Raw genomic sequence first — 61,252 nt, 5'->3', positions numbered from 1 at the left:
AAGAAAAAAATGGTTGAACTATAATAAAGAGTAGTGTGCATGACTTAATACTTTGAGGTAGAGCTATCAAGATGGGTCACAACCTATAAGTTAATTTGGCCCACCATGGGTTCCGGCAGGATTGAGTTTGAAAAAATTGTATTTTTTCTTATGCAGATCAGATTTCAACCCGACTCATGTGGATTGAACCTGTGGCAGGTCGGATTGGCTCATCAATCCACCTACCTAATTTTATTTTAATTTAATTTTAATTTTATAAAAAATATTTATTATTTTTTTTGCTTGAAAAGATTATTTAAGTTTTCTATTTTCAAAATTAATTAAACACTTGAGAGTGAAATTTTGGAATGAAAATTGTTTATATTTGAATTATAGAAAGTTTGTAATTTTTTTTATTTAAAAAAATAATAAATAAGTGAGTGTCAACTCGTTTATCCACCAATCTATGGTGAATCGGACCGAGTTCAAATTTTTCTAATTCGCTAATAAAGAAACCGAATTGAGTTAGCTCACTAAGTGACCGACCTGTACTAGATGGGACCAAATCGGACACCCATTTTGACAACTCTACTTTGAGGAGGGATTTTGAGTTACTGCAAGTGAAGGATGGTGTGGTGAATCAATTACCAGGTTTCTCGGTAGGATTATGGATATGCTAACAAAATACGATGTCATGGAGAATTTAACTATTATTTGCATTATTGAAGAGTTAAAGGATAAAATATGAACAGACAGTAACAAAAGAGAAAAATTACATGCACATGTTTTGAAATATTCCAAAGTCGAAGATCAATGAATGAAAATACTTATAAAATTTCACCTTCCCAAAATTTGAGCAAGTCGAATTTGCATTTAAAAGAAGAAAATGTATCTAATAAATTAAATTCACTATATTACTCAGTTTAAGGAAAAAAACACTACTTTCTTTTTTAGTGAAAAATGCACTAGAAATAAATATTCACTGAGGTATTATTAACATAAGCTTCAATCCAAAATCTTAGTACAGAGAGTTTATAGATATTCTTTTTCCGTGTTATTTAATTCTTAATAATATATTTAGGTTCTTAATAATAGACCACTTACTTTAGATTTAATTAAATTTATTTATATGAAGAAATTTAATTGTTCTGTGAAAAATTCACTTAGTACTTATTCGTACACTAGACATGCAGTTTTTATTTTATTTTGACATGACTTTGTTAAAATGTGACCAAAAACAGTATTTGGAATTTTGTTGTCTCAGATGGTGCATATCACCATGCATTTTTTTTATCAGGTGGACAATTTTTTTCCTTGAGTATAAGTATATCTTAGTATTAAAATGTTTTAAAAAACATATTTTTCATGCATGTTGATTTGATTTTTTTTTTAGGTAAGTTTCTTTATGCAAGATATTGGCTAAATAGATACTAACCAAATCTGTTAATTCTACTCTTCTAACAGCTAAGCACGAAAATTTATTTAATATGCAATTACTTGAATATTTATTTGTGATACCTGCTGTGTCGAAAAGGACTAGATGAACTGGTTGTAGAATTAAATCATGACCACCAAGTCTTAAATTATAATATCAGTTTACATTAAAAAAAAAAAATAGCTCAATAATAAGAATAAAAAAATGCGATTATCGTCGGTTACATACATTTTGCTATCATATAGCTTTTGTTATAATAATACCAATGAAAGGAACAGCTTCGAGAATCAAATGTTGATGCAGAAGTGCTGAATATCATGCAGACATTACAAGATGACAGCAACTGCTTACCCTTTAAACGTTAATGATAATGACATTACCATTTTGTATAACAAATAAAATTCACACTATATTGCAGTAACAACTATAATGAAATTGTAACACTTTAATTAGTGTTATTACTGCAATTTGGGAGATTTTTTGTGCAATTCTTTTATATATTTTATAAGCATTTCTATAAATTTTCTGCACATTTTGGAAGAATTTTTTATGAGAAACAACCTATTTGAATTTAGTAGAATTGCGATGAATGATAACTGTATGTATACTGATCATTGCGAAATTTGACTATTTTTCTAAAACTATATTTCACCTATTTAATCCCACCTGAAATAATTTTTTAGATTGGATGTTGGAAATCTCACATTGACTAAAGATAAAGCCAATTTAATAGTCGGTTTTGTAGGGTTGAGTTAGACTTAAAGTCCACTTCTAATATGATATCAGAGTCATGATTAGAGTTTATCCTAACGATATTTATTGTTGTTAGGCATGTTGTTCTATCTGTTATCGGACTATTATCGGCATGAACGAGTGTGTTCAATCTCACAAAACCGGTTTATAAAGTAAGATTTGCACCACTTATATACACTGAATTGATTTTATTTCTAGTCGATATAGGACTTCGAACATTCGAGGCGAAGTGAGATTAAAATGATGATAAAAATTGTATTTTAAAAGGTAGGTATATAAATGGAATTGAATTGTTAGTTTGTATCCGTAAACAGTAGATGGAATTAAGAAAGGTATGAGCAATGGAGGTTTGCATAATGTTGGCTAGAGTCAAAGATTTTGATATTTGAAGGGACAGGAAAAAGCAAGAGGCCGATGGAATGTGTAAATAGAAGCGTGTGGGCAAGGCCAATTTTTGCACTAATATTGTGGTTCACATATTTTTAGTGTAAGAAAGCTGAATGATTAAAGGGTTAAACTGATGATCAAGGAACCTAAAACAAAGCCATTTTGTCTGGTGAGAAAGAAGCGTGATAGTAATTAATAGGATTATGGATGGTGGTGGCCCCGACAACACTTGGTGGCGACAATGTTGGCTTCTAATTAAGTTTGTTTGACATGCAAATGCAAATTCTATTCTCACCTAACGCTACCTTTGACGGTGTCCCCACCCACATACATGCCCAAGATTCACAAATATCCCACCCTACAAACATTTTCATTTTTTTTTTCTCAGACCATTGCACTTGGCCGTCGGTGACTGTACGAGGAAATCGTTAAGAAAGTAAACGATTTTTATTTTATCTGTGGACCCATTCGGAGAGTAATTAATTAAAAAGCAAGGCAACGTCGTAAAAATATACTTGTTATCATCTTTTTGACCCGCCATCTAAGGAACGAGGAAAAGCGAAACATTTCACTCTCCACTAGTTTCATGTTTCTCTTTTAGGTTTTTAGTGAGATTTTGCTGTCACATTGGAGAAGGACCCATTCACCAGTGAGTTAGTGAGTTAGATCAATCACTCCCGAAATCCTTCTTAATTCCGGCAGTAATTGTGTGACGACGTCATGAAAACGATGGATTCTGAAATGTGATTCAACTTAATTTCTGATCATAATCATTAACATCGGTTAGGGGAATGGATCCATGTTTGACCTCAACCAAAGAACTGGGCTCCAACTACACCATATTCACCCATTTTTTATTATTAGATCGTTCCATTTTAAACCTCAGGATAATGTACTCAGCTAATTTCTTGGATTAACTCCAAAACCTTATTCATATATCGGTTATGACTTTTTGCTATGCCATATCATGAGTCAACTCTTACTTTTTGCTCTTCACATTAAAAAGTCAACCATAAAAATATATTTTTTGTGTTTAGTTATATATTGAATAAGTAAACAAATTGTACCATATAACAGTTCGGCCTATAGTTATCATTTGTTCAACATTTTGAAGAACATTGAAAAGTCACTTTTAATTTCAAGTTTATGTAAATTGGATGTAAATTGAGAGAATAAGATATTAATGGTGAAAATGAAGGGAGAGACCCACCCTATTTATACGAAAATGATATTTTGACACCATTTTGATACTGCATACATGTCAAAATATGGTTGGACGATTTCAAATTAAAAAAAAAAACTTTGATTTTTTTCTTCCATATCGTCCAACCACATTTTGACACATGTGCAGTGTCAAAATGGTGTCAAAAAATGGTGTCAAATTATCATTTTCCCTATTTATATCCTATACTCCATACACAAACTACTTATTGGAATAACAAATCGAACAGTTCCTCACAGCGCAAAAGGAAAGAAAGAAGTAATAAAAGGAAGTATAGTAAGTAAGTAGTTTAGGGTTAATATTAAAAATGAAGAAATATGAAGTGAAGTATAGTGTTTCCTGTAAGATTGAAATAATTTGAAGAAATATAGTAGATATAGTGGGAATACGTAGTTAATGCAGGAATTGATCATGTGCCGCCGACAGAGTGAAAACAGTTAACCTTTCATTCCTTGGTAATTTATGAGCATACAGCTCTCAAATTGTGACCTTCGTCCTTCGATTGACCCCATTTGTAAGTATTTGACTACTTGTCATTCTCCCCAACAAGTACACATATCTATATATAATTTCATTACGCTGACAATAGAAAAGATAAACACGAAAAAAAAAAAAAAAGAGAGTCAAGATTGATGGATAAACTTCATAGAAGTACATTTTTTTTTCTATTATTTAATATTAAATCAAACATATTTAGTACCTATTTTTACTTATTTGATTTGAATGGGAAACATTTTTTTTCCCTTTCTGTTGTGTTTTGATTTGTTTATTGTTTATTGAATGAAACAAAATTGTAGCAGCAAGTTGAGATGATGATGTATGTGATTTTTATAGGTTGAGTGTGATGAGCACAGCTAAGCAGTAGCAGTTGGTACACTGGTACGCGTTGATGGACTTATGTGGTACGGTTTGAGAGTGAGTGGTAGTGTGACTGAAACTGTATTTTAGAGAGAGGGGGCCAGGGTCAACCATTAATACTAAAAACAGATAGATGGTTTCATAAATATATATGAACACAAATTTCGATACATCTGTGAAATGGAGGGTTAGATACGTAGGTATGGCTTAATCTGTGTTACGGTAAACCTGGCATTTTGTTTGTTTTCTTGTTTTAGCCTTGTCCTTAAAAGGAGAAGATGAAAAATTAGAGAGATAGAAGAGAAGAGAAGAGAAGATAGAAGAAACGATTGATTGTCGGTACGAGCGTAGAATGCATGGAAGAAGAGAAAGAGAAAAAGGTAAGATCTGTGAGTGAGACCACATCTTTGTGAGTGGCCCTACTCAGATTTTCCCTCTGACCCTTACACTACCCACCAATGCTCTTCACCAGCGACGTAACACTCCCTCCCTGATACCGAATCTCATCCCCAACATTACTGTCCAAAATATCAACCTGCTTTTTTTCACGTAACACATTCTTACATTATTTCTATCACCCACAACATCCTTAACAAATCTTGGAAGCCAAGTCTCACTTTAGATATAAATAAAAGAGTAAAAATCACCGTATAAAAACTGAAAGATTCATTATTAATCTATTATTTTTAACTTGGTTCAAAACCATTTAGGCGTCCCTATTTTCGTAAGGTATTTCTAATTTGGTCTCCTTTTTTTAAACATTTCCAATTGAGTCCTTATAAGTGTTAGCTTGAAACAAATTAGCCTTTGCCGTTAAAAATTGTTAAAGTTAAAATTGTGCAGAGGTGAGTAGTTGATGTGGTTAAAATTCTCCTTTTGAAGTATTAAAATTGTGCAGAGGTGTTAAAATTGTGCAGGGAATGGGAAAAATTTGAACACCTCTGCACAATTTTAACACCTCTGCACAATTTTAACACCTCAAAAGGAAAATTTTAACCACGTCATCTACCCACTCTGCACAATTTTAACACCGTTAACGATTTTTAACGGCAGAAGTTAATTTGTTTGAAATTAACAGTTATATGGACTCAATTGGGAAGGTTTAAAAAAAAGGGACTAAATTTGGAATACCTTACAAAAATAGTAACGCGTAAATGGTTTTAACCTTTAAAGTTTTGACTCATTATTTCATTAGTTTATTTATATGAATTCTTGTTTCTATCCAACGTCCTTCTTCCTTCAAGTAATTATAAGGAGTGACCTCTTGATTCAAGTAACTATCAATGTAAGGGGTGGCTTTCAAAATAAACGTTGTTGATAGAATTTTTCTCTTTTAATCTTTAATAATTTTAATAGTAAGTTTATCTCGACATTAAATTTCATTTATAGAATTTAGAAAAATCTAATCACTTAATTGTTGTGACATTAATTACAATGGTTGTTCGGACGAAACGATAACGAGTTTACAAGAATCTAATATTATTGCACTACCCATCAGAGCATCTGTGTGTAGCCTATATGTTCTGTATTCACGTTGCAAATTCAAAGTACAATTCTTGAAAAGAGATTTTAATGTTAGGAGATTTAATCCATGAATTTATTTGTAGTACTAATTCCTATGGCAACTTGTAAACGCACGTTCTCTCATTAATGCTTGTCTTCTACTTTTCTCTCTCTCTTTTATATGCGCCACAGTTTATTTTATCCAAATTTGGGAGAGAAAGGGTTTTGCATGATTCCACATTTACATATATGGTTTTATTTCTATGTATTCCGTAAAAGTTGCTATATTATTAATTCATTTATTACTGAATAAAGTTTTAGACATTTTACATTAAATGTACTATTGATTTATATTAGATATGTAAAAGCCATTTTCAATGAATATATCAAAACAATAATACAACGTAGGAATGTAATGTTGCATGAAAAAATCAGTTAATTTAAAATTTATTTTTTAACAAAAATAAAAATTAGATTTGCAATTACAAACCAAAGAAGAAATCGTATGTGAGTATCTTTGGCACTGCTCTCATTATTTTCCATAACCAACAATTGATTTTTTGCACACGTGGGACGTCCCTGTTTGGTTGCTAATGGCCTAATGCATTTAAATCTCGACATCAAAAGCATTCTTCATAAATTTTTGGGCCAATCTTTCTCTTTATATAATGGCGACGAAATTCCAATTTAATGAAATTTCATGTTCAAATCTTATTTTAACCATTTCTATAGTAATATCTTTTCATATTTTATATATTTTTTTAATGATCTTATTTAACCATCTTAATAACAAATACTTTTTTATTTTATTTCACTGTTTGATTCAGAAATTATAAATTTAACATTTTTTTATTCTATTTTTTGTTCTCACGGAATCTAAACATACTTTTTTTAAGACTTTAAAACAAGTTTTTTCTAATGCTCTTTAACATTCAATCTAAGATATTATTTACTTCATTTTCATGTAGTTCAGAATATATTTAAAAATCAATATAAACAAAAAATGAAAGATGTGTCTATAAAAATGAAAGTTGTTTAAAGTTTCATTAATCATCTTATATCTTAATTTTTTTATCAATTAACCTTTATTAACTAATGAAAATGTTCTCTCCAACATAATGTAATGTGTGATATGTTATCAGTCTCGTATAATACATTTTTAAATAGATTTTCTAACAATAATAGGGGACAAGCTTTACACAAAAATATTTTCATATAATAAATAATTTTCAGGATAATGATATTTAGACAACATTTTTTTGACAATATTTAAACATCAGTCATTTTGTTATTGATTCAAAAGTTACTTCACAATCAATAATAATAATCATAAATACCACCATGAACCAATCACACAATGACACATAAATAATATTCAAATATTATAAAAAAAAAATGTTGTCTGAATATCATTGTGATCGTTTTTAACAAATCATTGAATGTGACAAAAGAAATAAAAAATATATATTATGTTTTTCTTTTTTAGAATGAAAGACAAAATAACCGACCTTCCCTTTGGTGAGAAGAGGAAGAGACTTGAAAGAGTCCAAAAAAGGAAAACCATGAGCTATGAGGCTATGGAAAAGTGACAGTACAAGATTGGAGGCTAGGCTAGACTGTCTAAAGTATGTCTTCGTACACACGTGGTAGCACTAGCTTCTCATATATCACACTTTATGTTTTTTCATTTTTTCTTCACTCAACTCTATTAATGGATTTTCACTTAACTTTCCTATATCTTCTAAAGCTGCCTTTAGGTTCAAGGATACAAAATATTAAAAAGTAAGCTTCTTTAAATTATTAATAGAAAAATATAAAAAATTAAAATTCAGTAATTTAATTGGTATAGTAAATTTTAAAAAATATATAAAATATATATTCACAAAATAACTAAATTATGTTTATTATTATAAAATGTTAAATTATAATTTTATTATTATTATAATTAATATTATTTAACAATGTTCATATTAATTTGATGATATTATTATTTTATAATTAATAATATTATTATTTTATAATTTTAACACTAATTATTTCATAACTATTATGAATTATATTTTATATTACTATTGTACTATATTAAATTATATTATATTATATAATTGATTGTGTCACAGTAAAACTTGTTAAGTATAATTAATTATGTTGTATTTTAATTCAACTCAAAACCATCACAAAATTAGTAAAATATGAAGTAAAATGATAATTATCCATGTCATCCTACTTTTCTTCTTTTTCTTTCTCCTTTTCTCCTTGAGGAAGCTTGAAAAAAAAAAAATACTCATCTTGACGTTTTATCATGAAGCGTATGTTTTTTTTCCTATCTTTCCTCTCATAAAATAATTTATGGAATTAAAATTCAACATAAGAAATTCATAATCTTATAATAAAATTAAAAATGAATTTATTTTTTCGTCTTATATCATATTCTATTTTGCTTTCAAATTTTGATGCACGAAGGGGCTATCTTCAATATCTTACATCATTTAAAAATTTTGGTAGAACTATTAACACAGGTCATAACCTATGAGTCAATGTGACTCACCATGGGTTCGAACTGATTTAGATTTGAAAAAATTGTATCTTTTTTATACGGGTCAGATTTAAATCCGACTCATTTAAACTCAGCGGCTCATTCGGATTGAACCCGTGATGGACTGGGTTGAGCCACCAATCCACCTACCTAATTTTATTTTATTAAAATCTAATTTTAATTTTATAAAAAAAATATTTATTATTTTTTCTTGAAAAGATTATTTAAGTTTCCTATTTTCAAAATTAATTAAATACCTGAGAGTGAAATTTGTTTAGATTTGAATTATAGAAAGTTTGTAATTTTTTTATTTAAAAAAAATTGTAATTAAGTGAGTTAGTGAATCAACCCGTTTACCTAACAACCAGTGGTGGGTCGAACCAGGTTCAAATTTTTCTGACTCACTAATAAATGAGTTGGGTTGGATTGACTCACTAAGTGATCAACCTGTGGTAGGCCAAGCCGGGTCGGGTCAGGTGACCCGTTTTGACAACTCTAAATTTTGGTAAGAAAGTGTTAGATGCTATTGGTAAGAGATTATACATAATACAATATTGAACATTTAATAATTTGTATACAATGTTTAAAAAAATTGATAAATAAATAATAAGGGAAAAACTTATTTTTATACTGGGTCACTTTAACTAGGGTATGTTCAATTTTCTTTTACGAACTCTTTATGTCCTGTAATTTCCTAAGTTAAACAAACAAGCATTTTAAATTACTTCTAATTATACAAAATCAACAAAGTATTTTTATGAAAACAAGTGTAAATAAAAACTCTCTTAGAAAGAATATTTTAGTAATACAAAATTTATTTGAATAAACTTATTACAAAGATTTTATTTTTTTCAAAGTGCTTAGACAATGCAGGTGAAAGAGAGTTATGACAGAATAAGAATATATGCAATAAAGTTATTTTTTTCTTCTCTTCATGTGATATTCTTTATATAGGTAGCTACAAAAAAGATCCATTACTTTACGACATGGACTTTGACGAAGGTGAATAGCCTTTTGTGTGAAGTCATATACTATATTGCTTTTGTAAAGGCAATTGTGTTGCTTGTACGGATTGAGCAAGCAAAAAGGCATTAAGGAAACATTCCCAAAATGTCTTTTTATTTTTTAACTTTTTTTAAAACCAATACAGAAATTTTGAATAAAACATTGTCCTTTACGATGTTCACAAAATAAAGATAAACAACATAACAGACAAAGAAGTATCATTCATACGCTGCATTTAAAACTTTAGGCGTTCATTAACATTTAGCATGGTATGTGTACTAACATTTAAGCGAAGTCCGTTTAGAGTAACTTATATCATTTAAGATTTGTTAACACATATATTGCGTTTAGTGGTTATCTTAGACGGTTTTTTTTCATGGACGTTATTTCGTTAGACACTTTTGTTAGACTTCAAAATAAGGGTTCCTAGACGATTTTGTCCTAACATCTGGTAGGTGATACCTAGCTCTGATAGGCGATTCATAATAGGTGGCACCTAGTTTTGGTAGGCCACACCTAGCTCTAGTAGGTGGTCGCTGGTAGGTGATACCTATACGCAACACCTAGCTCTAGTAAGTAGCATTTAGTTTTGGTAGGAGGCACTTGGCTTTGGTAATCGACACTTGGTAGGTAGCACCTATGGTGTGTTATGCCTAATTTGTCATAGAACGAGATCAATGTTGATAAGGTCGAAAGTTAATAAATTAGGTACAATACATTTTCAATGTTACTCAAAAAGTCCAATCTACTTATTGTGGATTCATTTACAATGGGTTATACCAATTATATTGTGTGTTAATTTTCGATTTAGGACTGATTTATATATTTTGTTATACCAGATGCATTATGTTTCGGGTGTAAGGTTGTGCCGAAGACCGGACGACGTATGAAGACTCCGAACTGATGGAGATGGCGCGACTTGTGAAGACTTGACTGGTAGAAACCAGACGAGCTAGTGAGGAATGGGCGTTGAAGCCGAATGGTTACCTGCCTCTTCCTCGTACTCCAAGTTGTTCTTTCTCCCTCCTCGTTCTTCAAGTCGGGCGGGTACCTGTTAAAGGCACTCCGACGTTCAAGTCAGTAAGACTGACCGAACGGTCGTCATTATAAGGGATGCATGTGGTGTGCATAATCTAGAACGTGGTCTGAAGTCATACCTGAGACCTTTATTTATACTAGTTTTAATGGGCTTTTACCTTTCGTGGGCCTGATGACGAATCAATCATACCTTAATCTCCATTAGGGTTTTAATGAGCTATTATCATTAATAACCAAACCATGTGCTCGACCAAGCTGGTTGGCCTGATGGTTGGTTGGTTTGGTTGGTCGGTCAGGGTACCCTAGGTACTGTACGACTGATGGTTGGTTGGCTGAAATGGCCTGATGTTCTAGCTCTGCGTAGGAGACCGTACGATACCTAGGATACCGTACGATACACATTACATCTTATAAAACCCATAAAGTTTTTCTTTTCTTTATTTCAGTCTTTCTTTACTGTCTTTTGCAATATATGAGGGATGGTTGAATATAAAAACGATTTATATTGCAAAATCAATTGGCACCAACTTTCAACGTAAAAGCATCTATCAAATTTGTTAGACTTTGTTTTAACATAATAACCTCTTTGTGAACGTTGGAAGGTTACCAACACGTTTCTCAATTTTTCGTTTCCTTCTCCTCAAACTAAGAAGGGTTCGTATATTCATACACTACAAGAAAATCGTGTGTTACATATGGAATTACATACGGATCTTAATCTATATGTAATAGGCACGTTACATACGGATATTATATACGAATCCATTACATACAAATTTTTCCATACGTAATGAAAAAAAATTACATACGGATTATCCGCATGTAACTTGGTTCGTTTGGGTGAGAACATTTCTAAAGATATATTCGTATGTAAATGAAAAAATAATTACGTACGAATTTTTAATTAACTAATAATTAAAAAAATAAATTATTTACATAGAATTTGGAAAAACCCTCGAGCTTCTTATAACTTTGAAAAAGAAGAAACCTAACTACAACTCTCCCAAATCAATCTCGTAGTCACTTACCCTTCCTTCTTCCTTCGTTTCAGATAAAAGAAACCCCCCACAAACCTTTTCTTCTTCATTCATCTCGAATAGAAGAAACCCTCACATGGTTCTGTCCCCCATCTCACACCCTTCCTTTTTTTCTTCTTCCTTCCTTGCAGCAAAGAAACCATCGTTGAATTGTTTGAAATCCTCACCAAACTCCAGATGAGGTGAAAACCCTAATCGAGACCTCTGGACGTTAGAGAAGGTGACATAGACGAAGGCACAAACACGGTCTGCCACGAAAGGGTTGGCGTTGGGGAAAGGTACAGAGTCGCCATGAACCGAAAAAAAGTTGCATGGAAGAGATGAACAAGGCGAGCATATGACGAGACTCGAACTTGTCATGGGATAAATCATGGGACTCAATTGGTTCGATTATTCTCGTTTTTTTAAAGTTTTGATTATTATCCTTTGTTTGTTTTATTTTTTAGCTTAGTTGCTTGATATCAAAGCTCCAGTGGAGATTAGACGATCCCTAGATGTTGGGGGTCTGAAGAAGAAGGCAGCGTCAATTGCTTATAATGGTGATGATAAGCTAAGGTTCCTTAAGAAGCTTGCATTGAAGTTTAAGGAACCAGAGAATACCACATTGTTTATTCTGGACAAGTAAGAGTAACACAGAACAATTTCATCTCCACTTTTTTTGTATTTGTTTTTATGGTCAATGTTCATTATATTCCCTGTTAATTGATGAGAAAAACCCAAGTCTCACTTTGACTATAGATGATAAGAACCTATAATATAGAGCTTATAAGTCACCAATTATTTTACATACGATTTTTTCCGTATGTAATTATATATGAATTTTACATAAGGATTTTTTTTTTATGTATTACATACGAAAAAATCTATATATAAATTATATATGGATATATTCGTATATAATTTATCTACGACAGTTTTATATACAGATTTTTGTCTATATGTAAATTGAACGTAACCAAGTATTATATACAGATTTTGGACTTTATATGCTGATTTTGGCTGAATGTAATTTAATTTTTTCTTGTAGTGACAAGCTATACCGTTTGCTCTTTCAAAACAAGTAACTCTCTTATTTTCTTATTCTCTTTGCTTTCTTCTTGCTCTCTTTTATTCCTTATAACAACCTGAGTTTATTCTTTTATTTTTTTTTTAAATTTTTTTACTAGTATTAACATAGTTAGATATTTCAGAAAGTTACTATTATATTACATATAAATCTTTAAAAACAATGAATCTTCACACTTTCAAAAAACTTAGTTCATGATTTTATCATACTTTCTACCACATAAATTATATGTTTATTACGAGGAACAAAATGAGATTTAACTAATAATAAACACTTAAGGAATAACAATATTTTAACATGATATTCTATCAGCACTTCCAAGACAAATTGAAAAAAAAAAGAAGAGTTAGTGTACCGAAAGACTCTTAATTAAAGAATGGTAAACTGGATTGGATATTATAGTTGTGAAAGACTAAAATAAGAAGAGAGTTCCGTTTCCGTAAAAGGAGCATGACATTCCCACCACTAAGTTTTAAAATTTACAATCTGAATTGAAAGGAACCGAGAAAAAGCAACAGCACGGAAGAAAAGAAGAAAGAAGAGTAACCAAACAATGTACCCACCAACAACATTTTAAATTCTCACCATAAAGTCCTTCAATTGTAACTTTGTTTCTGGTCTCCTCATTTTACTTTCCTTTCAACGCATCACTTTTGTCTTCATTTTTCTAAGTGCCATCAGTTTCACCCATCTCAAACACAATTCCCTCCAACATTAAATTACAATTCCGTTACATTTCAATATTTTCTTAAACTTTACTAAACATAGACTATAGTTGTTTTCTTTTTAATATTTTCAGACAAAAGTACCATTCCTCGCTCACTCTGCCCAATCCCTTAACACGCAATATTAAATTCAGGAAAAGAAGAGAGAAAAACAAAAACACAAATCGCGTGCCGATTAATCGCCCACCACGGGGATGTGGAATGTTCTTCGATCGTCACATTCACTCACTCTCATTCATCACTATATAAACCCATCTTCCACTCCTTTCTTCGTCATCACAATTCTTCAACAACACCAACACAAAACACAAACTCTCTTCAAAACCTCTTTCTCTCTCTACAACTTCTCTCTCTACGACAGACTTCGCTCCGATTGCAGAAATGGCGGCAATGTCCACATCTCCAATGAACCTCAACATGATTGACTCTAACTTCCAAGTTGACAAGCTCACAAACGAAATCTTTTCCATTCTCGAGAACAATTTCCTCTTCGGCTACGGCGACGCCGAGAACCGCACCAATTCTGTTCAAAACGCCAGAGACGCGAAACCGGCTAAACATTCCGCCGGCAAAGTCAGGATCCTCTGCATTGACGGCGCCGGCGCCACTGACGGCATCCTCGCCGCAAAGTCCCTCGCACACCTGGAGGCATGCCTTCGCCGCAAGTCTGGCGACGCAAACTCGCGCGTCGCCGACTTCTTCGATGCTGCCGCCGGCTCCGGCGTCGGTGGTGTCCTTGCTGCTCTGCTCTTCACTCGCGGGAAGGATGGCCAGCCGCTGTTCACCGCCGAGGAGGCGCTGAGGTTTCTCTCTGACAACCGCCGCAGGATCTCCCGCCGGCCGGGGATCCTCCGTCGAGTTCTTCGGCCCGAGTCCAAGGCGGAGAAGCTCTTCCGAAAGACGTTCGGCGAGTGCACGCTCAGGGACACCGTGAAGCCGGTGCTGATCCCGTGCTACGACCTCGTCACGCGCGCGCCGTTTGTTTTCTCGCGCGCCGATGCGCTGGAAATGGACGGCTATGATTTCAAGATGAGCGACGTGTGTGCTGCTACCTCAGCCGACCCTTCTTTCGCGGGCCCCACTGAGATGCGGTCCGTCGACGGCAGGACGAGGATAGTGGCCGTCGATGGAGGCGTTGCCATGAACAATCCAACAGCTGCCGCCATCACGCACGTGCTCAATAACAAACACGAGTTTCCTTTCTGTAACGGCGTCGCCGACCTTCTCGTACTCTCCCTCGGCAACGGAGAGTCAGACTTTAACGCCGTTAAATCACCGTCTGGTTTCGTAAAAATCGCTGGCGAAGGAGCTTCCGATATGGTAAGAATTACCAAATTTAATAATCTTCCTCTTTTATGTGCATTCTTATCTTTTAAAATAAAACGCATAATTTGACGTTTCAATTTATTTTTTCCTAAACGTTTTATTTATATTATAAGTTGCAGTTCATAATTTAGTTAATGACATTCTAGTCTTATCCTTTAAATTAAAACATATTAGATTAAAGAAATCATTATGATACCAATAATTACATGATTTGTAACCCAGTTACTTTTTATCCCTATAATAATAAAAAATAACAACACATCATATGCTAAAGTATGCTTTGTTAATATATAGTTTTAATTAATTTGGTAGTTAGGGAGAGGACAATAAATGTGTTAACTACCTTACAAACACATCCGACATATTTGATTATATAATTACATGTAACTATAATAGGAATGAATCGGTTTACTTAATTATTGGTTTAGATATGTATTCTGATGGGAATGAAAAAAAAAAATAATGCAGGTTGATCAAGCCGTATCGATGGCATTTGGTGATTGTCGGATGAGCAATTATGTGCGGATTCAGTCAAGCGGTGTTATGTCGAAGGCGAACAAGGGTGCGCAGGTGAAGTCCTGCAAATCAGAGACGGATTTGGTGGCTGTTTCGGAGGAGATGTTGAGCCAGAAGAACGTTGAATCCGTTTTGTTCAAGGGGAAGAAAGTGGCTAATAACTCCAACTTGGAGAAGTTAGAGTTGTTTGGGGGAGAGATAATTAAGGAAGGAGAGAGAAGAAAAACCTGCATTTTACCAACTGTGGTATTGAAGAACAACAACGCATCACCCTCTCCCAGCAGAACCTCCTCTGCCACAACCTTGTCCACTTTGTCTTCCAATTGTTGAGGGAAGAACATCCAATGTTAGATTCGATTGTTGGGTTGGATTTTTATGCGAGTTTTTAAGTTTGTGGTGTTGGGTTAGCTGCCGCTTGGGACCAATTAAGGCAAATCGAGACCGAGCTGTGCAGAACCGAATCCTTACTACTACTTCCACTGCCTACCTACATTATATTATTTTTTTTTTCTTTACTTTTTCGTATATATTACATGTATTTAGTGATAGTGATTTGTGTAAATGGTTATTGTCGCGGATGAATTTTGGTTAAGGTTGGAGCTGTGCTTGATTTGTAAGAGAGAAATGGTGAGAACATCTCATAGTAGTAGTATTGTGACTGAATGAATGCAATGGAAAACACTAATTCTGGAAATTTGGATCATTAGAAACTATGGTAGTTTTAAGAATAGGATATTTGGTGGCGATTGAATTTAAGGCTATACTTTTTTGTCTTTCTCAGATTCGCTTTTCAAATTGAGTAAAATTGAAATCGAAATTGGAAATGCCATTTTTGTTGGCATTCCAGAAGCTATTACAGTTCACACTTAATAATCATTACCAATTCAATCACATAAACTGTTAAGTGATTCCAGTATTGATTTAGAATTAATAGCTTAGCAGGATTAATACGTACGCATGACACAGTGTTGACGTTTTTGTGTAGGACTCTCAGTATTTTGAAAATAAGTGGTCACCATGTAGCACGTTGAAATTGAGTATGCTGTTATACCAAGACAATACTAATAATAATAATAATAATAGTAATAATAAATGCTTGAAATTTACGAAAAGATTTTTCATGCAGGACCACTACTCGGCACGGAAAAACCAGTACAAAAAATAACAATATTTGAAGTTGAAATTTATTCAAGTTATTTTGGTGTTAAAAAAACAATTTTCATATTTTTAGTAAAAAGTACAAGTTGTAATGTTTATCACTGAATTTAATTTGAAACATACGTGTGATTAAATTCTATAATTGAAAATGTATTGTAGTAAAATTATTTCCATTTAGCTTAAAGAAATAAAGGCTTTTTGGCAGGGTTTGAATGGTGAGGCGAAAAATGAGAGTGGAAGTGGCAAAGGAGTTTTTGTGGTGGGTGGTAGAGTCTATTAATGTTGAAAGGGACTTTATAGGTGTATTTGTAGAAACATATCTAACAATTTAGCCATTAAAATATTTATATTAGAATAAATAGGTGACATTTTTAGTAGTTCATCATCTTCCACCCTCTTCTTATTTAGTTCAACTATTAACCTCTAATTATGTTATCATTTTTATAGATAATATATAAATGCTGGTGTATTTTGCCATAAAAAAACACAAATAAAGAAGTTTGTGTTAATTTAATTCATATGAAAATGAAAGAAAGCATGTAAAAGAAAGAAGAAAAATACCCAAATACTTATTCACAACAAAACCGAACGACTCCAAAAACATAATATTCTTTATATAGTTAATTATATTGCAAAAAAGTTGTAAAACAATTCACTTGAAAATGAGTACCATAATATATTATAGCATTACCACAATCGATTTCAGTTATTATTTTAATAATAGTAATAAAAACTATTATTTTTATATATTTATTTAAGTATGAAAATTTTCCATTTTCTTCGATATTTATTTCTTTCGATCAAATTACTTTTATCTTTACTCATATTTAGCTCTTTTTCTGTCTGTTTTCTTCCATTACTAGGATTAGTCCATTCGTATTATTCTTTTTCTCCTATGTATCAAGAATTGATATTTTATAATGTATTTTCATAATGGGCTTTTTCGTAAGGTGGCCCAACTTGAAGGATAAGACAGACATTAAGTTACATTGAATAAATAATCTAATTGAATAGATTTTGTTATACAGCAAACTATCAATTACTTTTGGTTAAATGTGGGAAGCTTGAGTATCTATCATTTCTATATATAATTAAGATAATTTCATCAATTTAACTCGTTTCAAATCCATAACAAGTATTTCATTAGAAAAAAAAAACTGCAACTCCGTATTTTATACTATGGATGTTACAATAATTGATAAATTGATTTATTCTTCTCTTCCTGATATTGATTTTTTTTTTCGATTCCCATAGCCCACGTGGGTTCATATTGAACTTTCTATCCTAATTTCTCTAAAAGATCGCGATATTCTAACAACGTGAATTTGACACAAATTTGACAACGTTATGTGTGAGTTTTTAATTGGTCTAATTTAATTTTTTTTTTTATTTTAAAATCTGATTTGGATAAGGTTGAGGATTAGATTTCGAAAGTGTCCTTTCTTCTATTTCACATTCTATTACTCTCTTCTCTCCATTTTAGGCATTTCATTTTCATCTCAACTCTCTCCACAACACTCTCTTCTCCCTTCTCCATTTTTAGGTTTTCATTTTGATTTCAATCTCTCTCTTCCATTTTAGTTTTGTGCATTGTCTGCCCCGTTAGAAGTGTGTGTTTCTCTGTAGAGTTCATGCTCTGCGTTCATCGAAGGTTTGTTTAAAGTTTCTCCTTCTCTCTTCGTTTTTGTGTGAAATGGATTCGACCCATGACATTGGCTCTTCGAACAAGGTATGTACTTCCTTTATTTGACGTATTTGTATTTTGAGGTTGGGTTGTTCGTTGTGTCTTTTATTGGTTATTTTGTTGGTTTGTCGTTATGGGTGGGTTTTTTCGGTACTTGATACAATAAATGTAATTTTATTTTCTTCTGCAATTGTTTGTTCGTCATTCATTGAAAACCAAGTTTGTTGTTGGTTTGAATGATATTTTGACTCAGGAGTAAAAAACTATTATTTCCAAGACTCTATTTCAATGGTTTTTAGAACTAAATGATAACCTTAAGATTGGTAGGAATATTAATAGCAATTTATTGATTAGATGGGTTGATGAGAGGGGTGGTTTTTCATTTGGAGAAAGATTCGTGGAATTGAAGGAAGTAGATGTTACGTTAAGTTTAGGCTTGAGTTTAGTTAGTTATAACATAATATTAAATGAAAAGAAACTTAGAAAGAGTGAATGTAGAAAGTACTTTGGTGATGGAAAACATGAATTGCAGTTGATCTACGATCTTATTTTGAAAAAACAGAAAAAATTGTCTTCCTTACATATTTGTAGCTTTTACATTTTGGTGGGCATTAGTGAGGTGTTGTTACCTAATCATAGCACAACAATCTTCCCAATTTTGTTTGAAATTGTTGATAGAATAAGTGATTTGGGTAATTTTTGTTTGGGTCATATAGTGTATCATTATCTAGTTAGTAGTTTATGCAAAGCTTTTATAGCTTGGAAGAAAGGAAAAGGTGCAACAAATGTGTATGTGGATGGTTGTGTGTATGTGTTGCAGGTAAAATTTTCTACTTTCATTGTTTGTTGGAACTGAGGCTACTAATTATGATTTATATGTTGCATTATAGGTTTGGTTTTGTGATCGTTTCATTCCTTCGAGTGCTTGTGTAGAGAAACACCCAAGAATTTTGCATTGGATGAATATAAATGTTGGTGACAAGTTCATCAAACGTGAAATAGAGACAGGTGTGGTGTGTAGTACATTTTTTTATTAAATTTGTTAGAATGAATGGTTTTATACAATGACAATTGTGATTAATTTGCAGATGGTTGATGATTATGGTGCATCAAGGAACAAAATGAGTGAGCCATTTTTGAACTTAATCCAACTATAAAGGATTTAAAGAAGCAAATAAAGACAACAAGCAATAGGAAAAAGAAAAAACAAATTGATGTTGCTTTAGATGAACAAGAGACTCTAATTGAAGAACTTCAAGAAGAGATATCTGCATTGCGGGCTGAGCTGCTTGAAGAGAAGAATAAAGATGAAGGTGGTTACACTACGCCTTATGAAAAAGATGACTTTGAATGTGAAGGAGGAATTGACAGCCACGACATTGTTAAGAAGGAAGCAGTACGTTGAAAGCATTACAAAAGTCAAGCTTGTAGAACTCCCTACACTGGATATAGTCCAAAACTTGAGTCATTTATGTAATTTGTTTTTCAATAGTGCAATATTGGTAGATGGTCAAATATGGATTGCTTTATATGTATTGAAAAGTTATTTTGATTGTTAATTAAGAAAGTGGTTATTGGAATTGTGATGTGTTATATTCATTCCATTTGTTGTTTGACATTATTATTTAAAATTCATCCTTTGTGATTGTTGTAACAAATGTCCAGTTCTGTCACCCTTATGTTGATGGAAGACCGAGTTAAGGTGTTTTTAGTTTGAGAGGTCATGTCCTGCAGCCTTGACATAGGTCTGATGTTGTTGTAATCGATTACAGGGGCCTGGTAATCGCTTACCAGTGGAAAAATCCCCTTTTGTACCAAAAGGTCAATAGTTATCCTCAGGCCTGGCTGAAGCGCTCCCCATGGGTCCTGACTAATGTGTTTGTAATGTTTTGTGTATTGGTTAACCCTGTTGGCCATGGTTGAAGGTGTCCACAACAACAAATTTCAAGTTAGGTCAGTCCTATGTGGATGGAAGACTAAGTTAAGGTGTTTCTAGGTTGACAACAACAAATCAAGCTGCATAGGAAGTTAACAGCGCACCCAAACGGCGACAGGCAAAAAACGTCTCCTTTTGAGAAAAGATGAAAACGCTGGTCCTTATCGAGTCACTACTACAAAATTCATATTTTATGACGTACAAAAACAAACTATGACGTACATAGTTTTGTACGTTATAATAGGTCTACATATTTTATGACCTAGCAAAAATTTACGTTATCTGAACATATTATGATACACGGAAAGATTTCTGCCGGCTCTTCACCCCGCTCTTCTGCACCGAATTCTTTAGTCGCAAAGATTTCTGCCGATTCTTCGCCAAAAATCTTGGATGAGGAAAGTGTTGCAATGGACGAAGTAAGTTCTTTTCTAAAAGACAACTTAGATGCTGAGTACACTAGTGCTAAACAGGAAATGTACGATTATGAATTGGATACTCAATTGGACATCATGCTTGAAGAAATGCAGAAAGACTTCGAAAACGAACTGTTAAATGGACTTGTCGAAGAGGAAGAGATCACTGAAACAGAGCATGTTGCAATGGACGAAGTAAGTTCTTTTCTAAAAGACAACTTAAATGCTGAGTACACTAGTGATAAACAGGAAATGTACGATTATGAATTGGATACTCAATTGGACATGATGCTTGAAGAAATGCAGAAAGACTTCGAAAACGAACTGTTAAATGGACTTGTCGANGAAATGTACGATTATGAATTGGATACTCAATTGGACATGATGCTTGAAGAAATGCAGAAAGACTTCGAAAACGAACTGTTAAATGGACTTGTCGAAGAGGAAGAGATCACTGAAACAGAGCGTGTTGCAATGGACGAAGAGTAAGAGATCACTGACGACGGAAAGGATCTTCTTTCTAGAGACGAAGACGATGCTTGTAAATAATTGTGTAAGAAATAAAGATTCGTGCATTTTTCAGATTCGTGATTTGACAATGATTAATAGTTCAAGTCTCATTAGTTAAACAGTAAAACTATTATGATGAAGTATATTTTTGCATTACAGTAATGATTGTCTAGATTCTCATGTATGCATTATTTTCAATTTGTTTTGCATATCATTAGAAACTTAAAATCCTGAAATTGATTGGTTTCTAACTTCCATACCACACTAGTACAAGAATCATATTTTATGATGTACAAAAACGAACTATGACGTACATAGTTTTGTACGTTATAATAGGTCTACATATTTTATGTACGTCATAAAATATGCAGACCTATTATAACGTACAAAACTATGTACGTCATAGTTCGTTTTTGTACATCATAAAATATGATTTTTGTAGTAGTGAGTCTTCCTTCGAACACTTCAATGACGGACAGATACAAAAGACTTCCTCCAGAGAATAGTTGGTTCCAAGCACCAACGAACACTGGCGAAGAAAGGGGACTTCGGTGGCGCGAGAGTTTCAAATGGAAAACTTTGAGAGAGAGAGTTTCGTAAGAGATTGAGAGAGAGGTTTGACAGAGATGAAGGCCAGAGTTTCGTAAGAGATTGAGAGAGAGAGAGTTTCGTAAGAGATGAAGGCGTGAACAGATTTCACCAATTTCCTTCTTCCAAAAACGCCCTTAAAAACAAATTTCAACTCTTAAAAAATTCATTCCAAACAATAAATGACAGAACGACAAGTGTCGTTGCCAAATTGTTATCAAAATAGTGTTGTTGAAGAAACATTTTCCTTCTTTAAATATTGATTATTGTTGTGTAAAAGATTACATATATTAGATTAGACTATATTTAGATCGAATTTTATTATGAATAAGTGCTTTTTTTTAAACAATATAAATACGTGTTCAAATAATTGTCGATGTGTATTTTTAGTAGCAAAACAAAAATTCAACATAGTTTTTTATTAAATTAAAAACTACTCTATATATAAATTAACATGTGACAAAGCTATTTACTTTGGACTTTCTCTAAATTAAATTTTGTAATTTATGCAGAAATTAAATTATTTAATTTTAATCCAGATATGAATGGCAGTTTAGGGTTTAGGTCGAGTGAGTGTGTGTGAAATGTTGGTTACTGGTATTTAGACAAAGAGTTATTTTACAGAAAAGTTTTTTTGAATTAAATTTAAATAAGAAGGTCAGTGTAACAATGAAAAGAGCAAGTGTATTTAGAAACTGTTCTATCAAATTTTTGTTAAAGTTAGCCCGACTCAGGAATCACTCTTGGGCTGGCAAATAGAAAATATCATGTGATTTTCTTATGTAAGGCGTTTTGTTTTCTGCACTCCATAATTATTAGGGCGTTTCATCCGCATTTTCAACTTTTTCAAAATTTTCTTTTTTAACCTTAATAGTTTTTTTTTTTAATTTTTAATTATGCTGTGTTTTAATGACGATTTTCGAATTCTTTATTATGGAAATATTCTAAATGAAGGTTTGTGCATTATTATCTTCATAACAAGATTTTTAAACAAACATTCTAAATAAAGAATTTTAGAATAAACTTTTGAAAACAAAATAATTTAGCAGTGATGACATTATCAATGTTATAGTGTCAAGGTAAATAAAACAAATTAATAGGCAAATAAAAAAGTAACGATAAAACACAATCTGTATTATTAGGATTTAAAAATGTTTAGTTACTCAATTTTATCAATAAACCCTTACGCAAAATAGTTTGAAATATAAGACTTGTTTCTTTTGTTAAATAGAATAATATTAAAAAAAATTGCACTTTTTTGTCCCTAGGTTCAAAAGTTATTATTATTATTATTATTATTATCATTATTTATCTAAACATCTCAAGGAATTGATAAAGTGATTACTGAAGTAAACGTGTCAACGTTTAAGTTAACATGAAGTTTCTTAAAATAAGTTCTTCCGATGAATTAGTTCGTAAAATCTGTAAAATGATTTAAATTAAATAAAAGAGATCTGATATAAGTTGAATTTTGGTTCTGTGACCTAAATAGAGCTTAGGCCAAGATCTTGTAATTAATTTTACAATATATATATATATATATATATATATATATATATATATATATATATAAAAGGTGTTNTGGCAGAAGAAATGACGTATTTATGCTTACAAAATAAAAAATAAATTACGATAAATCAAATATATAATTTTGAAATATTAACTGATGAACTAGTATAATTAATTTCAATATATATATATATATATATATATATATATATATATATATATATATATAAAAGGTGTTGGATATTTTTCCAACATTTACACATATAAAAGTATTAATGGTATGTTTTTATTTGAAAAATACGATTTTTAAAAGCATAAAGAGTAAAACCAGATTCCATGTAAAGTAGCAAAGTTGTCGCTAGAAGAAGCGGAAGAAGCAAAAGTAGGAATTGATCAGAGCATAACAGAGCAGAGAAGAACAGAGGAAGAGTACGAAGAGAAGGATAATCATCGTGAATGGCAGAGGGGAGTGGTGACAGAACTCTGCCGAGAATCGCAGAGGCATTCAAGGACCTCGCAAGCGTCGTCACCGATTCGCAGAACGCGGAGGTGAAGGTTGCTCCCTTCTCCCATGCCTGCTCTCTCGTTTCCCCTCTCTTTGGTTGCTTGGGTGTTGCCTTCAAGTTCGCCGAGATGGATTACGTTGCCAAGGTATTCGATTCCCTCACTCGGGATCCTTCAATTAAACCATTTTATTTTTAATTTTTTACTTGATGCTGTTTGTTCTGGCAGTTTCTGGTATGGATTGTGATTGATTGTTTGATGTGGTGATGGTAGGTTCATGATCTGGTAGAGGCGTCGAAGTCTATTCAGAGCTTACAGTCTCTGATTGATCTGGATGTCCGAGGTGGCACTGTCAGGAAGGGAGGTAGCCACACGCGGAATCTGCTGAGAGTGAAGCGCGGACTTGACATGGTTAGAGTACTCTTTGAGCAGATTCTAGTTACCGAGTATGTGCATCACCTACTTGTTTACTATTTGCTTAATTTCTTCTATTTGAACTGTGCGACATTGTGTTTTGAACAACTTTATTGAGACACCAAACAGCATGGTTTGAAATTGTCACTGTTGATGTTATCGAAAATTTTGGCTGCAATTTTAGTTGCGACTTGGTAGCTGAGACCTCCGAAACCTTGATGTTACCATAACAATTTCTGCTGTGATGTGGTGCCAAGACCTCCAAAACCTTGATGTTACCATAACAATTGCTGCTGTGGACTGTTTTTATAACCTTGCCAGAAAGTGGAAATGGAGTGCAGTGAAAATGAAGGGATGGATTCTGCTTTTTATCCATGGGAAATAGGAGAGTGGCGATAGAGATCTTCCACCTTTGCTTTGTATGGATGAAGCTGTGAGGAATAAGAATTCTTATTTTAAGACTCTAAGGAGTGAGGTTTTGAATTGTGGTTGTGGTGTAGTCGCGATGCTTGATATTTGGAAAATTTTTCTGATAAATAGACTATAACTGCTGTTGCAATATGGTCAAAGAGACCTCAAAAACCTTCTTGTTGCAACTGTGGTTGTGGTTGCGGGCTGCTATCTCAAACCTAGCCAAAGGAGTGGAAATATAGTGCAATGAAAATAAAGGAATAACTTCTATTACTCATCCCCGAGATTTGGAAAAGTGATGATTGATGTCTTTGTATGACTGAAACAATAGGAATGAATAATTCCAAGCTTGCTATGTTGCTATCCGTTGAATAATTTTAAGACATTGAAGAGCTAGGTTTCAGCTGTGGTCGTAGCTTGGTCACATCCCAGTTTTTGCCGAAACGGGATTGCAGTTGTAATATGGTCAAGGAGACACAAAAACCTTGATTCTTGACCGTTTCTAGAACCTTGCCAAAGAGTAGAAATAGAGTGCAATGGAGCTGAAAGTTAAGCTACTTTCATCCATTAGAAAAAAGGAGACCAATGATTGAGGTTTTTCCCTTTTACTTTCTAGACTTAAGGCATGAGGAATAAAAATTCCATATTTACCACTTATTTTCAATTGTCTATTTAGTTTGTGCTTTTGAACAGTTTAATGAAGGAGAAAGGTAGGTGGCCTGCCTTGCTGTGTGTCCAATCTTCAACTTTGTCACACCTGATCTTATTGGCTTGGTTGGTGGTGCCGAGTATATGTGCTTTTCCTTTAAAAGAATACTAGTTAAGTGTTGAACTATATGTTCATTTGTGGCTCTTCTTCATACCTTCGTCATTTCCAACGTTCATTCCATAGAAAATACGAGAAATCAGTTAAGGCTGGTAACTGATTTTATTCACTTACCTGCTGTGTTTCCTTTGTAACTAACCACTAGTGACCAGTAAGCGCACTCTAGTACTTCCATCAGCAACCAATTGGTTCAGGTTCAGTCTTCCAATCAGTTTCATGAAACAGAAAAATAATAATTGATTAATTTAAGAATATTTTCCATACTTTTTGTTTATCTCCACATGCTTATAGTGCGGAGGTGGGTTGCATTATTGATAAATATTAGCAAAATTTGTTTCTTATGCTAAGTCAGCAAATACATCCGTGTAAGAAAATCTGATAGTAAATGAACTGAGTTAATGCATGTCTTTTTGGCAGGGGTAATTCCCTCAAGGATCCAGCTTCCAAAGCTTATGATCAGGTGTTTGCACCCCACCATGGTTGGGCAATCAGGAAGGCTGTTGCTGCTGGAATGTATGTCCTTCCTACAAAAGAACAGCTTTTGAAGAAGCTCAATGAAGATGGTAAGTAGAGGATTTGGCTTGTCGGCACTTTTATTGTAATTTAAACCCTGATTTTTTTTTTTTTGAAGTGTAGTTGTTTTTAGAGCTCTAGCAGGGGAGGCAGGTAGTATGAGATATCATTTTTGTGAAATCTATGCATGACAAAACAGGAATGATTAATCATTTTACCCTGCCTATCCTAAGTTAACGGTTTCATCTCATGTTTAACCTTGAAGTTTCTGGTTACCACCTACATTTAATGATGTAGATTTTCCTCTTTAAGATCCAATGTTGTTTTGTAGCCACACGTCTATGAATGAATTTAGATTTCATTTCTGGAGCATTCAAACCAACTTTCAGTTTTTATTGAATACTGTGCCAACATGTTTGGTATTTTTCAGATTTAGTTAGAGGAAAAGTTTCATCACAACCTCATGTTGATATAAAAACTGCAATGAATTGTTTTTTTTAAACTCAAATGGATTTTCTAACTGAAATCCAAACATATACTATGTCCTTAACCGTTTGTAGAAGCATAAAAGATTAAAAAGTACATGATTTGTTCCATCATATCGTTTCTTGTGGTTATTCTTTTTACCGTTGTTTCTCAAAGGTAAATCAAGCCATTGTAGTAATTTGAAGTTGACTTGATTATGATGTTCACTTTTCTTTTGTATTTGTTGTTGGAATCTTTGCTTCAGAGGCGTCAGCAAAAGTTCACATGCAAAGTTATGTCACTGCATCAGCACCTCTAGTCCAATACATAGACAAACTCTTTGTTTCCAGAGACTTGGGAATAGATTGGTGAATCTTGGCATAATTCTTGTATTTGAGATTGTACAATATGATTAACTGTTAATTATATGGCATAATTCTTGTATTTATGATTGCTAAGTATTCATTTGTTATAGAATTTGTTTATATTGCAATAGATATTAAAGGCTATTGAGATGGTACCTGATATTGTCACTGAAAGGTAACTTTGGCTTAAGAGTAAGCTCTTCCTTCAGCTTTGGAGGATTACTTTGTGAATTTTATCTTTCCACTTAATTTTTTTTGGCGCAGTCTTTGAATCTCTTAATGTTTTTAATTTACTTCAGTTTATTCAGTATATTGTAGTATCAGATTTAAATACCAAGTGTTTATATTGTGTGCTCAATCCTACATAGTTCCTGAAACATCATACATATAAGACAATTTCGGGCTGTAACAATTTGGTGCATTCTATGTGGGAAGCTTTGATGGGTTCAATTGATAATGTCATTTTCCTTAATTATGTTAAAATAGAAATGCTAATGTTTTTCTGTCAAAAAAATGGAGTATGTAGACTATGTTTTTGTTTTTCGTTTGAGGAGTTCAAATTTAGTTTAGAGAATAAATTCAAATTGGATTGTCTTTAAAATATGTCAGTCTATTAAAGTTGTATAGAAACTCTGTTTTATAGAGACAAAACTTGATTTGTTTTTGTAAGCAGATTTTTTTTTTTTTTTTTATCTTAAATTTTAACCAAGCTTTACTTTGCTAATCTGAATACCACGCCTGAAGATACTAATTCTCAGTTTATCATTTCTTAAGTTTAACATCTTATAATTTTATAATTTATACTTTTACAATTTTGAGATTATCATTTGATTATTATTTCGGTTAATTTTAATACACCTAATATAGTATTTAATTTATAACTAAGAATTAATAAAACTTAATAATTAGCCCCGGAAAAACAAGTTAGAATAATTGATATGTAATTATGTTAGATTACACTCATTTGAGTGTGTTCTTTATTATCTGCAGAAATTCTACTATGTACTTTTTTTAATATTTTTACAAATAATTAAAATTAAGTTTAAATAGAATTTTGGTTCATCTAATTTTTTTATTCTGAAATTTCGATTATTTATTTTAAGATAAAGATATTAAATATCATTATTTTAGAAAATATGCAATTTTGATAAAAACATTTAATTGCAAATATGTTCATTTATTCTTGACTATCTAACATATTTATGTTTTATTTATTTTATTTTCTTGAATTGAATCTAGATCAAACATATTTATTAAATTATAAAATATATTTAATTAATTATAAAGGTAGGAAATAACAAATTAAAAATTAAATAAGATTTTTTGAAATTAAGTTATCAAAATGTTTTTATCTTAAAACGAGTGATAAAATAAAGTATCGAAGAATATAATTTATAAACTATATTTAAGAAGTTGAATTTTTTCTACTGTTTTAAAAGGAGTTGGTTGAATAAACTAAAATAATAAATTTAGTAATTAAACATAAAACGAAATAAAAAAGATGGTACCTAAGAAAAACCTAAAAGAAAAGAAACAAAAAACAGAATTGCGCCTTGGAAAACCAAGAACAAGAAAGCTGAGTATTTTTTGTTTCAGCCTCTCCTGTGTCTTCCAACACAGTGACCTACTCTTCCTTCGTCTCCGAATGCATCATATTCCCACGCCCCTTTCAAATCCCTAATCCACTTCAAATCCACTCTTCAATACCAATGGAGGATTCCGAGGGAGTCCTCAGCTTCGATTTCGAGGGCGGCCTCGACACCGTTCCTTCCGCCGCCGCCGCCCCTTCCGGTCCGCTCGTCCAACACGACTCTTCCGCTGCCGCTTCCGCTGTGTCCAACGGAGGCCCTCCCGCCCCGGTCCCCTCCACAGCCGACCCCGCAGCCGTCAACGTTCCCGGCCGACGGAGCTTTCGGCAGACGGTATGCCGGCACTGGCTGCGTAGCCTGTGCATGAAGGGCGACGCGTGTGGGTTTCTGCACCAGTACGACAAGGCGCGAATGCCTGTTTGCCGATTCTTCAGGCTCTATGGAGAGTGTCGGGAACAGGATTGCGTGTATAAACACACGAACGAAGACATCAAGGAGTGTAACATGTAAGTGTTTGACTATATGTATGTATTGTTCGATCTTAATTAGGTTGTGATGACTGTTATTCAAATTTTCCGTTTTTTGTTTTTTTGAGTTTTGGTTGTGTTAATATTGTCATATTATGTGTTTGAGTTGTTTCTGGTTGGGTTGTGAGTTATGGTGTAAAGGATCTGTGCTCCCAAGTGGTTTGGTTTAAGAAAATCTTATGTACGCACTACCAAGTTGCTTGATATATAACCGGGGACGTTTCGTTCGTGTTACTTACCCCACTTTCATTTTTTGTCCAAGAAAATGTTTTTCATTTTATGTTTGTTGAGTTCAATTGTTTATTACTTTAATTTATTTGCGTAAGATAAGATTGTTTATGCTTTTAATTTTAAAACTTTGCATCTGTAGGTACAAGTTGGGATTTTGTCCTAATGGGCCTGATTGCCGATATAGGCATGCAAAATCTCCTGGACCTCCACCTCCTGTTGAAGAGGTCCTTCAGAAGATCCAACATTTATATTCCTACAATTATAATTCATCTAACAAATTTTTCCAGCAAAGGGGTTCTAGCTATGCCCAACAAGCTGAAAAATCCCAACTTCCTCAAGGAACAAACTCTACAAATCAAGTTGTGACTGGAAAACCATTGCCAGCAGAGTCAGGAAATGCCCAGCCACAGCAACAAGTTCAACAGTCTCAGCAGCAGGTCAGCCAGAGTCAAATGCAAAATGTTGCTAATGGCCAGCCTAATCAAGCCAGTAGATCTGCTACCCCTTTACCTCAAGGAATATCTAGGTGTGTTCAGGGTCTTGTAGTTTTCAGTCAACCTATGTAAAATATTTTGAGTATGCTTACTGTTACATAAATACTATAAGCAAGGTACATTTTTAAGTTGTTCTTTTTTCGTTTGGGGGATTATGCCATTATTTGCCTTCTGTAGCTAGTTTTTCTTAAATTTACTGCCATTTACTTGGCTGTCAACGCATACATTTCACGCTGTACAATATTGACTGGTTACACTTAATGCATATACGTTTTAGTGTATTTCTTTTGCCACTTGTTGATTTTAAAGTGGTTAAACTTAATTGTAAACTGTACAAAGTCCTCTTTCTAGTTTTTAGTTCGTCTTGGAAATATAATAATCAAACAGGATAAGTGTCAAGTTCTTCACTACTGAATGTTAAAACTGGTCAGGGGATATTGTTTTTTATTGCCTGAAAAAACAATGATTTGCAAAAGGAGGAGGAGAGAAAAAGGGACACAGAAAATACAGCAAAAGGAGGGATAAATTGTTTGGGAGAGAGGGTAATGGCAAACAAATTGGACAACTGGCAACAGGCATTGGAGAAGCGCAGGAGTAAAAATGGTGGGGAAAATCATAGAGGATAGGCTGGAAAGTGAGGGTGGCATTTGATGATTTTGGGGTTAATGGCCTTGGACAAAACGAGGAGTGTTCTCTTGTATTCTTAATTTTTTACACTAGTTTTTTCTTTTGCTCTACACTCAGAAGATAAAGTACGAGGCAGAAGTGTTCCTAATTAAACTGTGCCTAGAAGCCTTTTAGCCATGGCAGCAAGGTAAAATACCAGAAGGGAAAGGTTAGATAAAAGAGACTTGTTGCCATTAATCTAATGAGTTGCCCTAGAGTCAAGGACCCAAGAACCAATAGAGGGGAATAAGAGAGACCAAAAAAGAGTTATTAGTTTGTACAACAAAATTAATGGGGAATTGAAGGCTGACAACATCATATCACTAGAGGGAGTTGGTGTGAATGGTTGGTGGTGGTTGATGAGTGTTGCAATGTCCCCTTAATTGTGGAACCTTGGCTTGCCTTAATTTGCAGCCTTATGCATCCTCATTTTGATAGGTGAAAGGCTGAATGTGTGTCTCATATTGGCTAGAGACTAGGCTTAGTGTTTTCAAAAAACGACCATGGTGGATTTTGGTGGTGGAATTTCCATCAGCCACCAAAACATGACGGCAGTGAATCAGGTTTTTCATGATGCCTCATAACAACTATGTTGGGCATCACAGAGTGGTAGTTTGGAGTGACCATGAAGGAATTATGGTCAGAACTCCAAACTTGGAAAAGCTAGCAATCAAGATTTTAAGCTTGGTCTCTAGCTCGTTGGGATGTGAGTGCAATTTTTAGTTTGAGCAAGTAATCATTGTTGTTCATGATGTGAATAACTTATTCATTTATTTTGTACAAAGTAGGAAGAAATTAATTAACATATAACTTATTCATAATGCAAATTCATTCATAAAAGAGGAATGGACTTGACCACAAAAAAGTTTGCATGATTTGGTTTGCTTAAAGTATAGCCAACAGCTAGCTCAAAGATATAATATTGGGGATGGCATGGACCCTATTCTATTGAATGACATTGGTGAGTGCAATGAGTGGTTAGTCGGACAAGTGGATGAGATGATGATAATGTTAATGAAGATGGGGAAATGAGTAGGCTTTTTATGATGATCCCGCACTTAATTGATCAACTATTTCTGAAGCTTCAGGTAGTCCGATAACCAAGAATTTATAGAAGGAGAAATGCAAACAGTAAAAGAAAGCAACCACTAAGTGGTAGTATTGTTATTGGATCCTCCCAAAAGGAGGGAGGGGCAAAGAGAAGATTCGATGGGAACGAGATGCAATTTGATACCTTTGATTTTGGGTTTGAATAATTACTTAACTTTGATAATAGCTTTTCTGAAGGAGAAGAGGAAGAGTATGCCCCTTTGGTATTGATGCCTATCTTGGATCCATTGTTGAGCCACCTTCATTGCCAGACTGTAAGATGGTAGCTTAGAGTGTGGTGGGGGGAGTGTTGGAATGTTGGCTTAGTTGCAATTACCCTAAGTTGCCTTAAATGTGATTTCTACTAGGCCACCTTAGTTGCAACCTCATTGAGGGCTGCTGTAACTGTGTCCTCCAGGGTGGTGCTTAGTTCCATATCATTTAAAGATATAACTGAATAGAGCTTACAAAGCTTGGACAATCCTCATTTTACTAGCCAATTGTGTGGGATTGAATTACGTCCTTAGTTCAAATTCTAAGTTTACTTATTTACCCTATTTTGGTCATATTACCAATGTAGAACCTGTAACACATCCCTCTTATGTTGGGAACTGGACATCGCAAGTTTAAAGTTTGACTTCTATAGATGATTCAATAGGGGTAATTCAATAGGTCCAACAACAACTACTAGGATCACCAACACTCCTCTCATGTTGAGGTCTGAACATCCAACCCTCTTTACTTGTTTCTGCAGTGTTTAGGGTGGTTTGCTGTTTCTACTGTTGGTTTTACGTTTACAGAGAATTTTTCTGTTGTAAGGAGCTGTACTTCATTCCTTACAGTTCAATACTGTCCTGATTTGTAGTCACGACTCATTGATGGAGACGGGCAAGTTTTTATATATATTAAATGGTTTGACATTAAAAGGTCAGAGATCTCTGTTTTCTTAACTTGTTATTGTGTTGCCTCTGTTATTCAAGTAAAGTTATGGTATTCATCCTCTGCTTCTAGAGTCTAAATTAGCATTACCTGATGGATGATTTTAATGAAGCACCAATTACTGAAATGAGATTGATACATTATGATAGTCTTTGGAAGTTAAAAGATGGATAAGTTCATGAGGGATTCAACACCTTCAAATTGAGTATTTAATCCTATAAAGTATTGCTTTAGTTGAATCAATATTTTCTCACTGGTGCGAATTGGTCTAATATACTTTCCCACCAAAACCATAGGTATTTTATTGTTAAAAGTTGCAATCGTGAAAATTTGGAGTTATCTGTACAACAAGGAGTATGGGCAACTCAAAGGAGCAATGAATCCAAACTAAATGAAGCATTTGACTCTNTGGAAAATGTGATATTGATTTTCTCAGTCAACCGTACTAGACATTTCCAGGTATGTTTTGTGTTAAGCCCACCACTTGGCTAGGTCTGTTAAACTTTCTGGATTTAGGCCATGATCTATTTTCTAGCCAATTGACTGGAAATTAACATATTCAGCTTTACAGGCTTACTGTAGGCTCAATTCTTGGCTAAGAAATAACTTATCAATGTTAGTAATATTTCACATTTAATATGGTGATTGAGCTTTACTATCTTTCTGGCACCCATGTTTTAAATCTTCAACACGGCCTCTTAATATAAGTACTTCCATGACACTGTTGGTTAGACTAGTACTGCATTTTAATTAATAGAAACTTCAAAAGTCGGATGTTTAATCTCAGGTTGTTTAATTTTGCATATCATGCTCTGCTTTTGACCTTTTTATCTCTAAAATTTTCAGTGGCATATCAAGTTCTCTTCTCTATCACATGCATTGTATAAAAGTTATTTTTTTTTTATTGGAAGACTTTTAGGAGTAGATCAAAGACTGGTTTTAGAAGCTATCTCTTCTAATATTTTTAATATAAATTGCCAGTGTTTTGTTTAGCAGACAAAGCAACAATAAAAATCACAGCTCTTTCTCTATTGAACAATTACCTGTTTTTGTAGTTTCTTTTGACATATAATCAACCTTGATCTTTGTCTAGCATGTTTTTCTTATTTATCTATGCATTATCTGTTTCTTGAAACATATCGTATTAACAGTTCCATATCAGTATCCAATTAACCTGTAAAACTGTAATTTAAATACGGGAGATAAGTTAACCATAATGGATTAGTTGGATAAATTGAGAGATAGTTGATACTCTTTCTTTGATTTTGTTGTGATGCTTAAATTTGCTAAGTTAGGCATGAAGAAATGAATTAACCCAACTAATTTTATATTATTGATTGCTTGTTAATTGGTCTTTTACTGATGATTTAATTCCACAAGAGGAATAGTCTTACAATTATAATTTTCTAATCTGCATTATGTTTACTTAGTAGATTACTTAATCCACTGTGATCATCAAATGCTTCCTGTCAGCCCTTCACAATTTTCATTTATAAAATATAAAACGAAAAAGAATCCTTTCATGGCTTTTCTGTGGCTGTGGCCAATTTCCTGAACCTGAAGTTACCTGTGTTTTGGCAGGGTTGTGCAAAGATGACATCCAGAATTGGTGGTTCTGTTGCTGGGGGTAACTGGAAATATGCTCATGGAACTGCACATTATGGGCGAAACTTCTCAGTTAAATGGTTGAAGGTATAAAAACACTTTTAACAACTTCCATGTGTTAATTTTTTCAAGGGATAGCAATAGTCTTGGGTGAAATCACCCCAAGTATACTTAAATAGGTCTGTTGCTAAAGGGAAATTCAAATTTCAAATTGCTGTTCTGGGGAAATTTTAAAATTTATTAAGTTGTAATCTTAGTCACTATTCAGTTTATAATATTTGGGTGTTCCCTTTATCCATTATGGTGAGGAGTTGCCTGTATAATTTGGAGAGACTCGTGATTGTTGACTATTTAAAGTTAAGGGTGCAATATGTAAGATTTTGTGGAGTAATAGCATCTATTTGGGATGGAATTCAAGGACTTCAATACTTTATCTGAATAATTTTATTGATGTAACATGAATGGTTTGTGCAATATGTACATTCAAGAGAATGGGATAAATAACAGAATCAATTCTTAGTTGGGTTTGAATCAACAAATTACGGAAACTAGGAAGTGTGAGCATGGGAGATACTCTAGTCATGTGGTCAGTTGCTCCTAAATCAAGAATCTAAACATCCTAATACATAGGGCCAATAGTATTGAGTGTACTCTTATCTTTCATGGATAAAGTATACAATTTAAAGGACTTAGTCATTTATTCAATTATTAGGATAAAGTTCCTTCTTACAGGCTTTCATACATGTTGAAGAAATAGCAAAACAAAGATGTTTGTCAAAAGAACCTAAAAATTTTATCTACTCAAATTGGAGCCTAATGGGTATTTACCCTCACTTGGAATGGGCTTAGGAGGTCCCAACGACCTTGTCTATGAAGGGGCCTTGGTGAATGAGCTTTGCCAGAGTAAGGCGGATGGTCTACACGTTGATACTGGTGTAGTGTGATGGTATGAGGCAACTTTGTTGATGACTCAACTATCAGTGTTATGATTGCCAACGTGGGTTGGACAATTCTGGCCCACCACTAACCTCAACAATAACCTTGAACAAGGATGGTGGTGGTGGTTAACGAGGCAACAGAAACCTGGCTCTTGGGATCTTTATACCAACTTTAATTATGTAAGGAAATAAAGAATTATTTTATTGATAACAATCAAACCAATTACATTTTCGTCATTTATATTTGTAATAATCAAATTCTTTAAAATAAGAAAATAAAAATATACTAAAATAAATAGGAAGATTTTGAAGATATATTTTCCTAATCACTATGGAGATACTAATGATATTTTTATCGTAATAATCTAATATTTAAAACAATAGTTTCAATCTATAGAATCAACACCTTGAGATCCTTCTTGATCAACATCTATAGAATTTAGGTCATTTGGATAATTACCAAGATAATATATTTATTTGATGAGATGCATATATCATCTAGGGAAAACAAAGTGGTTTGCCTTGCAATGGATCATTTCAAATTGCTCTATGACCGCCAACCAAATGTAGAGGTGATTGTTTCATATTAGATTTGAGTCCCCCTGATGGACAAACCTGTGAAATTACATTCCTGCTAAGCACTACCGTAGTGTTCTCCACATATAAAACATGACCCTAGAGGGAGTTATGGACTTCCAACCCGGTTTGTCTGGTTGGAAACATCAGGATGAGGTTGAAACTAAAAGGATGTACAACTCTATCCGTCAGAGGAATTAAAATCCCACCTTAACCTACCTAATCGTTTGATGGAATTACTGAGTTAATGTCATGTAATGTAACCCATTGTCATTACTGCCAAATAGTTAATTTATACCTGATTTATGATTTCTTAACACTGATATTCAGCATCTTCGGAGATATTTGTCTTGTGCTCCCATTCACGAATTAAAAGTTACATTAGTTTAGCCATTGATATAAAAGCAAGTTTCTAAAGATGCTCACGACTATCAGCGAATTGAAGAAGCTTCCAATTGAGAATTTGCTTCAGTTATCTGGCATCTTGCACCTATTTTTTCATAATCTAACCAGCAGAGGCTGCAATTTTATTATCATGCTATCAAATTTCTCCCCTTCCGTTCATCTTCCAAACATTCAAACCTTTATCAAATTGGACATACAATATCAATTCATTCTCTGACCACAAATTAATCATCCACAACTTTGTTGTCTGTGGTTATTATTGAGCATCCATGATATCTTCCATTAGATTTTTAGTTTGAGATTTTAGGATTGCTCAGTTGAGAAATAAGGTTCAGCCTTTCACCAAAAATGAAGAAAAAGAAGTTTGGTGTTGTTATTTTGAGGAATTCAGCTTGTGTTTGGTTTTCTTGGGTTGTAAAAGAAAACGGGTGTGAAAAAGAAACAATTGTCCAATAACTCCTAAGACTTAAGTAGCTGTGGGCTGTCTAACTAACCAACATATATTTTTCTTTTTCATTGGTTACTGGAGTTGCCTTTGTTGATGGTTTTCTCTGAGCTGCAGCAACTGGGAGAAATTTGTGCATGAACCAATATCGGAAATTGCATAATGATATATTATAATTTTCTGTAGTACATTAAATCTGTCTAATTGCATTTCTTATTTGCAGTTATGTGAACTGTCTTTCCACAAAACCCGCCATTTAAGGAATCCATACAATGAGAACTTACCAGTGAAGGTATTATCTTTCTCATTTCTATGATTTAATTAGTAGCTTGATGATAGTTTTTTTCTTGCTTTACTCTTGACTTGATGTGAAACCTTTTGAGTGGTTCTTATATAGAAAAAAGTTTCGTTTTGAAACTACTTTCTGTTGGAATTTGATCCTTCTAGGTGTGGATGTGATCCTTATTACAATGTTAATTGGTCTACTTCTCCCTTGCCCTATACTTTGAATTTCATCTTTTATCGCTCAACTTTTTATCTTTTTCTACCTTGGTTCATTTTAGTAGCCATTTCTGCTGTACCGCTTATTAGGGAATAGGTCTACCAAGTATAATACATGATAGGTGTAGTCTTATGTCATTTTTGACCATTTGTTATGATATTGATTATTAACTGCTTCACATTTAACAAATGAAAGTTGATTTACTTGGTTACAGTTGCCAGTCAGCTACATCAATCAGTTTCTTAATGATGAGACTGTCTGTTTCTTGCTACACACTAGATGCATGCTGATTGTGGAAACTAAAATTGGCTATTAATCTTTAGGTTAAATCTTTATAGAGCCACAACACAGAAAGTGATATTGGTATGAAACGAGACCAAGAACAGACCATTTTTGGCATGTCCTGAAATTTATGGCTGCTCAAAGTTATTTGAAGTTTTATTGAGTGTAGATGTTTCTTTTTCTATATTCTGAAATCGGGATATATTTTTAAATCATTGATCCATGTTTGCCCACATATTTCAGCACTAAATATGTAACGGTTGTTTTCCTAGTTCTTTATGTTTATTCACCAAACTATGCCAGCAATTCACTTTTTGTGCTTTCACTTAACAAATTAAGCTTGTGGGGAGTTTGTTCATGACTAGTATTAAATATTACGTGTATGCAATTGCAGATAAGTAGAGATTGTCAGGAGCTGGAGCCCTCTATTGGAGAGCAACTGGCATCATTGCTTTATCTTGAGCCAGATGGTGAACTTATGGTATATTCTCCTTTGAGTCATCATTTTTTTTGTGAATAGAAATGAATAGGTAATAATGATGATATAAAAATGGGAGAAAGGCAAATTGGTCTGGATGTTACAATGAGAAACTAAGTATCTTTGGATTGGTGTGATATTTGTTATACCTCGTATAAAATGGAACGTTGTTGGTAATAAGAAATTTCTAGACATGATTGTAGGTTGGTATCAAGAATCTTGTTAAACATGGTTCAAACTTAAAAGATGCTACGGTAGTCACTTTTTGTCTAAGCTGTCAACCCTTGATAGTGTGTGCACACGTGTGAAAGAGAGCGGGGTGGAGGTAATAACATAATAATGAGTGCAACTCCTCGTACGTATCTTAGTTTGACTGTGACCTAGTAATTCAGAAATCTATGGTGGACAACCTTTTTATAAGGAAATTTAGGAAAAGAAGACTTTATATGCTAGTTATTATAATGAATCTCCTTAATCGTTAGCTAATGTCTCAGTCGAAACCTTAATTAGAATTGTCATGGCAACGTTTTGTAGCATAACATTATATTGGGAAGCTTTCTTAAGCTATAGTGGATCGATTATTCTCTTCTATAATTCTCGGGTTGAATTTTTAAGGATGAGATAGAAATAAGGTAAAGGGAAAAAAGATAGAATTAAATCTAAAATTTTTCAATCACACTAAATAATTAATAGGTTAAGTTACTTTTTAGGCTTTCGCAGTCTTATGAATCTTTATTACAATTTACAAGTTTATGTAGTTATAAAGATTTTGACTGGGTGCATATACTAAATTTCTCGAAATGGATGCGCAAAACATAAACTGCAGTGTTGAACTGAGGTGGTTTAAGAATTGAATTAATCTCAGCTCTTTTGTATTTACAGGCCGTTTCAGTCGCAGCGGAGTCTAAACGGGAAGAAGAAAAAGCAAAGGGAGTGAATCCAGATAATGGAGGAGAAAATCCAGATATTGTTCCATTTGAAGACAATGAAGAAGAGGAAGAGGAAGAAAGTGATGAAGAGGAGGAGAGCTTTGGTCATGGTGTAGGGCCAGCTGGTCAAGGCAGGGGTAGGGGCAGAGGTATGATGTGGCCACCTCACATGCCCCTTGGGCGTGGAGCCCGACCCATGCCTGGAATGCAGGGCTTTAACCCTGTAATGATGGGTGATGGGTTATCCTATGGGCCAGTTGCACCTGATGGTTTTGGTATGCCAGATCTTTTTGGTGTGGGACCCCGTGCTTTTGCACCATACGGTCCCAGGTTCTCTGGTGATTTTGGAGGTCCTCCAGCAGCCATGATGTTTCGAGGGCGACCTTCTCAACCAGGGATGTTTCCAGGTGGTGGTTTTGGGATGATGATGAATCCTGGACGTGGTCCCTTCATGGGGGGGATGGGGGTTGCAGGGGCAAATCCAGCAAGAGGTGGTAGGCCGGTTAATATGCCTCCAATGTTTCCACCACCTCCACCCTTACCTCAGAACACAAACCGTCTGGCCAAAAGAGATCAAAGAGCTACTGATAGAAATGATAGGTATGGTTCGGGATCAGAGCAGGGTAAGAGTCAAGACATGCTCAGTCAAAGTGGTGCACCTGATGATGACACGCAGTATCAGCAAGGATACAAAGCCAACCAGGATGAACATCCTGCTGTCAACAACTTCCGGAATGATGACAGTGAAAGTGAGGATGAAGCACCTAGGAGGTCAAGACATGGAGAGGGGAAAAAGAAAAGGCGGGGCCCAGAAGATGTCAATACAAACTATAATCATTAGCTACCTTATCCTTTCACCAAGCACTCCATATTCATGATCCACTAACCAGGGTGCCATTTTCTAATGCTTTGATAGATTTCTTTGTTTCAGAAAATACTTGAAACTCTGTTCACTGATCATATCATTTTTACATATGGTTCATTGGATATTTAGTATCAAACGTATCAGGATCAAGATGGTACTTTAGTATGCTTGGTGAATGTACACCTACATGTATTTGTAAAGGGATCGTATCATTCGAGTTCTCAATGAAAAAGGTGGGATTTATACCATACACTTATGGACGACTTATTAACCAAGACAACTCTTCAGCTTCTATCTCGATCGATTAACACAATAATTGTCTGATTTAATCCCTTATAATTAGAAATGACATTTAATGTAAATAAAATGTTTATTTTAAGGATAAAGATACTTAGACAATATTTTTTGACAACATTTGAACATCATCATACGTGTCATTGTATGATTGATCCATGGTGGTGTTATTGTGTCATTTGGACCAATCACACAATGACATGTATGATGATGTTCAAATATTGTCAAAAAATATTGTCTATGTATCATTACCCTTATTTTAATTGTGTGAATCATACAATGTAATGAATTTAATCACTCAACAAAAAAATGTTAACGTTCTTAAAATAAATGCTTAACCTGCTTTTCTAAGCTTGCTCATTGCTTATACAACCCACTTTAACAATAAATTATACGTACTAAAATTTTAAATTAAAAAAGTAAAATAAATATAATTTAAATATTATTATTTTAAATTATTAAGTAAATTTTTTTTATTTGATGCACCACTCACATAGAACTTTGTAAACAATTATATTGAACATGGCTTTAGGAGAGCCTTTCGTACAAACTAATTGAATATACTTTTTTGCGTTAGTTTAGTTCGGTTCCTGCAAAAAGGCACTCTTCTATGCAATCCCAATGCTTATTTTGAATAATTATAAGAATTAATTCTACTACTTAAAATTACATAAAAAAAAAGATAAGTGAAATAACTGTTAGTTTTGGCTTTAACGTGAAATTGAAATAAGGAAAAAAAAAATTGAATCTAACTTTAAAAATAATGGGTCAAGCTAATTTATTTTGGCCAGTCTTATATTTAGCTTGTAAAAAGTAGAATTAGTTATTTGGCATAAGAATTATTGGTTAATTTTGTTGTTCTATCCCTATATTATGATTGCTTTGATTTGAATAATGATTGGTTAACGTGTATGTGAAGCAACCCATATAAACAAAATTGAAAAAAAAAATTATACAAATGTTGTAACATTAATTTCATATCTTAATAATAAATTTGAAATAAACATAATATTATAACCACATCAAATAGATATATTAAAATTAAATTTTTCATGAAAAAAAAACAAAAATAAATTATTGTTTAAGCTAAAAAAACACAACAATTAATTAATATTAAATGCAGATAAAAGAACTTAGAAATTTAAATATGGAGTGAATAAAATAAAACAAAAGAGTTTTATCTAACTTAAAAATTAAAATATAATAATTATTTTAATAGACTATGTAGGTTAATCTGTTTTACCTCGTCATTGATTCACTATATATGTACTATACGTGACAAGAAATCCACAATATTTAACTTGTCTCATTTTTTACAGTATAACAATAGTAAAAACAATAATGTTTAAATGATTAACTTTATGTATGTATATATAAAGTGAAAACAATAATTTTTACCATCATTACATCACTCCAATAATTATTTCGACCGTAATTATATTGTTTTTCATGATTACTATTTCTTTACTCTTAGTATTGATTTCATCATTCTCGTATACTAGTACCATTATTCACATTGCTATCACTAACACTAAACACTGCTTTGAATCTTGGGTGAATGAAAGTGAGCTTTTCATTGTAATGCACCCACCTACCTGTCTTCTTTTCCTCCATTTATCTACCACTTTTTATTACAACTACATTGGATCACTTCACTGTTAAATCAATTTGATGATAACTATCAAATAATGAATCCTTATCTTTATTGGTTAAGTTCTTCTAGTTGCATTTTTTTAAATCTATTAATTGCTGCTTAAAATGTCATTCTTCCAAAACTTGAACTATTAATCCTTCTTTAATTTTTGTCGTTTCATATAAGATATATATATATACTGACATCATGTTATAATTTTGTCAGTCTACTTTCTGAGAAATTATATTGCGAAAATGATGGTTAAAATTTGAACATATTTTTGCCGGTCCTACGATGATGCAATGAAAACACTGACGTGGATATAGAAGAAATGCAGGAAAATTGATGTGTATAAATAGAGGATGGAGATGAGATGTGAGCATAGAGGAAGTGAGAAGTGAAAAAGATTGTGAAATGGGTTGTATGCGTATATCAGTAGTAGCAGTGTTGTGTGCATTAGTGATGAATGGAGTGTCGTGTGCAGATTTGAGTTCTACTTACTACCACACAACATGCCCTCAACTATATTCCATTGTCTATGGAGTCATCAACCACGCTTACATCACTGATCCCCGCATTGCTGCCAACCTCATCAGGCTTCATTTTCATGATTGCTTTGTTCAAGTACGTCACTGCTCATATTTTACTTCAACTTCAGGAGTATATTCAAATATTCAAATTGCATTTGATTTTTCTGACAGGGTTGCGATGGATCAGTTTTGCTGAATAACACTGATAGCATAGAAAGCGAACAAGATGCAGCTCCAAATATCAATTCATTAAGGGGTTTGGATGTGGTTAATAACATCAAGACAGCAGTGGAAGATAGTTGTCCAGAGACAGTTTCTTGTGCTGATATTCTTGCCATTGCAGCTGAAGTAGCTTCTGTTCTGGTAAGTCCTTTTTCCAAACCCTAATGGTAAGTCCAGAGACAGTTTTTGCCTAGTATATAAAATAAAATTCTCTCAATTCAAACCTTATTTTCTTTTTAAAGGGAGTTTGTAAAGGCTTGACATTGTTGGTAGACCCTAATGCTTATATACTTAAGGTGAAGAATACATATCAGTCATGATATTTAAGTTAAAATGCTCATTGAATCATCCAATGCAGAAGAATATGTCAGACAGTACACTCAACCTAAAAAAGAAAAACAGAAATTGTACTTTTTCTTAAAACCAACTGTTTGTTAGCTAAAATTAAGAGTAACAACAGTTTGACACACCTAATACCAACAAAATAATTTTAAAAGAGTAATTTTTTGTAGTTTTTTGAGAAAAAAAAAGAAAAAATAGTATTATGTAGAAAAATTATGTGTATAAAAGTACCATTTCTCTAAAATTAACTACCAAGTTTTATGGCTTTGATAAGATTTTCTCTTAAAGAGGTTAAAATTTTGTGTTTGACAGGGAGGAGGTCCATCATGGTCAGTTCTATTAGGAAGAAGGGATAGCTTAACAGCAAACAGAACCCTTGCCGAAACAAACCTTCCAGCACCACACTTCACACTTTATCAACTTAAACAATCTTTTGCTGCTCAAGGTCTCAACACTACTGATTTAGTTTCACTCTCAGGTATACTCAATAAAATTCATATTTTCTCACATTTAGAAAGTTAAATGCTTGAGATACTTTTTTTATGAACTAGATTCGGTATCATGGTCTATTTAAAACCTTAAACTTATTATTACACTTGTCATTTAACATTAATTTTTCCAAAGTCCGGGTTCTTTATGAAGCATTAATGTATGAACAGGTGCACATACGTTTGGACAAGCACACTGCAACAATTTCATCGACAGATTATACAATTTCAACTACACTGGAAGTGCTGATCCAACTCTGAATAGCACTTACTTGAAAGCATTGAGTGAGATATGCCCAGTAGATGCTACTGAGGATAACCTCGCCGATTTGGATCTGATAACTCCTAATCAATTCGATAACAAATACTACTCCAATCTTCAATACCAGAATGGGCTGCTTCAGAGCGACCAAGAACTCTTCTCCACTTCTGATGCTGATACCACTGACCTTGTGAATAGCTTCAGCAGTGACCAAAGTGTTTTCTTTGAGAACTTTGTAGTGTCAATGATAAAAATGGGTAGTATTTCAGTGCTGACAGAAGATGAAGGAGAAATTCGGTTGCAGTGTAATTTGGTGAATGAAGACTCGTCTGGTTTAGTTGGTGTGGCATCCAAGGCTCCAAAACAGAAGCTCGCAGCATAGTTATAAGCTGATGGGAATGTGCTGTAAAGGCAAAACGTTTATATTGCCCTACTTTTTCTTTCTCTCTTCTTGCTCGCTTTCTTTTCATGGCTTTCTTCTTATGCTTGTGTCTCTTTTCTTTTATTCTTTGTTTCCTATGTATGGGTTGGGGCAATCCTTTTACATTCTTTTGATATATTTATGATTATGAATAAAATCCACTTTGATGAATCTCATTATTCCATCTTTCTCATTTCTCCAGTTTATAAAGTTCGTTGTTTTATATTCTTTTACGCTTCATGATATGCTTATGTAAGTCCAGAGCTCAATTTAATTTCGATGATGTTCATGTTAAGCATGGTTGGGATGGAGCTTCGTAATTATTAAGGAGGTTATGGACTAATGTTCCGATTACATTTATAGGGCGCTTAAGCTATGCATATCTTTTCCCTACCTATCAACCAGTCCAACTACAAAATCATAGCGCATGTACGGATAACCTTTTATGCCAACAACTTTAAAGCAAATCATAAGCATAAATTCAATAAAAAAAGTGCAGAAATTTATAGAAATAAAAAATATACCAAATCATGATTGATTAAAATTTCAGAAAAGAAATTACAATTCCAAATTAATTATTTAAAAATAAACATAAAGAATTATTCACAAGAACGTCTTAAAAAATCTACTTTACAAGATAAACACAAAATCAACAATTACTTATTTATACTATAAACCCATCGTTCTTATAATTATCTCCAATCAATTAGCCATAAAAACAAACATAAAGATAAAAATGTATATATAATGTTACCTCATCATGCACTTATAAATATTCACATATATAAGAATTGAGTGTGAGTTTAAATTTTATATTGGATAAAAATGAGAAAGTAATCCACTATATAAGGATGAAGACCTAGTAATTCATTATCTTAAGATTTTGGATTGAAAATTGTGTTATTAAACTCAAATCTCATTGGTATTGTATCTTTTCAAAAAAACTTTTTCATAAAACTAAGTGCACGTCTATAAAAAAAAAAAAACAAAACATAGTGAGAGGAAACTAGATGAAGATCAATGAGAAAAGGATTATGCAAAATAAAAAAAAAAACGGAAAGATCTTGCAAAAGAACTCGTAACCTAAGAACTTGGAGCATCACATGATCAAAATTTAAGAATTACAAAGGAAAGTAGCTTCACATGATTAAAAATCATAATGCTTGGAAACTTATAGACAAATCTCAAGAAACAAAAGTCATTAGCAAAAGGATGGCGGTTGCACACTTCTTCACTCACTTTCTAATTAACTATGGCGAAAAAGGATATGTCTTCAGGGGGTGTTTATCTCTAGGAAGCTTAGTAGAAATGGAAGCAGATTTGGCTTTGTTAGATTCCTAGATGTCAAGAACTCCAAGTGATGACCATCTCTAGATGCTCCTGAATGGTCATTTACATTGAAGATGTCATGTTTGGTGCTAACCAACCTAGCTAAGGAAGGAGACTAGAAGGGACTGAGAAGGACTCAAGTAAGATAACTCTTAAGCAAGAAAGAAGTTGTAGTGATCTCAATAGCATATCTTTACTGAGCGTCAAAAGAGACAAATACAAGGGGTGAGGTGCTGAATTTATAGTTGATTCAGCCCCCTTGCACCAGCATCAACCATTTTTTATCATCACCCACCTCTCACAGATCATATGCCATGTCGAATCACGTTTTTAAGATGTGTGTACATGTATACAAAATAAGAAAAACAATATTAGTAGGGATGAAATAGAGAAAAGTAAATATGTTAGAATTTGCGGATGACACTTTGTTCTTTTGTAAAACATTTGTAAAGAACATAGTGGTTATAAAGAGTATCTTGAGTTGTTATGATCTTGCATCAAGTCTTGGGGTGAATAAATTATCTTGGTAGAAAGGAAAATTTCCACCGTTTGCAGGTAGAGTGTGGTTACTTAAATCTTTTATAACTCTATACCACTTTATTATGTCTTTACTTAATATACAAATCTGTGTTAGTGAACACATTATGAGGATACAAAGAAAAGTTTTGTGGGGTTGGGGTGCAGATGGGAGGAAAATAGCTTGGGTTAAATGGAAAACTTTATGTAAATCAAAGAGGGAGGGAGGTCTTAGCATTAAGGATTTAAATTTTTTTCATTGCAAAACTTTTGGCTAATTGGAAATGGAGGTTATGTATAGAAGAGAAGGGATTGTGGAAGGATGTTTTAGATTCAAAATATGGTTCATGTAGAAGCTTGGATGATAGAAAGTGTGGACAGAGAGAATCTTGTTGGTGGAATAATCTCCGAAAGGTATGTGGATTTGGTGAAGAAAAAGAACTTGGTTTGAAGAAAGTATAACTTAGAGAGTTAGTTCAGGGACTATAAAGCAAAATTTTAAGTAGGATTCAAGATGCTGAGCATAGTACACAAGTTTTGAACTTCAGTTTTCATGACAAAATATTTGTGTGAAATACAACGTTTTCTAAATTTCGTCACTTTGTGTGTTTCCAACCACATTCGACAGAATACGGAAATAACATTTGAAGAAGATAATGATTCCTACTCTTTACTGGTCCTACCATGGTACAATAATTCCATAAAAAAAAAAAAAATCAAGAAGTCAGCATCAGAACCAATATCATAAAGAATATACATACACGAAATTAAGTTAGTTTACCCTAATTACGAGAAATAATTTATAAAAAGTCAAGTTAATGGAAATATTTGAGAAGTCGTGAATTTCAAGATATCCACCCAATTTAATCTCATCTATAAATAAAGGATCAATGTGAGAGCATAATAACTTGAGATTCAAGAACAGCCAAAATGGGTTTTATGCGTGTAGTACTAATGGCAGTGTTGTGTTCATTTGCTTTGCATGCAGGGTTTTCTGTCACTAATGCTCAGCTTAGTCCTACGTTCTACAGAACAACATGTCCAAATCTATTCAATATTGTGTTTCAAGTCATCTTTCAAGCTTCCACCACCGATCCCCGAATTGGGGCCAGCCTTCTCAGGCTTCATTTTCATGATTGCTTTGTTCAAGTACGTACTTGTTTTTTTAGAACACTTATCATTGTTTTTTACTCTTCTTTTGTTGTACAAGCCACTGTTTCTGTTAATTACTAAAAATGGTTTTTTTTCTTCAGAACCTTACTGGTTTGAAAAGTAATCAGAAGAGATAAAGAAAGTACAACATTTAGTGTTCTTTTATCATGAGTACAGGATATAGATATTCTTTCAGAAAAGATAAATCTCAATAATGACAATAAAAAGCTATGGTCGATATCTAAGGTTAAGGTGAAAAATGAAGCTGTTATATTCTTGACAGGGTTGCGATGGATCAGTTCTGCTGAACAACACTGATAGCATAGAAAGCGAACAAGATGCAGCTCCAAATATCAATTCATTAAGGGGTTTGGATGTGGTCAATAACATCAAGACAGCGGTCGAAAATAGTTGTCCAGGGAGAGTTTCTTGTGCTGATATTCTTGCCATTGCAGCTGAAGTAGGTTCTGTTCTGGTAAGTACAAATTCCCAATCATTTAATTAACACACACACACATGTGTGTGTGTGTATATATATATATATATATATATATATATATATATATATATATATATATATATATATATATATATAGTGTGATCAATAATGCCCTAACTAGGGCCTATAGACCAAAAAACCAAATTACAGTTTATTAAAGACTTAAAATATGGCAGGGACTAAAAATTACATGGTATTGGGATTTAAATATAAAATTTATATAACAAAAATGATTTTGAAATATATATATATATATATATATATATATATATATATATAATTACAATTCAACCTCAACCCTTTGTATCAGAGCTACTACGTCAGAATTCATATCATTGGAAGATCTCAATCCTCCATAAGTATTAAGGGATGGAATCGGTCATTTTGTTTAATTTTAATGCTCTTGTAGCCACCAAAAAATTGTCTTATTGTGATAAATTAGTAATCATGTTAGGGAAGTTGTCTTTGGGTTTTAAAAAAAGAGCAAGACAAGGAAGATTTGCAAGAGTTGTAGGTTATTCTTTATGATAATTAACTGGCGTAATTAAAGACTTGATTGGAAAAAAAATGGCGTAATTAAGATTAAACCTATTCGAGTGAGGTGGTGGAAAGGGCATGGTTTTTAATTAATACCATAATTTTATGTGACTCGCTATTAATCATATGAAGTAATGACCTCAAATCGTGTTGAAATTTGCCTCCAAGATATATAAAAGAGAAAAGGGCACCTCCAGCAATATTCAATTAATTAATATACAACCTTGAGTGTGAAACAGCTAGTCGTTTTTTTCAAGTTTAGAGGCATACAATTCCTCTCAAGTAACATACCCAAAAATTCGGGTACTTAGGTATTTATTTATAAAGAAAATTTGTCATGACGTTGAACTGTAGTATACGGCAAAAATTATTTTGTTAATACATTAAAGTCAATAATTTAAGTATGTGTTGCATGTGCGACGTGGATGTTTCGTGTAAAATGCTTATTACTCAAAAGGAAAACAACATATGTATATTTGACTTTTTTGTTAAAAAATTAATGACCAACCTTACACAAAATATTAGTGCCATATCTAAAAAATGTAAAATATGAAATATGGTAAAAGGTTTATAATATATGTATTAAAGCCTTCTAATTTATCTATTTCAGGGAGGAGGTCCAGGATGGCCAGTTCTATTAGGAAGAAGAGATAGTTTAACAGCAAACAGAACCCTTGCAAATCAAAACCTTCCTGCTCCTTTCTTCAACCTCACTCAACTTAAAGCAGCATTTGCTGTTCAAGGTCTCAACACCACTGATTTAGTTGCACTCTCAGGTATACACATAAAAATACAAACTCTATTTTTAAGGTAAAATTAATATAGGGTTTCTTAAATTTTGTTTATAATTTCTTAAAAAGTGAAGGCTATCAATAAGATTTTTGAAACTGCATTCAGGTGGTCATACTTTTGGAAGAGCTCACTGCAGCACATTCAATAACCGATTATACAACTTCAACAACACTGGAAACCCTGATCCAACTCTGAATACAACTTACTTAGCAACACTGCGTCTGATATGCCCCCAGAACGCAACTGGGAATAACCTCACCAATTTGGACCTGACCACACCTGATCAATTTGATAACAAATACTACTCCAATCTACAGCACCTCAATGGCTTACTTCAGAGCGACCAGGAACTCTTCTCTACTCCTGCTGCTGATACCATTCCCATTGTCAACAGTTTCAGCAGTGACCAAAACGCTTTCTTTGCCAACTTTGTAGCGTCAATGATAAAAATGGGAAATATTGGAGTGCTCACAGGAACTGATGGACAAATTCGCACCCAATGCAATTTTGTGAATGGAAACTCGTTTGGATTAGCTAGTATGGCGTCCAAAGATCCTAAGCAAAACATGGTTTCTCAATCTTAATAAGTTAATGGAAAGTGTCATCTGTAAAAGGCAAATTCTCTTGCTATAATATTGAAATAAACCACAGAAATATGCATGCAAACGTGATTTGCTATGCACCTCTTATGTGTTTACTTTGAATCTTATTATTGTTCAACCATCATTCTCCATCTTTATTTTTCCAGCAATGAAAAACTCGCAAAGATTTTATATATCTAATCTTTATTTTATCCCCGAACAAAATGACAGATTTTGTGTACTGACCCGCTTCCCATATATGTAGAAACCTTTAAATAAAAACTCATAACAGAGATTTCTCTGGTCTTTAAAAAAAGAAAGAAATATATTTATAAGAGAATAATTCGGCAACACCAAAACATGTGTAGATACTTTCTAGAGAGACCTTATTCTAAATCTTATCAGGCCTCCAAGTTGACTTTAATAGGCTAGAGAATTTTCTAAAACAAGAAAAAAAATAAAACTGGAGCGTGGCATAATTAACACCACTGACAAGCTTTAAAAATGTTGATAATTGTAGGTCAAGGCATTCATACTAATTTTGCAAAGTAGAAGATTACCAAACTTGGTCATCACGACTAAATAACTTGTAAGGAAAATATTTAAAATTGAAGTGGTCTTGTAGCATTAGCTAAATTAGAAATGATTTGGTGCGTATGCTTATATCATGAAGCTTTTCTAATTAAACAAGATAGAAAACTATATAAAATTGTATAAAATGTTGAAAATATTTAAATTTATATATGGTTTTAATTCTGTAGCCTTGGAAGAAAGAAATACAGACTTTATATTACACAAGTAGGAGAGAGGAGAGAGAAAGTGGAATGCTTTATGAGATTCATGGAAGTAAATACACAGCTAAGAGGTAGATGGCAAAATCACTTTGCCATCCACACTTATTTGATTCATTTCAACACAGCACAAAGGTTTAGAACCTTTTATTTTGCCTCTACAACGCATATTATATATAACTTACTTAGATTGAGCAACAAGGTTCAGTTTAGGATCTTTGGAGGCCACACCAGCTAATGTTGCGGACGAGTTTCCATTCACAAAATTACATTGGGTGCGAATTTCTCCATCAGTTCCTGTCAGCACACTAATATTTCCCATTTTTATCATTGACACTACAAAGTTGGCAAAGAAAACACTTTGGTCACTGCTGAAACTGTTGACAAGGTCAACGGTATCAGCACCAGTAGTGGAGAACAGTTCTTGGTCGCTCTGAAGCAAGCCATTGAGTTCCTGAAGATTCGAATAGTATTTGTTATCAAATTGATCAGCTGTGCTGAGGTCTAAATTAGTGATGTTATCAACAGTTGCATTCTCAGGGCATATCCCACGCAATGTTTCTAAGTAAGTTGTGTTTAGAGTTGGATCAGGGTTTCCAGTGTCGTTGAAGCTGTATAATCGGCTTAAGAATAAACTGCAACGAGCTCTTCCAAACGTATGAGCACCTATACATATGTATCATCAATGGTTTGATAATGGAAAAATGATCTAAACTTAATATTTTTACGTATTTGTTGTTGCTGGCAAATTGAATCTGATTTTATCTGTACCTGAGAGAGTGACTAAATCAGTGGTGTTGAGACCTTGAGCTGCAAAGGAAGAAATGAGTTGATCTACTGTGAAGAAGGGTGCTGGAAGATTTTGATTTGCAAGAGCTTGACTTGCGTTTAAGCTATCCCTTCTTCCTAATGGAACATCCCATGATGGACCACCTCCCTGTAAATACATAAATTCAACTTCATATCATAGTTTCCAATTCAACTTCACAGCTATAATCATAGCCCTAATATTCTTCTTCTTTGCAATCATATTCATAAGTAATTGCATAACACACTAGCAACTTGAGATTTAATAGCTTATAAAGAATAGTCAATTAAGTTCTGTAAAAATTTGTTGAAATGATAAAACATAGAAAGAAGAGTAATAATATCATGATATACTTTTACATTCATTTAACATAGAATATAAAGGTAAAATAATAAAAAAAGTATAAAGTTTTATATTTTTTCAAGAAAAAAAAAGTAAAAATTAGAAAAAGATAGTAAGTGTGTTAAAGAATATTTTTCTAGAAAAAATAAGGTCATCTTGTTCATATGTATATGTCTTCTAGTTTATTTCTTTATGCATAATAATTTTTATAGTTATTATTGTTATCTTTGAGTTTGTTATATATATATTTGGATAAAAAAAGTAATTACAATGTGAAAATTTCCATAAATTACTCTCTAAGTATCCATCCATAAGGTAGGACAATCTAAAAAGAAGACAGATATCTTGTAATGAAAATACATGAAAAATAATTTTGGTATACCATATGTTGAGAGTATATAACGTATGATGTCTAACATGATTTTTCTTTTTTCAATATTGCACCAACTTTTTTTTGTATTGGTTTTCATTTATTATTTTACATAATATGTCTCACTCTTACGAAACTATGCTATTTTTTTCTTTGAGTTCATTATTATTTTCCAAGAAAAAGGATGGAATAGGCATTGTACATGTCCTACAATATATGCTTCAAAAGTTGACTATATATATTGAGATTATCCAAACCATTTTTGCCGACCTACCCAGAGTTGAATTTTTTTAGATATTAGTTATAAATAGTGGCTAACTTAGCAAGTTTCGCACTCAAGGTTCGAAAATTAAAAAGAAAAATTGCTTAAATTTTTTTTTCTTTTGAAGTTTATATTATCAAAACAAATATCTTGCATCAAGCTGACGAAAAGATGTATTAAGGCTCATTGTTCGAGTGTTTTTCATTAAACAATAAGGGAAAATGATATTTTAACACCAATTTTTGACACCATTTTGATACTATACACGTGTCAAATGTGATTGGACGATTTTAAATTAAAAAAAACTGAGACAAGAACAAATTTTGGAAGAGAAAAACCAATTTTATTTTTAATTTAAAATTATCCAATCATATTTTAACACGTATACAATATTAAAATGGTGTCAAAAAATTGGTGTTAAAATATCATTTTCCAAATAATAACGTTTAATGAATAGATCACTGAAGACATGCCTTGCACAGCCACTCTGAAACAGTTGACAACTTAGAAAAAGCAATAGAAAAATGCAAAGAGAGAGAGAAAATATATAGGAGGAATAAGTTATATAATCTTGCCACTTGTCCAACTTCTGGCAGCTTTTACATAATTGTAAGTTCTATTCTAGATAATTAATTTTTCAGTCATGTTGTTACAACTTTGATTATAATAAAAATTACCGAAATAAAATCAATTATTACTTCTGTAAAAAAAGTCATCGTCAACAAACAAACATTACACTACTTTTACTTTTTGAAATCTCTAAACATAATCACCAAATTATTTACTTAGGAAGATTTTTTAAAATCTGAAATAAATTGGATGTAAACCTTAATTAAGACAATTATGTAGTTAAAAGTGTAAATATAAATATAAAAGAACGAAAATTTTACTCAGTCAAATTTTTATGAAATTGTGTAAACATGATTACAAATCATTTTCATACATATAGTAGTAGATATGACCAGACAAGCTGAATAGAAACTACAAATATGCAAGAATCGATCTCTATTATCAATAAACACACATGATTTAATGGAAAATAGTCTCACTGTGATTAGGTTTTATTTTATAAAAAGTAAAATTAGAAAAGAAGTAAAACTCTTTTGGTTTACATTTAACTAAGTAAAAACACTTAATATTCAAGTCCTTAAAAATAGTATTATTTTCTTTTTTTTTGTTATTTTTATCTCCACCACTATTCTCTAGGACCAACCATAGCACATTACTTAAAAAGTGTTAATTATGTTCGATTTTATTTATTTTTAAATTTCATTTTTTTTTCTATTACAACTTACAAACTTTAAATTTGAATCCCAATAGGAAGAATTTTTAATCCATCCCACATCAATCCAAATTTAAAAGAAAGTGTGATTTGTGTTTTTGGTCAATATTCACCATTAGGGTTTGGAAAAAGGACTTACCAGAACAGAAGCTACTTCAGCTGCAATGGCAAGAATATCAGCACAAGAAACTGTCTCTGGACAACTATCTTCCACTGCTGTCTTGATGTTATTAACCACATCCAAACCCCTTAATGAATTGATATTTGGAGCTGCATCTTGTTCGCTTTCTATGCTATCAGTGTTGTTCAGCAAAACTGATCCATCGCAACCCTGTAACAAAAACAACAACTTCCTTCTTCATCTATCCCTATATAGCTTTTAAATTGCTATATACTCCAATTGCTACATATTGTAAAATAACATTCATCTGCACAACACAGTTATATATATATATATATATACTACCGAGGCACCGTCCATTAAATAGACAGCTGTAAAGGTCAACGTTTGTTTGTTAGGTTTTAGGATTACTCTTTTCTTTCTCTTCCTTTGTAAGGATCGAAATAAGGTTTGAGAAGAACAAATTTTGTTTATCTCTGCCAAAAAACCTCTTGCATTCATCTACATCTCATTGTCGTTAACAATACCTGTAAGAATTGATAATCCATTCAAGGAAAGTTTCTATTCACCCGGAATAATAAGTTAAAGCTTTTCTTTTCATTACTCGCTGTTTTCTTTGTCTCAGTGTTGGAAACCAAAGAAAGTCAAGGTTGTGAAAAACAAAACTAGCTGGTGATAGATAATATGCACGGGTTCAGTATGGTAAAGTGAGAAACATGATATATCTGTGTGCATCTAGAGCATGTTACGTACTTGAACAAAGCAATCATGAAAGTGAAGCCTGATGAGACTGGCACCAATTCGGGGATCGGTGAGGGAAGCATTTGAGATGACATTAAAGACAATATCGCTTAGCGTTGGACATGTTTCGTTGTAGAACGTGGGACTGAGCTGAGCATTAGTGACTAAAAACCCTGCATGCATCGCAAATGCACACAACACTGTCACTACTACTGCATTCATGGAACCCATGTTGAGTGTTCTTCAATTAATGCTGAGTTTATCTGTGCTCAGATCTCATTCCGAGCCTCCTATTTATAGAGGTCATTGAGTGGATTTCTTGTAAAACTTGTATTAACTTTTTTTAAGGAACTATTTCTCAGAAATTAAAAGAGCATATAAATTACATGACGTAAGTGTGTGATATCATGCATGCTAACGGCGACTACTTCTTGAATTGTGAATCATCGTGTAGGGCCAGAAAGAAAGAGCACGATCATTATGTTTCTGAAATGTTTTTTCTAGAATCTGTTAAATGTGGCTGGAGTTTAATAAAATGTCAATGTTTCAATTAAACATGTTGTGATCAGACCAAAACTCATGTATTAAGTTCAACAGCTTGAATCCCAATCAAAATCTTCACTTAATATGGCTGGAGCATGTGAAAAAAAATTAGGAAAATGTTACTGTTTTTTGACACAAAAACAAAAGTTAATGATTAGAATTAGATGTCTACACTTGCTAGATAGCTCTTGTGTTAGAATTAGATACATATATGTAATTGCTAACAACCCTGCATTAGGTTTGAGAACAATGACATTATAAACAAGCATTAGGCTATGGAAAACTAAAATTTAAATTTCATGATTTTTCATTGTTGAAATTATTTTAAGTAATCATAGAGGAAGGTGAGTAGATTCTCTTCATTAATCATGTGGTTCACTTTGTTTAGAAAAGAAAAATTAGATTATAATATATGAATAGAATAATTCATAATTTATAAATTTTAATTTTATAAGAATAAATTAAAATTAAAACTCGTTTCATAATATATTTTATCAACTAAAAATAGAAATAAACTTATTTTACAATCCGTTTAATTAAGATGTATTTTTTTTAACAAATATTATCTGTTAGTATTTTGTTAAGAAGAAAAGTTGGATTCATAAATCTCTCTTATTTTTTTTTTTTCAAATCCTTCAAATCATTTTATATAACTCCTAAATATTAAGAAAAAGAATTGAATCCACAATTTCCTTCCCTTTCCTTTCAATTTTTATGTTAACTTCATTATACTTCTGTTTAATTAGGACGTATGAAAGAAGTTAAAATCAAATAATGGAATTTGATGTGATCAAAGGTAACTGGATTTATTTTGTTGTCTTTATTCCTTTTAGTATTAGTTACTTTGGTAGGCTGTCTAAAGGTTGGTTTTTGTAATAATTACGTTAATATGAGAAGAATAATGATGTTTGATACATTATACATTTATTTGGTATAAGCATAAAATAGTTATTAAAAATCATATTTATAAAAATAAAAGTAAAAAATAATATAAAATTATCTCTGATAAAAAAATTTATATACGTGAAAATATCATTACTCACAATAAATATAGCGAATAACTGTCCTACATCTTTGTTCCATAATTTGTTTCCTTCTGGATAGGTAGGTATGTTTGATGGTGGGCTACTACTTGTGTTTACACTGTACTAAGGTTCTAACCTTTTGCACTTTCTTCTTTTAGTTTACATTTTCTTCTTTTAAAAAAAAAAAAAACATTGTAGGTAATATTTTTTAAATAATTAACAAGATTAGTATAATCGTTATAACTGATATTAGTGTCATATTTTTAAACAATTTAAAAGTATTACAGTGTAGGAGTAGGGAAAAAATGGAAAGATTTTATTAAGAAAACCTTATTGTGATAGAATAATTTACCAAACAAAATGTTTATTTATTTATTTATTTTCTGGATGTCAATTTTCTAATTTGGATTTGGATTGAGATGAGAATGAGATTCCAATTCAGTGAGTATTTACGAAAATACTTATGACAGCAAGGAAAATTATTTATAGAATAGGGTGGGCTCTCATTATTATTGTTACAACCCGATCCATCCCTTACTTAACAAATTTAATTTTTAAAAGTAATCTTTTAGATAAACTATGACGTTATTTAACAAATTTAATTTTTAAAATTAATCTTAGATAAATTATAATTTGTGAGTATTTCTGCGTTTTGAAATATATAATATAGCACAAACTTTTATATATATATATATATATATATATATATATATATATATATATATATATATATATATATATATATATATATATATATAAAGTTTTTGCATAACTTTATTAATTAAGTAATTTTCATTATTATAAAAAATAATTAAATAACAGTCAAATTTAAAAATAAAAAGTAATTAATAATTAATTAAATTAAATATTACTTTATAAACAAAATTATTAATATTTGAAACGGTCTCTATTATTAATAAAAGAATTATAATTAATTTATGAATTATCATCTAAATTGATTTTTGATATAAACTGTCAAAAGTTTGACTATTTATTATTATCGATTTTAATTTAATTTTTGAAGTAAAAGATTATTAAAGTTAAAGACGTTAGTGTTTAGTAATAATGTTTAATGCGTCACGAACCAAGGTCATGGAAGAAAGAGACAGAAATTTTGAAATCAGAACTAGAAAAAGACTTTGAATTTGTAAGTCATTTAAATAACAATATATACTAACAACACCAACTAATTAAATTATCAACTCGACAAAATCCCAATGCTTTCAAAGTACCACGTAGTTGACAAAAGCTGTTAAAGAAAAACAAAAAAGACTACAATAATAATGTTAAAAATAGCTTCAATAATTTCACTTGTCGTTTCACTAATTTCCTTCTATATTTTGTCCCAATTTTTTAAACATATTAGCATGCAACAGTCTTATTAAATACCTCCTTTATGTTGACCAAGACTTTATTTCCTAGTAATTAACAACTATTAGTTAGAAATCTTTGTACTATATTTTAATCATTCTTTTTATTTAATACCTTTTTATTAACTTAAAAGTAAGACTTATCAAATTCATATTATAATTGAATAATTTCAATTAATTAATAAGATAAAGAGAATATTAGGAAAGTGTTAATAGTATTTCTATTATATTAATAATACTCTACTCTACTCTGGACGAATTATTTTTCTCTATTAGCTAAGTATTTGATATTCCATCTTATACTTGGATCTGGTCTGTGGTTACTATCACAAAAAAAAAAAAATATATATGTGTGTATATAATTTGAGATGTAAGAGACAAATGACTTGAAATTATGAAGAAATGTAATAATATATTATATAACAAATACTCCTCTTCGAAATATTTATGACTTTATATATACATGCTTTAATTTGTATCCAAATGCTTCTAATTCACACACCCATTTCTAATTTTCTTATATTCATGATAATTATATTGTTTACTCATTTTTTTTATTTGCTTCATACGATATTTTCTTACATTAACAATATTATCATATTATACTAATCATAAAATTTCATAATTTCTAATCATTTAAGACAAGTAAGAGAATGAAACGTCACTTAGATAATAATACAAAATTTACCTACTATAAAAAATCAATTAAAATATTAAGCATTTTATAAAAATAATAATAAAATTTTAATTAATAAAAGACTTAAAACTCAATTATATATATTTCAAAACTTAAAAATAAATAAATATGCAACATTTTAAAATTATTTTCATCCTCCCTCTAGTACAATATATATATATATATATATATATATATATATATATATATATATATATATATATATATTAGAGTGGTTAAAAGTGAGTACAAAAACCAAATTTATGATTTTTTACACAAGTTTCATATAATCATGATTAATGTGTCAACTAAAGGTTTGTTTCTCTTCTGTGTTGTTTTCCACAATACAGAATATTTGGATTTTATTTATTTATTTATTTTTATGTAGCTCACAGTATATTCTTCGAAAGAGTATATTATTTGGGAAGGGAGAAAGGTTCAACCCAAATCATTAATGCAAACACTATAATAAGGCACAAAACAACCCTAATTCTGCTAGTGCTTTATAAATAGATAATTTCTTTTACCATATCTAGTCACACACATGACATATGTATTTATATATATAAATAATCATCTTATTAATGTTTTAAATAAATTTAATTAAAAAGATTTAAGATTTTAAACTAAAATTAATTTTACTATTATTGTTGTTATTATTTAAGAAAATGAAATTTATTTTTTCACATGAATTGAGTGTTGACAATATACATAACGTAATATTAAATTTTTACGTTATATATATTTGGATTTTACACCTCTTATATTTATAAATAAAATAATATTTATCTTTCTTATTTTGTTTAACCAAAATAATTAGTATTTTTAAAAAAGTTGTTTACAGTCTTTTAATTTTTGTAATTTAAAACTTTACTTTTTAATTTTTATATATTATATTTAACTTTTGATTAATATGATGTAGTAGGTTTTATTTTATTAAAGATATAAAGAAAATATTATTATATATTAAAAATATCCATTTAAATAGTAAAAGAGATGTAAATATTATTTTATTAAAACATAAGGTGGTAAACGTGAAAGTAATAATAATATTATTCGTAGCATTTAACATAATAACATAGTTACAATTTCCAAAATAATAAACATTCAATTAGTGTCAAAAGATCTCTATGTCCCTTTGATATATGTCCAAAAATTTGGTTTTTGTCAACACTTTCTCATTGGTAAAACGCACAGTACCATCAGTAAGATGTCATTGGCCATGATTTTTTTTGAAAAATTGAAAAAGAAAATAGTAAACATTGCACCCAATAAAAAAAGTTGCAGTGTTGTTCGAATGATGCACATTTGTTCCAAACTATGTTATTGTTCATCACTTTTCTCTTTTACAGAACTTGAACAAATTCAAATGAGCAATATAACTTTTTTTCTTGAACTTTACAATTTAAAAATAAAAAATAATTTCGGATTGTAGGACTCAAAATATGAAATTGTAATTTTTAATTAAAATGGGGGTTGCATACATTATATTTCATTTTCAGATTTGGTACTCTGTAATGTAGTATCCAATAACCATTATATTCAAACACTTCATAAATCGTAATTGTTATGAAATAGAAAAGACAAAGCAATCATTTTCTTTTCAAACAAACAGAGTGCAGAAAGAAATGATAGCGCTACAAAAAGTATAATCTCATTCTTATGATTTGGTTTTCCTTTCCAGTTTCATGGGCTATGATCCATTGCCAAATTAGTAAATATACAAACCAAAATAAAAAATTTTAAGAATAGAAACTAAAAAGTAACCATCCTTATATAGTTAAACATTTTAAAAGAAAATTTAATTTTAATTCACTTTGTTTATTCTAACCAATGATTGTTTTTGTTAGAAACACAAGTGAGTATAAGTCTTACATTGAGTAGAAATGAGTAAGTGAAACATTATATATAGATAAAAGATTCACAAACTCGTTGTCTTAAAGTTTTGGATTGAGAGTTATACCGTATGATTAATTAACTGATCCTCCATTGACGGACCAGATGAACATTAGGTGAGAGGGTCATTGTCGAACAATTATTCTAAAGAGTGAGTTACCATTCGATAAAAACATCTACTGAGCATCTACATAGGTAAAGTAATAAGGAGGTAGGTAATTGCAAATATTGTAAATTTAAGAATTTATTGTGATAATTGACAACATAATTGACTTGAAGGTTGTAGTGTAATTGACAAGTATCCGCCTATACGAATTGAAATTAAAATATTAAGAACTTAGGATAACTTTACAAAGAAAATTGATGTTGAGTAACTTGGAAAAAAGTATGAATAAGTATTTTGATTGTGATTTCCAATCTCACTCAAAATAATAATGGTGTTAATTTCTCACATGATTAACTCAAGTTTAATTATTATTGTATGTTTTCAATAAAAATTTTCTTTTATATATATCCAAATGTTTTTAATACCAATTCGAAGTAAGGTTACTTATATAATTTGTAAAATTCCATTAATATCATTGTTTTTTTTAGTTTCACGCTAAACTTCGTTTTAGAATTACCCACATTAAGAAAATGTCACAAATTGCTGTTGATAATGGTCAACAATACTGTACAATTGAATTGGAATTAACTTTTGAATCAGATTTTACCTTTTTTATGGAGTCCACCAAAATATTATATATATACTTTTCATCAAGAGTTTCATTTATTATAAATTTATTTTTCATTTAGTTAATAACACAGTGATACTAGCAAATATAGAAATTTAAATAATATTTTATTTTCTAATATTAGGCCTTTCGCTGTATTGTTTTATTCTTCATTCTCCCATGGATTTTACTTTATTTTATTCATCCCATCTCTCACAAATATTTTAATTTTAATTTTGCTTTCCTTTTTTTTTTTTTATCGAAATGATAAAGGTTAGTGGGAATCTAAATGCATGAAGTTGTGAGCCGTCAGCTTAGACTGCGGGATTTATGATGAGATAATAATATAAATCATAATAATGGAGCATTCCATTCACTTCATATTTTTAAGGCAATTTGTTGTATAAAACTACCATTTCTGTGTTGTGTTATGGGTTACATATTTCTTTTATATGTCCCTTTGTCTTTACTTCTTTATACTCTTCAATTCATGCCAAAACAAAAATTCATCATAACGAAATAGAATATTTAGTTTCTACTTATCAATTTTCATACATTTATTGAAGAATTAAATTCAAAGTCAGTTTAATAACAAAAGGAATGATTATTTTTATCATGTTTATTTAAATTCCTTTGTCAGAAATTTTGTACGTAATTTTTAAATGCGAAATCATAATCAAACTAGGCGTTCCATCGTAGAAAGATAATAATAATAAGGAAAATGATATTTTAACACCATTTTCTGACACCATCTTGACACTGTATACGTGTTAAAATGTGGTTGAACAATTTCAAATTAAAAAGATAAACTTTGATCTTTCTCTTTCAAATATATTTTTGTCTCAACTTTTTTAATTTAAAATCATCCATCCATATTTTGACACATCTGCAATATCAAAATGGTGTAAAAAAATAGTTTTAAAATATCATTTTCCTAATAATTATAATAATTATAATGGCAACTTGCATGGAATTTGGTAACTTTCAAAAGCCAACATGGCTTCGTAAGTTGACTCTTCAACATGCACGTTTCTCTAAATAATTTGTTGAAGAACGGAGGGTACTTCTGTCATTTCCCCTTCAAACTTTAAAATGTTCCCTGTACAGCTGGAATAAATGTAGCTAAAGAGATAAGGTTCTTTTATTACATCCAACAACTTAAACCAAAATATATCATCAAAATAATTTATATTTTTTCAAATTAAACCAAATCAATTAGTGTATAAATTTCAGACTTTTCTTTTGTATTGCTCTTATACTTTAAGAAACCCGTTTATCACTTTTTTAATTGTGGGGTCGGTCTTTTATATTTTGGAAAAACAATAATTTTCTTTAAGAAAATATACCGTGAAATAACAAAAATATTTTCGTTTATAGAATTTTTTTTAGATAAAGTTACTGTAAGTGAGTATTTATTATCTATAAATATCTATTATCTATAGATAACAGAGTGAATATTTTAATATTTG

At 31.9% G+C, this 61,252-nt stretch overlaps 5 protein-coding genes and 1 long non-coding RNA gene across 6 annotated transcripts; 5 read left to right on the top strand and 1 right to left on the bottom strand.

The window, feature by feature from the left end:
• Nucleotides 1-13,797: 13,797 nt before the first annotated feature.
• On the top strand, nucleotides 13,798-16,080 carry LOC106774533 (patatin-like protein 6). Its single transcript, XM_014661559.2, has 2 exons — nucleotides 13,798-14,864; nucleotides 15,339-16,080. The coding sequence occupies exons 1-2, from the start codon at nucleotides 13,926-13,928 to the stop codon at nucleotides 15,714-15,716; spliced, it is 1,317 nt and encodes a 438-aa protein (XP_014517045.1). The 5' UTR covers nucleotides 13,798-13,925; the 3' UTR covers nucleotides 15,717-16,080.
• A 1,735-nt stretch (nucleotides 16,081-17,815) lies between these two features.
• Nucleotides 17,816-19,747, top strand: LOC106775572. Its single transcript, XR_001376808.2, has 3 exons — nucleotides 17,816-18,273; nucleotides 19,119-19,236; nucleotides 19,317-19,747. It is a non-coding gene; the product is annotated as an uncharacterized LOC106775572 (long non-coding RNA).
• A 3,746-nt stretch (nucleotides 19,748-23,493) lies between these two features.
• On the top strand, nucleotides 23,494-26,907 carry LOC106774552 (accelerated cell death 11). Its single transcript, XM_014661584.2, has 4 exons — nucleotides 23,494-23,838; nucleotides 23,965-24,137; nucleotides 25,760-25,905; nucleotides 26,586-26,907. Exons 1-4 carry the CDS (start codon nucleotides 23,644-23,646, stop codon nucleotides 26,690-26,692), a joined length of 621 nt encoding a protein of 206 aa, XP_014517070.1. The 5' UTR covers nucleotides 23,494-23,643; the 3' UTR covers nucleotides 26,693-26,907.
• A 1,304-nt stretch (nucleotides 26,908-28,211) lies between these two features.
• Nucleotides 28,212-39,493, top strand: LOC106775913 (30-kDa cleavage and polyadenylation specificity factor 30). Its single transcript, XM_014663162.2, has 7 exons — nucleotides 28,212-28,780; nucleotides 29,172-29,558; nucleotides 32,517-32,679; nucleotides 33,802-33,912; nucleotides 36,413-36,481; nucleotides 37,368-37,454; nucleotides 38,334-39,493. The coding sequence occupies exons 1-7, from the start codon at nucleotides 28,395-28,397 to the stop codon at nucleotides 39,219-39,221; spliced, it is 2,091 nt and encodes a 696-aa protein (XP_014518648.1). The 5' UTR covers nucleotides 28,212-28,394; the 3' UTR covers nucleotides 39,222-39,493.
• A 2,002-nt stretch (nucleotides 39,494-41,495) lies between these two features.
• LOC106774868 lies at nucleotides 41,496-49,037 on the top strand. Its single transcript, XM_014661896.2, has 10 exons — nucleotides 41,496-41,796; nucleotides 41,874-42,065; nucleotides 42,579-42,744; nucleotides 42,926-43,397; nucleotides 45,401-45,510; nucleotides 45,636-45,696; nucleotides 46,203-46,431; nucleotides 46,718-46,909; nucleotides 48,081-48,246; nucleotides 48,368-49,037. Exons 1-10 carry the CDS (start codon nucleotides 41,587-41,589, stop codon nucleotides 48,844-48,846), a joined length of 2,277 nt encoding a protein of 758 aa, XP_014517382.1. The 5' UTR covers nucleotides 41,496-41,586; the 3' UTR covers nucleotides 48,847-49,037.
• Nucleotides 49,038-49,619: 582 nt separating this feature from the next.
• On the bottom strand, nucleotides 49,620-53,797 carry LOC106775744 (peroxidase A2-like). Its single transcript, XM_014662910.2, has 4 exons — nucleotides 53,573-53,797; nucleotides 52,838-53,029; nucleotides 50,406-50,571; nucleotides 49,620-50,300 (listed from the first exon to the last, which is right to left on the bottom strand). Exons 1-4 carry the CDS (start codon nucleotides 53,789-53,791, stop codon nucleotides 49,816-49,818), a joined length of 1,062 nt encoding a protein of 353 aa, XP_014518396.1. The 5' UTR covers nucleotides 53,792-53,797; the 3' UTR covers nucleotides 49,620-49,815.
• Between the last annotated feature and the right edge of the window lie 7,455 nt (nucleotides 53,798-61,252).

Source organism: Vigna radiata, chromosome 10 (genome assembly GCF_000741045.1).
Source record: "Vigna radiata var. radiata cultivar VC1973A chromosome 10, Vradiata_ver6, whole genome shotgun sequence".
NCBI lineage: Eukaryota > Viridiplantae > Streptophyta > Magnoliopsida > Fabales > Fabaceae > Vigna > Vigna radiata.
Note: the sequence above shows the minus strand (reverse complement) of the source record. Positions and strands in the feature narration are given on the sequence as shown.

Bases quoted from the DNA above. Each gene is read 5' to 3' on its own strand.
- LOC106774533 (XM_014661559.2), top strand. From the start codon at position 13,926: ATGGCGGCAATGTCCACATCTCCAATGAACCTCAACATGATTGACTCT. The intron at 14,865-15,338 runs GTAAGAATTACC...AAAATAATGCAG, and splicing joins GCGAAGGAGCTTCCGATATG to GTTGATCAAGCCGTATCGAT.
- LOC106774552 (XM_014661584.2), top strand. From the start codon at position 23,644: ATGGCAGAGGGGAGTGGTGACAGAACTCTGCCGAGAATCGCAGAGGCA. The intron at 23,839-23,964 runs GTATTCGATTCC...TGGTGATGGTAG, and splicing joins AGATGGATTACGTTGCCAAG to GTTCATGATCTGGTAGAGGC. The intron at 24,138-25,759 runs GTATGTGCATCA...TCTTTTTGGCAG, and splicing joins GAGCAGATTCTAGTTACCGA to GGGTAATTCCCTCAAGGATC.
- LOC106774868 (XM_014661896.2), top strand. From the start codon at position 41,587: ATGGGTTGTATGCGTATATCAGTAGTAGCAGTGTTGTGTGCATTAGTG. The intron at 41,797-41,873 runs GTACGTCACTGC...TTTTTCTGACAG, and splicing joins TTCATGATTGCTTTGTTCAA to GGTTGCGATGGATCAGTTTT. The intron at 45,511-45,635 runs GTCTTAGCATTA...TGGTTCATGTAG, and splicing joins TAAATCAAAGAGGGAGGGAG to AAGCTTGGATGATAGAAAGT.
- LOC106775744 (XM_014662910.2), bottom strand. From the start codon at position 53,791: ATGGGTTCCATGAATGCAGTAGTAGTGACAGTGTTGTGTGCATTTGCG. The intron at 53,030-53,572 runs GTACGTAACATG...TTTTTGTTACAG, and splicing joins TTCATGATTGCTTTGTTCAA to GGTTGCGATGGATCAGTTTT. The intron at 50,572-52,837 runs GTAAGTCCTTTT...ATGTATTTACAG, and splicing joins CTGAAGTAGCTTCTGTTCTG to GGAGGTGGTCCATCATGGGA.